This window comes from Acinonyx jubatus, chromosome E1 (assembly GCF_027475565.1).
Source record: "Acinonyx jubatus isolate Ajub_Pintada_27869175 chromosome E1, VMU_Ajub_asm_v1.0, whole genome shotgun sequence".
In the NCBI taxonomy this organism is placed as follows: domain Eukaryota; kingdom Metazoa; phylum Chordata; class Mammalia; order Carnivora; family Felidae; genus Acinonyx; species Acinonyx jubatus.
The window spans coordinates 36570861-36637709 of record NC_069397.1 but is presented as its reverse complement, the minus strand read 5'-3'; the positions used below and the strand labels follow the sequence as shown (position 1 = coordinate 36637709).

The window sequence follows — 66849 nt, the reverse complement described above, 5'->3', positions numbered from 1 at the left end:
CTCAGGTCATGATCTTACGGTTTGCGAGTTTGAGCCTCGCATGGGGTTCTGTGCTGACAGCACAGAGCCTGCTTAGGATTCTTCCCTCTCTCTCTGCCCCTTCCCCCCTCACTCTCTATCTCTCTCAAAATAAATTTAAAAATAAATTTAAAAAAAAACAGAACTGTATCTAAAAAGAGTAAATTTGTATGATAATCAAATATTGCTAAAATAAATCCATTTCATTTCCTTTAGCAATGCTTTGGCAAGGAGAAAAATATGTGCATATATTCAATCTGTAGTCTTTACCTCAAAACCATTCCATACGCATTAAATTTTTTTTTTCATTTTATTTATTTGAGAGAGTGAGAGCAAACAGGGGAAAAGAACAGGGGCAGAGGGAAAGAGAGAATCTCAAGCAGGCTTCAAGCCCAGTGCAGAGCCCAACTTTGGGCTCGATTCCACAACCCCGGGATCACGATCTGAGCTGCAATCAAGAGTCATACGCTCAATCAACCGAGCCACCCAGGCGTCCCTCCATATACATTTTTAAAGTAGCTTCATAATTTCTATTGCTAGGTTCACTACACTTTTTTATTGAAAGACACTACACAGAATAAGGCAAGGTATTACAGACATTTAGAAATACTGCTTTGTCGCTTTCCTGTTTTATGAAACTGATCCAAATTGTTCCTTTGGTATCATGCTTCTTGTTTTCACCACTGAAACTAACCATTTGAGCACTTTCATCTGAGCTACTTGAAAATAAGCAATTTTGGGGGCGCCTGGGTGGCTCAGTCGGTTAAGCATCTGACTTCGGCTCAGGTCATAATCTCACGGTCCGTGGGTTCGAGCCCCGCGTCGGGCTCTGTGCTGACAGCTCAGAGCCTGGAGCCTGCTTCAGATTCTGTGTCTCCCTCTCTCTCTGACCCTCCCCTGTTCATGCTCTGTCTCTCTCTGTCTCAAAAATAAATAAAACGTTAAAAAAAATTAAAAAAAAAAGAAAATAAGCAATTTTTGCATCATGTAGGATGGTGTTCCTGGAAATTTTATCCCAGGATACCCACCAGCTATTTGTGACCTGCACGATGTAACCACCTGTTGCACAAATTTTTAACGTATAGGGGCGCCCAGCTGGGTCAGTGGGTGGGGTGTGTGACTCTTGATCTTGGGTTGTGAGTTTGAGCTCCACGTTAGGCATGGAGCCTACTTAAAAAAAAAACACCTTTAAAAATAATTTAAAATGTTTTCATTATGAAAATATAAAACAGACCATATAGGGGCACCTGGGTGGCTCGTTCGGTTGAGTGTCTGACTTCAGCTCAGGTCATGATCTCACAGTTCGTGGGTTCGAGCCCCGTGTCGGGCTCTGTGCTGACAGCGCGGAGCCTGGAGCCTGCTTCCTATTCTGTGTCTCCCTCTCTCTCTTCTCCTCCCCCGTTCGTGCTCTCTCTCTGTCTCACGGATGCGAGATCATGACCTGAGCCAAAGTCAGACACTCAATCGACTGAGCCACCCAGGCCCCCCCCCGTTATTATTGTTTTAAACTCTAGAACTTACATCTTTCAACCCTACATTTCTAACATATGGACTGTTTTTTCAAAACTGCAGTGCCATTATGATGTCTAAAATAATAATAATAATAATTTTTTGATATCACCTAACCATCTAACACCTAGTCCGTTTCTTTCCCGATTTTCCAAATTTTCCAAAAATGTCTTTTTGCAGTTGGCCCATTTGAATCTGGGTCTGGTCAAGTCCACACACTTTTATTTTATGTATTTATTTTTTAAATTAATTTTTTGGAGGTGATAAATAGTCTTTTTTTTTTTAAGTTTATTTATTTAAGCCCTACACCCAATGTAGGGCTTGAACTCATGACCCTGAGATCAAGTCTCATGCTCCACCAACTGAGCCAACCAGGAACCCTAAGTCCACACACTTTTAATCGAGAGTATACCTTGCTCTCACGCTTCTTCATACTATTATCTTGTTAAAGACATCAGGCTGGTTTTCCTATACAATGTCGCATATTCTAGATTTGTCTGTGACTTTGTGATGGTACTGAACTTGTCCCTTATTTCCGTATTTCCTGTGAACATGAAATTAGATCTAAAGGTTTGATGAGTGGGGTACCTGGGTGGCTCCATAGGTTAAGGGTGGGAATCTTGATTTCGGGTCAGGTCATAATCTCTCATTTCATGAGTTTGAGACCCACGTCTGGCTCTTTACCCCTCCCCTGCTTGCTCTCTCTCTCTCTCTCTTTCTCTCAAAATAAATAAACTTAAAGAAAAAAGGTGATTAATGTTTAACTTTTCTATTGGATAAGGATATTTCGGTGGTGCTGAGTGGTGGTGCTAAGTACTTCACATCACATGTCCCCACAAGGCACATTATGTCAGACTGTCCCATTCTTAGCGATGCCAACATTGACCTGTGGCTTCTGTTGGTAACAGCTCAAAGTCTCTATTATAAAGTTGCCTACAACTTTTCATTTATTCCATGGTTTAAAACATAACCTGATTCTCTTAATATATAGAAAAATGTGGAGATGCATAGAAGAGAAAATGACCATTCATGTTCCTGCCGCCAAAGACCATGATAAACGCTGCCTTTTAGGTAATTTCTTTCCATTTAGTGCATTCATTTTTCCTTGCTGGGGTCATAGTGATGTAAAATTTTATATTCTACAGAAGCGCTAAAACGTTACGAATGTTACTTTAATTGCAGCAAATGTACTAATTGTCAGCGTTACTAAAACTTCTGGGCCTGACTAGGGTAAGACAGGCAATAGGGAAGAGGCTTGACTTTCTCCAAGGCGGGAGGTTGGGGAGTGGGGTGGGGGTTGAGGGGTGACAAAGGAGAGCTCTGCTGCTGTCCCCAGCAGCACTCATTCCCACTAGGTCCCTCAGGCTTTGAAGCTTCACCCCTGCCTCTCACTCACTCATGGAGAGAAGTACGCTTTGACTCTGGCACCCCAATCTTGAAACTATCCCTATAAAAGCACAAATGAGGAACAGATATTTATTGCAGCATTGGTTTTTTTTAAGTTTATTTGATTATTTTGAGAGAGACAGAGAGAGTGCAAGTCATGGGAGTGGCAGAGCGAGAGGGAGAGAGAATCCCAAGCAGGCTCCACACTGTCAGCACAGAGCCCGACTTGGAGCTCGAACTTAGGAACCGTGAGATCATGACGTGAGCCAAAGTCAGACGCTTAACAAACTGAGCCACCCAAGCGGCCCTGAGGTTTCTTTTCTAAGGTCACGAATCCTATTTATGAGGACTCCACCCTTACCACCTAATTACCTCTCAAAGGCCCTTCTCCTTCTTCCTCTCTCTTCCTCTTCCTCTCCTTCTCCTTCTCCTCCTTCTTTTTTTTGAGTAATCTCTACACCCAAAGTGGAGCCCCATCTCAGTACTCTGAGATCAAGAATCACACGCTCTGCTGACTGAACCAGCCAGGGGCTAACCCCTCCCCACTTCCTAATACCATCACATTGGGGATTGGGTTTCAACATATGGATTTGGGTGAGAAGGAACATAAACATTCAGTTTATAGCACTAGCCAAGCGAGTGTTAGCTTTTGCCAGAAGTAGTACAGCTTGTTTTGTTTGTTTGTTTGTTGTTTTTTTTTTTTTTGGTGCTCTCCCCAAAACCTTTGTGGTCCACCTTCACTCCTTCTCACAAAACCCAGTGTTCAAAATGCAATTCTGATAATGGTTGAAATTGTGGTCTCGTTTCAGCAGTAATGGGCTCAGTTTTCAGCTGCTTGAATCTATCGCTTTCGAGGTACACTGTATTATACTATACTATTATATTGCTTGTTATATTATTTTGTATATACTATTGATTTATAATGAGTATGTATTCTTTTATTTGTTTATTTGTATAAAGGGTGGGGGGCACTGTTGTTTGCCTGATGTGCCGTTTTCCCATCACGTACATTTTTTTTTTAAGTTTATTTATTTTGAGAGAGAGACAATGCAAGCAGGGTAGGGGCAGAGAGAGAGAGAGAGAGGGAGACACAGAACCCAAAGCAGGCTTCAGGCTCTGAGCTGTCAGATGCGGGGCTCGGACTCAAGAACCCTGAGATCATGACCTGAGCCAAAGTCAGACATTTAACCGACTGAGCTGCCCAGCGCCCTGAGGAACATTTTGGAAATGGCAAGGCCCAGGGGCACCTGGCTGGCTCAGTCAGTAGAACATGTGACAACTGGCCCCACTCTGGCCATGGTCTTTGTAAAACCTGTTCTCAGAGCAATGGAATGTTCAGCCAGGCTTGAAACCCACTGCATTAGATCTTAATAATTCCGTTTTCAGTAATTTAGCCTAAAAAATCAGATGACAAAGATTCAAGGACTTTCATTGCTATATTATGATATATTTTAAAGGTTATAAGTCTAAGCCTCTTATTTTCCAATGGAATATTCCACATACTTTAAAAATCATGGTTTTGAAGGATGTGGGAATGTGATCCTGATGTAGGGCGCAAAACCACATACGGTGTGATCATGTAACATTTATGGAAGAAAATATTAATCTTTGAAAGATAGTCCCTGGGGGCACCTGGAAGGCTCAGTCAGTGGAGTTTTTGACTCTTGATCTCCGGGTTGGGAGTTCTAGCCCTATGTTGGGCGTAAGATTACTTAAAAATAGAATTAAAAAAGAGAAAGAAAGAAAGAAAGAAAGAAAGAAAGAAAGAAAGAAAGAAAGAGAAAGAAAGTCAGTCCCTGGGATATGGATTGTAAGCCATTTGTATTTTTGCTTTACTCTTTTTTGTTACTTTCTAACTGTCCAACAATGAACATGCATTCATTTTAACAGGGGCGAGGAGGGGAAAAACAAACAAAAAACTTGTGCTATGTTGTTTTAAAGAAATACAAGGAGAAACTGACAACCTAGGAAGAGAACTTAGTCACCACCTCTCCAGACACGCGGCCCTAAATTATTCTGCCTTCAGATATCCCTGCCTCCAGCCTCTTGTTTTCACCCCTTGTGGCTCTTCCGTCCCGTGCTTCCCCTTTTCCATCCTCCGCTCAGCCAAGACACCTTTTTCCAGATACTTATCCCCTGACACATCGCAAACCCACTGAGATGGAGGCGGCTAGTGGCAGAGGATGCTGTGTTGGGGGAGGCCATCCAGGATAGGGGTGCCCGGGGCCTGCTGTCTCTGCAGGCTGGGGGTGGGGGGGCAGGGTCCCGGGTGCCCGTGCTGGAGAGGGGACCCGCCTTGGTGTGCGCAGATGACTCCGGCACCCTCGGTCCCGCCCCGGAGGCCGGGCTCCCCGCGCCCTCCCGTCCCGCGTCCCAGGCGGGCTCCCCGCGGCGGGCCACCGGGTCTGAGGACGCGTCCCGAGCCCGGCAGTGCAGGTCAGGAGGAAGCGGGGCGCCAGCGCAGCTCCGGGCAGAGACCACAGAGGACGCGGCGCACTCACTCCCACCCCGCGGCCGAGGCCCCGCGCACGCGCGTCTCCGGTCCTCGGGCTCCGCCCCGCGGCCACCGGGCCCGCTGCAGCCGATCGCCGGGCTGGGCGGCGCGGCTCCGGTCCCCGGGCTCCCGCGAAGTCGGTAGTCAGCTCGCTCCCCGGCCACCCGCCAGCCCGGCCCTCCCCCTGCCCCCCCGCCGGGGTCGGTGCGGGAGCGCGCGCTGAAGGCGATGCCTGGGGGCGCGGGCCCCTTTCCGCCCTCCGGACCTTCAACTTTGTCAGCCTGGACTTCCTGGCCTCGAGGATCTTCTGGCCCCTTTTGCCAGGTTTCCCGGTGCTTGTGAGGCGGGTGGGGCCGGAGCTCCCGCGCCCCGACGCTCCTTAACTAGGGAGGGGATGAGTCAGCTCACAGAAGGATGCTGGGCTCTGTCTCAGGGACTGATGGTGAGGGGACCACAGAGATGAAGGGTGCTGCCCCTTCCCCCCTGGACCGGTGTGTGAACCCCCTCACCATTTGGGGAGATACTTTGTACTCCTTTCTTGGCAAAAAGTATTGGGAGACTTAGGGCGCCCGCTGGTGTCTGCACACTCGCGCCCTCAATTCTGCTTCCCTCTCTCCAGGAGGACCTGCCTGCAAGGGGGGACCGGTGGGGGCAGCAGAGCCCGTGGTGACGCCAGCCCACATCCTCTAAAGCCACCTTTGTTGGTCGTTCCACTGCGCAGTGGATTATGCCCACTGGATTATGCCCAGTCCGCGAAGGGGAAACAGGCAGGGAAGAAACGGCAGAGCCGGGAGAGCTGAGTTCTGGGCCTCAGCCATATCTCCTGGCTCTTAGTCCAGTGCTCTTCCCAGACCACCCTGCCTGGCAGGTAGCAGAACGGAAGTATGGCGGCCTCTGGTGGTCCAGGGAGGAGGGGAGAGGCTACCCTGGGCCTGGAGTGCCTTGTTAAATGACAGAGGAGGGAGAGAGGGCAAATAGGACCTGCCTTTCCCACCTCCTGGGCCCCTCTGTGAGATGGCTTCCCACATCAGCCAAGACCTCTTTGCCAAACTGGTTGTGGCCTACTTCCTTCTCGTTCCCAATGTCATCCCTCCCGGGAGGCCACAGGTGGACTGCTCCCCCTGCCTCCATACCCTTCAGAAGCACACTGCAAAGAATCTTCTCCTCCCTCCCTGCCCCTAACATTTGGAGGGCCCAGGATAGGAGTACAAACACGAGCCCATACACCATATGTTAAATACTTAAAGATTACAAACCAAGCTAATAGCTTAAAATAGGTTCTGTCTTCCAGCCTTCGCAAAATATAACTTCATTAGGACCTGAAAAGCCTGGTTGGAATTTAGAATTCTCACTCTCCTCTGAGCTCCTGGCCAGTGCAGGGAGACCTGGCCCCCGGCCAGTGGCTGACCCCCGTGTCTGTCATGCATTGGGAGGGGGTAAAGGCAGTGGCCGGCACAATCTCCGGCAGGGTGTACCTGGGAAAGATACCTGCGCTGTGACCTGGAAGCCAGTTGGTCAGGAATTCCGGGTACCCACGGATCCTAGCCCCTTGAGGCACCATCATGGTTCCTGTCCCAGTGTGTGATAGCTCTGGGGGCTGCACAAGCAAGAGGGCTGTTAGAAACCCAGGGAAAAGTTCTCTTGTGAAAGCTTTGTGTGTGTGTGTGTGTGTGTGTGTGTGTGTGTGTGTGTGTAGGTGTGAGAGTGTGATCCTGGACCCGTTGTCCTTGGCCGGCTGTTACCTGGCAAGAGAGGAGGCAAACGGAGCCTGACCACCCTCCCCCAGCCCTCCTGGGCAGTCTCTAGGAGTGGTTGGGGACACCTGGGTCTCCCAGAGAAGGAGTTTCCTGACCCAGTGTGTCGTCTGAAAAGTGTAGGTGGGCAGTGGTTGAGCACACTGACAATCCGCAGGAACGTGGGCTGATAGTGTCTCCACTGTTGTTTATCACTGCCCAGCTGGGACCCAGACACTGCCAGATTCTTGGGGGCCTTTGAATCTGAGCCGACAGTGGGTGCAGGCATCTGCCAGGTGGCCTCAAGATGTGCCTGAATTGATCCTTTCAAGAGACGCAGGCGCCCTCTTGAGGGTGCTGGAAGAATTTCACCACCTTGGTCCTAGATGCCCAGACTCTGAAGCCAACTCTCATCCCCATTCTCTCTCCTGCCTAATCCAATTTCTTCTTCTATTCACACCCTTCCCATAGCCCAGCCCACCCATCATTTTGAGAGGCCTGTCATATTAGGAACCAGCAAGATCCAGCATCCCCGGGGTCCAGGCATCATGGGGCAAAGTGACAACGGTTTGGACTTACCCGAGGTTGCTAAAGATGCTTCCAGTACCCTGATGTATATGGAGGGGGTCCTTTCGGCAAACTGAGGATTTTATACCATGGCGTGGGTCAAGGGCTGTGGGCACCCCCCACTGCCCCCACTGATTGCCTTTGTCTGCTGCAGAGCGGGTGGGGGAAAGCCCCCACCCCCTCCACCTCAGCAGGGAGGCAAGTGCTGGCCTGTTGGCCTCCTTCCGCGCCCTAAACAGGCACTCCAGCTTCAGGGGGATCAGGCCCTCACCCTGATCTCAAGGAGGGAACGTGAAGTGCCCCTGAGAATGGCAGAACCCAGCACATAACAAACCAATCCAATCCCCTCACCAAACTCCAGCACGGCTTCCAGAAGCACAGGGCCGTGTCCCTAGAATGTCCCCAGGAGACCTCTTTAAGATGCCTGTCTGAGAGAGCTCAGTGCTGCCTGGGGAATTTAGTGTTTGTTCCTCGCAAACACCTGATGATGGGCTCCTGACTTACCTTTCTTAGAGCATTTACCTGAAAGGGCTTATAATGATGACTCCTTCCTCTGTCCCTTTGAGGTATACGCGCGTATCTCCTACACTCGGGAGTGTCTTCCTCAAGGACCTGGAAGCCATTCCTTTGAAATGTGATCATCAGGAAGGCTGGGGCCTGTCTCCCAGGCTCTGTGGGAGGACAGGATCCCACTTTGATCACTGCAAGCTAGCAGGCACCCCTGATGCCTCATTGCATTTACACTGGCCAATCCTTTGTAATTTTTCACTTCTTTGACCACTGGAGCCCTTGCTCGCCCCCTCCCTCCTCCCTCATTCTCCCTTGAAATGCCCAGTCTCCTCTGCACAGACCGAATGAAACTTTGCCCCACTGTCAGTGGTTCCTGAATAAAATCTGTCTTCGCCCCTTTAATGTCTGTTTATCTTTGACACCTAGCTCCTTGGCCGGCTCAGCAGTCTTTCCCTTCTCTGGTTTATTATCAACACGTACGCACAGGCACCCTAAACCACCCATTTATTCAGAAGATTCAGGGCATTGGGGGGTTAGAAGTTATTCTTGGCCTTTTTGCCCCTGACAACCCAAGCATCCCCATCAGTTATTCAACTGATAAGTTTTAAAAAGACCATTTCTGGGGCGCCTGGGTGGCTCAGTCAGTTGGGCGTCTGACTTCAGCTCAGGTCACGATCTTGCGGTCTGTGAGTTCGAGCCCCACGTCGGGCTCTGGGCTGATGGCTCGGAGCCTGGAGCCTGCTTCCGATTCTGTGTCTCCCTCTCTCTCTGCCCCTCCCCCGTTCATGCTCTCTCTCTGTCTCAAAAATAAATAAACTTAAAAAAAAAAAAAAAGACCATTTCTCTGAGTGGAAAGGTTGGGGGTGGAGGGCCCAAAGTGTGTGAGGTGAGGACTGACGCTTCCTGCCTGGCTCCCCCTGCCTCTGCCGCCATTGTTGGGCCCAAGCATTTCCCTGCTCTTCAAGCTCTGACCTTCACTCATCCAGGGATGTAGGTCTCTGGCTTTACAAACTGGGTGCCTTCTACCTCACACCTCTCCCAAGCTCAGTTAAGATGTGGGGCCTCTAAGCCCATACTCCTCCCCTCTGTCCCAGCCCTGCCATTTCTTCCATCCAAGGCTGGGGGTCCAGGTCTGGGTGGGGGGGTGCTGCCCCAAGCCCAGTGGTGAGTGGTGCTCCTGTGTGTCACCAGACTAGACTGGGATAGGCTTGAGAATGGGGCTCACCATTGCTTCCTCAGACTGGACTTGAGGACCCCCCCACACGCGTCTTCTCGGTAGCTGAAAGGTGGCTGCCATCTTCTGTGCTCACAGCTGCTTTGGGCCCCGCACATACAGTCCACAGAGCACAGCCCAGGGCCGGAGCTCCAGACTCCCCTCAGTCTGCCCTGAGAGCCCTGTCCGTGATGACCCACCAAACCGTGGCCAGATGGGGAGGGTTTCTAAGAAAACGGCAGTCCTCCAGCTGGAGAAGCCTCACCAATCTGACCATTCCCCGCCCCCGCCCCTGCAGTGAGTTGGTACCCCGGGCTTGGGGAGGATGCTGGTCAGGCCACAGCGGGCCCGGTTCCCGTGGGCAGAGAAGTGGCTAGTCTCCTATCTCCATTTGAAAAATAACTTCAGAATTTGGTCCATCTGAAACTCTAGTTCTTACAAATATGTGGAAGTGGAACACAAGCCGGTCAGTCAGGTGCTGCGTTGCTCTGAGTGGAAAGGGTTGGGGAGGAGGGCAGTGCACCTTGTATTAAAAAACAATCCCTGAAAGTGGGCAAGCTTTGGCTTTTTTTGGAGTGGGTTGAGGTTCTTTCTGGTACGTAGTGTCAGGATGAGTGTATTCATTTTAACTTCACGCCCTCTGGAAATAAACTGTGCAAATGCGGAGGGGGCTGGGGAGAGGAAAAGGACTAGGATTGGAGGGGCGGCCGTGGCGCCGGAGTCCCCTCTGTTCTTGACACACACACACACACACACCCTGGAGAAAGTGTGACGTGCTCTTGGCACAGCCATCAAACCAGAGCAGGGCTTGGGGGCCTGTTGTTGCCACAAGACAGGGTGAGGGGCTGAGGCAGCTAATGAGATCAGGAGCCTGGGCCCCTTCCCATATATTCTCCTTGGACATATAAGAAATCAAATGGAGGAGGGGCGCCTGGGTGGCTCAGTCGGTTGAGCGTCCAACTTTGGCTCAGGTCATGATCTCGTGGTCTGTGGGTTCGAGCCCCGTGTTGGGCTCTGTGCTGACAGCTGGGAGCCTGGAGCCTGCTTCGGATTCTGCATCTCCCTCTCTCTCTCCCCCTCCCCCGCTCATGCTCTGTCTCTCTCTCTCTGTCAAAAATAAATAAACATTAAAAAAAATTTTTTTAATAAATCACCCTTTAAAAAAACGAAAGAGAAATCAAATGAAGGAACAAAGTCTCCAAACAGAAAGAGAAGGCACTTGACCAAGACCACACAGCTTTGGTAACAGAGCTCGGATGTAAACTTAGCCTTGGCTGGGTAGGGGAGGAGGAGACGTGTAGCTGGCCTTGTTCCCTGGCCCCTTCCAACTCTCCCGCCCCCACCTCTGCTCCCATCTCTCCGTGGACACTCACTGACCTGGGGTGGGAGGAGACCTGACCACTGATGCTGGGTGTGGGGGTCAGCACTCTACGCCAGAGGGGGGACACGGACCACAGTTTCCAGCCTGGTTGAAGAGTGTGGGTTTTTCCTCTAGGTCCCCAGGAGCAACGGATATATTTGAAACAGGCATGAGGAAACCCCATCTCTTTTTAAAAATATCACCCTGAAAGCCAGCATCAGAACGGAGGTGCCTGGGCAGGGGAGAGGGGCGGTGAGGTGACAGTCCAGGCAAGGGTCGCTCAGGGCCCAGCCTAAGCCAGGAGCAATCCAGAGAAGGGGACCAGAGCTGAGGCCTCCGAGAGAGAATGGACAGGATGTGGGGATTAAGGGAGAGAGGACAGGGGATTTTCAGCCCAGGGGAGTGGGGAGCTGTGAGGCTTCACTGAGCTTGACCACACGTGTTTTTAAATGAATGGTCTCAGGCCCAAGTTCGGGGTTGTCTTTATTGGAGCTTGGAATGTCACTGCGATTCACCTTAATCAGAGGCAGACTGTGCGAAAATGAGCAACAGTGGCGGACCCCCAGCAGGGGCCATCGGGCTACATTGGGAACCCTGCTTGCCTGCAAGCAGTACACGGGCACACGCACACATGCACACACTCCTACACAAACTCACACTCTCACGCGTGCTCACTCACTCCCAGGGGGTCTGAGGCCAGGCACCCTGCCGGCTCAGTTCGCTCCCCGCCTCTTGGACAGGTCTTGTCCACACAGCGGGGACCTGCCGAGCTGTGACTGAAGTTTCCTTCTGCTTGAGGACCAGGGCCGAAGGAGCCAGAAGCTGCAGGCATTTTGCAGTTTGGGAGACGGGGATCCAGGAGGATGGGAGAGATTGCCAAGGACCGAGCAAAGGGAGCCCCACTGAGCCAGGGCACGGGGGAGAAGATGCTGGAGAGGGATGGGATGGACAGGGGGTGGGAGAAAAGGCCATCTCTTCTCCTTCGTTCACTCCAATCACACAGCCGGGGCCAGAGCCCTGGGCATAGGAAGTCTGGGGAGCATCAAGGGGTCCCCTGTGTCCTAGGAAGGCACTAAATGGGGAACAGATCCTGGAGAGCCTGGAGTCTCCCCCAAGTACCCCAAAGGGGACAGAAGGGGAATGACAGAACAAGAAGGGTCTTACATGCTGGTTGTCTGGGAAAACAAGACTGGGGAAGCACGAATCCTGCTTCCCACCCCAAACAGGGGGTGGGCGGTGGGCCGGGATGCAGCCCCTCTGGCCGGCAGAGGGGACAAAGCCAGGGCTGCCCCCTTGGTCTCCAGGGCGGTGACTGGGGAAGCCTGGCCTCACCCGTGTGTCCGTGGGAGGTAGAGGCAGGAGGGAGGAACCTGAGCCTCCTGCCCCCCGAGGGCCAGGGCTACCAGAGCACGGCCCCATCCAGGTTCCCGTATCCCGGCTCGGCCCGCAGCCTCCAGTACGTGTTGTTGGTCACCCACCACTCTTTCCCACTGCTGTCTGTCTGCCGCCTGGGGGAAGGAGAGGGGTGAACATCCCGAACTAAGGCCAGGGTCCCCGGACGCTGCCTCCCATAGCCGGCCCCACTCAGAGTGAGGAGGGGCTGTATGGGAGGTGGCAAGGAGCCTGGATGGCAGAGGCCTAGGGAGAGGGCAGAGGTACCTGAAGAAGCGAGCCTGGTGGACGATGTTGTTCTCCTCCATCACTCTGCGCCTGTCCCGCTGAAGCTGCTCGATCCTTCTCTTCTGGGCTTCAGCGGCCTGTATGTTCCCCTCCTCCAAGTACCTAAGCATCCACATGGCAGTCAGGGGAACTGCCCCCACCCCCACCCCCACCAAACCCAAGACCTCTGTCCCCTGCCCAGCTCTGCCCCCAGATGGGACCCATCTCCCTGGGGCAACGCCAAGAGGGAAGAACAGGCCGAGCTGGATGCGGAAGCTCATGTGGAAGAGGGAGGAGCCCAGAGGCTCCAGGGTGGGGCCCACCTGACACTGACCTCTGGTCTGGCCGGAGCCGTGTGTCCGTGGAAGGCAGTGACCGTTTCAGCTCTGCCGTCAGCTCATTCAGCTCCAAGGCAAACTGAGTGAAGCCGAAGTTTCGCTCGTGGTCTGGGGGCATGGAGTCTGGGGGGGAAGGCAAGGGGCTGGGGCAGGTGGACTGTGCCATAGGCACCCTCACCCCTGCCCGGCCCTCCCTGACCAGGCCACATACTGGGTTTCCAGATGCACTGACCGCCGGGCAGGGATCCCCGGTATAGCCCCTCGTGCCACTTCCCGGAGAGTCGGTGGAGGACACGGCCGCTCCGGCTGAACACGGCCCCCTGCACCTCGTGGACGTTGGAGCTCCAGTACTTGGCCTGGGGTGGGGGTGGAGGCAGGGGACTTAGGGAGGTGTCCCCTCCCCTCCCCCAGGGTGAGCTGCTGGCGGCAGACAGGCAGGGTCAGGGTGGGGATGCCCACCTTGCAGAAGGTGATCTTGCAGTGACAGGAGCTGTCCTGTGTGTTCCGGATGAGCACCTCCCCATAGTGCTCGATCCAGCGCTGACCACTCAGAATGTTGTGAATGCAGGACGTCACCTTATTCCACTCAAAGTGGTCCCCAAATCTGAGAGAGACAGAGCAGGGGAGGGCAGCTGGCTGGCCCTGGGAACAAGTGCCACCCTGAGCCAGGATGCCCGTCATGTGGGTCTGTGGAAGGAACACTGCGGTCCTGGTTCTGCCTCTGCGTGAAGGATGACATATTTATAGGGCGCTTGGGTGGCTCAGTCGGTTAAACGTCTGACTCTCGATTTCAGCTCAGGTCACGATCTCACAGCTCATGAGGTCGAACTCCTCTTCAAGCCCCGAGTTGGGCTCTGCACTGACAGCACAGAGCCTGCTTGGGATTCTCTCTCTCCCTCTCTCTCTCTGCCCCTCCTCTGCTTGTGCACAGGCATGCGCTCTCTCTCAAAAATAAATATTAAAAAAAATATATAGGGGCGCCTGGGTGGCTCAGTCGGTTGAGCGTCCAACTTCGGCTCAGGTCACGATCTCGCATTCCGTGATTTCGAGCCCCATGTCGGGCTCTGGGCTGATGGCTCGGAGCTTGGAGCCTGCTTCCGATTCTGTGTCTCCCTCTCTCTCTGCCCCTCCCCCGTTCATGCTCTGTCTCTCTCTGTCTCAAGGATAAATAAAAGTTAAAAAAAATTAAAAAATATATATATATGTATGAACAAAACAAAAAGGATGACACATTTACAAAGCACAACAGTCCTCACAAAAAATATTGAGTCAACAGGTCTCCATTCATTGACAAAGCTCCTGAGTGCCTACGTCATGGGGATAAATACACAGAGTCCCTGCCCGTGAGTGCCAGGGACCAGGGTAGGCCCATTCACACGTTACCCTGTTTAATCTACCCTTCCTCTGGGTTCTACTCATTACTCTTATTTCACGGAAGAGCAGACGGGACGCTCTGAAGCATTAATCCTCTTTGTTGCGTGCATAATTATCAAAGCTGCCAGACGGAACTTCTAACTCTGAAGCCCAGGATCTTCCCGGCCCTGGACTGGCCTCTTGCTAACTCCTGGACCATGCCGGGTAAGCCCCCTTCTTCTCTGGCTGCTGTCCCCACTTGGAAAATGACGTGAGCTAGAGGACAGTGTTTCCAATGTGGTTTGTGATCAGTCCTGAGGTCAACTTAGGTCTCTGTGGGTCTGTGTATGAGGGTGGGTGCGTCTGCACGTTGGCTTGAAGTCTCAAATGATTTCTTACTGTGAGTCACGATCAAGAGAGTGTGAAAGCCACTGCATCAGATGACCTCAGTGAGCCCTTCCAGCTCTACCGTTCTAGGATTTTTCCTGTTTCTGTATGCACAACGGCTGTAAAAATAGGTGTGAAATGTATAGACACTACCCCACCGCAACCAGCTTCAGGCCAGACCTTTCGATCCTGCCCCTATCACCTTACCACCCCAGCCTGGAAGACGGCCCGTAGGCTGGGCCTGGCTGCTGACCTTAGCAGCCCCATAGGCTGGGGCCTTAGGGACACCCACCTGGGCAGGCTGACATTGACGGTCCCCACAGGCACAATCTCCAGGGATTTGCCCCAAAACTTGTTCTTCCACTTCATGTCTGGAGTTGGGTCAGGAGAGGGAGAGGGAGAGGGAGAGGGAGGGCAGAAAAGAGACCAGAGAGTGTTCCAGCCCCTCCCCCATCTGCCCTTCACCCTCATGTCTGCCTCCCCACCCCTCACCCTCCCCCCATTCCTCACCTTGCCAGAAGATGAAGTTCTCAGACTCCGCATGGCATGCCGAGATGGGGGGGTGGTGGGAGACCTTGGTGAACAAAGAAGGTCTCTTGACGCTGCCCCTGAGGATTATGGGGTCTGCTCCTCACCCCAGGGCTCCCCAAAGTCCCTTATCCCCAATCCCAGTTCCTCTCCAAACCAGAAGACCAGTTGGTTCCAGGTCTCTTGTCTCTGTCATCCTCAGCCACCACCCAGATTCTGTTGCCCTCTCTGTTCCCATGAGGCGTCACATGCTTCCTTCTCACTCACTCCCTTCTGGAGCCCCAGGACCCCTGTTCAAGGCTACCAAGTCCTCTAGTAGTGACAGATGAGGCTTCCTCCTGTGCCCTGCCTGAAAGCCAACCCTCCTGGGGGCCCTCTTCCCTCACTGCTTTCTCCTTCACCATCGTCACAGCCTCCAAAAAAAACCCTGGCCTTGCCCTCCTTGGAACGGCTCCATATCTGGAACTTGAACTTGGGTATCCCAAAGCCTGCAGCCTTGCCTCTCTCATTCCCTGTGGTCCATGACTCTTCCCAAGGCTTTCAGCCACTCTGCTCTGTTGTGCCCTGTCCGCCCTGCTCCACCACCGTCCCCCCGCCTGACATTGCTGTCACCTCCACCTTCTCACAGCACCCTCCACAACCTTCTGCCACCACTTATCACAACACCTGGCATCGGCCTCCTCTGTGCCTCCCCTGGTTCCCTGCTCTTCATTCACCCCCACGGAGCCAAGGAACACACGGAGCACACACCTGGAAATTTCTAATGCTACACTCTGTCTACACCTGGGCCCAATCCTTCTCTGAGGACCCTCACCCAACCCATCGCCTTCAAACCACATTGACACGCCCACCCTCAGAGGGAGACTAGAGGTGGCAACTCCTCCCACCAATTTATGGCTCCCACCCTGACCCCAGCCGCCTGAATCCACTGCCAGGCCTGGACCTTCCTCCTGGTGCAGCTGCCTCACACCCCTTCCTGCAGGCTCCGCCCTCTTCCACCCCACTGTCCTGCAGCCTTTCCCTCTACTTTTCTCTTTCTCTCCAAATAGAAGTATCTCCTGGGGTGCCTGGGTGGCTCAGCCAAGCTGAGTGTCTGACTCTTGATTTAGGCTCAGGTCATGATCTCACAGTTCATGACATCGAGCCCTGAGTTGGGCTCTGTGCTGACACAGGGCGCCTTCTTGGAATTCTCTCTCTCTGCCTCTCCCCTGCTTGTCCTTGCTCTCTCTCAAAATAAATAAATAAACTTTTTTATGTTTTTTTTTAAGGAAATATCAGGGCGCGTGGGTGGCTCAATCAGCTAAGCATTGGACTCTGGCTCAGGACGTGATCTCACGGTTTGTGAGCTTGAGCCTGGCATCTGGTGACCTTGAACGCTGCTTCTCTCTCTCCCTCTCTGCCTCTCACTCACTTGCGCCCTCCCTCTCTAAAAAAACAAAACAAAACAAAAAACTAAAGAAATATTTCCTGTTTCTTCCATTTTAAAAAAAGAGTAAACCTTTCTTTTCTGGATGCACACACTTTCGCTCACGTATACACAAACACTGGCAGCAGCAATCTCCTCAGAAGGAGCTGGGGCTCATTTCCTATTGTACACACTGCTGTACTGGACGAACTTTTCACTATGTTTTCAAAAACACTTAAAATCTAAACAAACAAAACACCTGCCTCAGCTCTATCCCCACCTCTGGCTGAAACCCTCTCTCTCTCTCCTCTTTCTCTCCCGGTCCACTGTTTTGAAAATAAGCTGCATTTTTTCTCTATTTTAATTTTTTTTTTTTTTTAAGGAAGCTCTACGCCCAACGCAGGGCTCGAACTCATGACCCCGAGCTCAAGAGTGGTGCATTCCACTGACTGAGCCAGCCAGGTGCCCCATTTCATTTTAATTTTTTTTAATGTTTTTTATTTCTTCCTGAGAGAGAGAGAGAGAGAGAGAGAGAGAGAGAGAGAGAGATAATCTGAAGCAGGGTCCAGGCTCTGAGATGTTTACACAGAGCCCAATGCAGGGCTTGAACTCACAGGCCATGAGATCATGACCTGAGCTGAAGTTTTGTGCTTAACCAACCGAGCCACCCAGGAGCTCCTAATTTTAATTTTTTTAAAGTCTCATTTTTCCCTACGATACTTCTTTTTCCTAGCCACCCGCTGTAACCCGGCCTCGGCCCACAGCCCTTCTCAGAAACCTCCCTCACTCAGTAAACCAACCAACCCCGTCAAAGTCCTGTGGACCATCCACCCGCACTTGGCCTTGGAGCTCCTCCGCCTTCCCAGCCCACCCTCCTCAGACCCTCTCCCGTGAGCAGCCCATGACATCATCCGTCCTCTAAGCTGGTGACTCCCGGGTCTGTCAGCCCCCACCTGTTCCCAGAGGAGCTCCGTACCCACACGGCCCAGGGCCTCCCGGACATCTCCCCGTGGAAGTCAAGCCCACGTAGACAAGGAGTCTCACCAATGCAGTTACCTTCCTCACACACTTCCCATCTTGCTAACTGGCACTTCCATACACCTGCTGGAGCCCCCGAACCAGAAATTCAAGGCCATCTCCAGCTTTTCCCTATCATCGACCACCTCCCCTATCTCTTACATGTAACAGCATTCTGTTGACAACTGTGTCCTGTCAAGGGCAACATGACACAGTTCCTGAATCCAATGTCCTCGCAATCCAGATGCCACAGCCTAAGTGCAGGTCTTTGTCAGCTCTTAACAGGGATGACTGAAATGGCCTCTTAATGGCCTTCTCTGACCCATCTGCACACCACGGTCTGAGCAATCTTTATAAAGTGCAATTTGGAGCATTGTCACTCTACTGCCTAAAACCCTCGATGACTCCCCATTGAAGGCAACCATTTGGCCTGCAGGGCTCCTCAGGGCTTGGGGCTGTCTTGCCACCCAGCTGCGTCTCTCATACCCTGTCTGGAGCCTCCCATTCTCCCCACCCCCTGGATTCTTGGTGCACGTCAATCCTCCCTCAAGACCTAGGTGGAGATCAGCCCCTACAGCATGCCTTCCTGGCTGAAGGGCAGCCTCAGAGCCTCCAGGGTCCCAGCTCTAGAACATGGTCCAGTAACTCCCCATTTCAAGTCCACCCCCCACGCTCGGCAGGGAGCTCCCTGGAGCAGAGAGCCCTCTGCACCACCGCCATGTGGCACAGGGCTCGGCCTGGAGCCTGACGCCCTGAGCTCTCTCTCCCGCGCCCTGGCCCCTCTGAAGCCCCAGCCACCCGTGAGGGCCCCTCTTCTTCCGGGGCCCACACCTGCTCACTGATGAAGCGGAAGCCTCGGTCAGGCCGCTCACACTCGTAGGTCTCCCCCAGGACAGGGTTGAAGGGCTTACAGCCTGCTCGGTGGTACGTGGACGAGTAGGCAGAGACCGCAAAGGCTGCGATGTACACCTGCGGGTGGAAGGGCGAGGAGATGCCGCTGGGGGAGGGGGGCGGGGAGAGGCCACTGGGGTGGGGTGATGGGGAGATGCCGCTGGGGCAGACAGATGCCGCTGGGGGTGGGTGGAGATGCCACTGGGGGGGGGGGGGAAGAGATGTCGCTGGCGGGGGGAGATGCCGCTACAGGGGAGGGGAGATGCCGCTGGGGGCGGGAGAGATGCCACTGGGGGGGTGGGAGATGCCGCTGGGGTGGGGTTGGGGGGGCGGGGAGAGATGCCGCTGGGGGGGGTGTGGAGAGGCCACTGGGGGCGGGGAGATGCCGCTGGGGTGGGGGGGATGCCACTACGGGGGGGGGGAGATGCCGCTGGGGGCGGAAGAGATGCCACGGGGGGGGGGGGTGGGAGATGCCGCTGGGTTGGGGTGGGGGGGTGGGGAGGAGATGCTGCTGGGGCGGAGAGATGCCGCTGGGGGCAGTGGAGATGCCACCGGGGGCGGGGAGATGCAGCTGGGGTTGGGGGGGATGCCACTCGGGCGGGGGGGGGGATGCCGCTGGGGCGGGAGGCCAGGAGATGCCGCTGGGGGCAAGGAGATGACGCTGGGTAGGGGAGATGCCGCGGGAGGGTGGGGGGAGATGCCGCTGGGGGTGGGGGAGAATGCTGTTGGTGGGGGGGGGAGATGCCGCTGGGGGGGGGGGCAGGGAGATGTCACTGCGGGGGCGGGGAGATGCTGTTGGGGGATGCGGGGGACATGCCCCCGGGGGGTTGCAGAGAAGGGGGGGTGCCGCCCCACTACAAGCAAGGACCCGCGGAGGTAGAGCTTCAGTGGCGGGGAAGAGCCCCGCCAGGAGTGCCGGGGGTACCATGCGCTCGCAGGGGTCCGCCACGCGGCTGGCCTGGTCCAGGAGGCTGCTGTACTCCAGCTCCTCGCAGAGCCGCTGCAGAGTGTTGAGCGGCTCGTTGAGCTGCACAGGCATGGACACCTTGGACAGGTCCTTGCCGATGTTGTTCCGAAGTATGTTCCACAAGCTCACGTCAGCCCCTGGCCCGCTGGCCGCTGGCAGGCAGCGGCGACGGGGTGGCCCCGCAGGTCTCCCTGGAACACACGCCCCTGGGCCCCACCCGGCCACGTCACTCTTCCTCCCGCAGGGTATCCAGACTTGGGGGGGGCACACAGGCCAACCCCAGCACCGCCCCCAGTCCTGAGGTGCTCCTAGATACACTCATTCCCAAGCACCCCTCTGGACTCTGCAGTCGAGCCCCCGGGGGGATTTAGGTGGGTAGCAGGGCCGAGAACCACTCAGAGAGGGCACCTCCCGCTGCTGGAAACCCTGAACCCCAGAAGCCCCTCCTGAGCCCCCACCCTGGCCTTCAGTTCCCCTCCATAAACACAGAAACCAATGTTGGGATACCGATTATTCAGCCCATTTTACAGATGAGGGAACAGGCTCCAAGAAGTAAAATGACATGTCCAAAGCCACACTGCTAAAGAGTGGCAAGATGGGACCATCTGCCTCTGTATCAGGCCCAGGCCCCATGCCAGTCTTCTCAGAAGACCGCACTGATGGCCAGCCCCCAGGCCTGAGCCCGACCCACCTCGGGATCCGCTCCTGGAACATTCTGTAGCTCACAGCTTAGCCTTCCTTATCTCCTGGGGTCACCCTAAGCTGTTAGCCCACCAGTCACCACAAGAGACTGCCTCCCAAGGGGTCTGGGCTGTGGACAAACACGATTTGTACCTCCCTCCAAACCCCTCCATGCCTACACACCCAGCTAGTACCTTTCTGGTAGCGCTCAGCTCCCCTGAGGTCCAGCACCTCCTCAGACAGGCTGGTGGTGATTTCACTGGTGCACGACTCCTCCTCCTCTGAGCCCTGGGCCAGGACAGATGACAGGCTGGGCAGACTGGGCCTCCCCGGGCAGCTGGGCAGTGCCCAGGGCCTGGCAAGACTCTGCCCAGCTAGTCCTTTGATGGGAAGGGGGAAGACACGTATTTGGGGGAGGGGAGGATCGGAGCCCTAAGACTGACATCATGGAGTGTGCCTTACCACTTTGGGAGGGGATGCCTGGCCCTCTCCCTGCAGGGAGGGAGCACAGGGACTTGGCGAACACCAAGGAAAGGTAGCAGGGCATTGCTGAGATCCAGGGTTCAGGGCCAAGGGAAGTGCTGGGGCTGACCCGCTCACAGGAAGAGGGCTGGGGTGGGGCTGCGGCAGCAGTCTCGGGAAGACCCCACGGGGATAAAGCACATCAAACTAGAGGAAGGGTCCCCAGCAGATTTCTGAGCAGGGCCACACAAACCCAACAGGTCTGGACGTGTCACCCGAGAGAGCAGCTGAGGCGTTAGAAAGGATTTGGGAATCTACAAATTCTAGTCTCTCTGGACCCCATCCCAATTTTCCCAGGGTTGTCCCCCACCTCACCTCATTCTCAGAAGAGCTGGCAGAGAGGAGAACCTCACAGGCATCAAAGAACTCTGTGTGGGAATCAGCAAGGGACAGGACACTGCTCTGGGACAGCTGGGGGGTCAGCCCCCGCCCCTTCATGTACAGGGCTTCTTGCTGTGGGAAGGACAGGTGTCAGGCAGGGCTCCCCGGCCCTGACAGTTCCCTTGAGAGGGAAGCATGCTGGGGACTTTTACTGCCTGAGTGTGGAGCCCACCAAGCAGAAGACGCAGAAGGGAGAGAGTGTGGTGGGATACGAAGATGGGGCGGCTGAACTGGGGCCTGGGACACGGGAACGTGGGTTCCATAAGAGCCACTCACATGGCCTAGGCACTCACTCTGAGATGGGTTCCAAGCCTTCCGTGTGCATTAATGCAGTCAATCCTGACACTTACCCTAAGCGGTAGGTACTGTTATGACCCCCTACTTTGCAGACCAGGACACTGAGGCTCAGGGTCACAAAGCCGCCAAGCACTGGGGCCAAATTCAAACCCACAGAGCCCGGCCCCAAAGTCTGTGCTCAGAACACGGAAGTCCCAGCCCAGCCAATCCTCAACTAGGGGATCCTGGGCCCATTGGTCAGATTCTCTGAGTCTTAGTTTCCTCCACCATGAACTTGAGGGTAAGGATCATGGCCGCATAGGACTGAATTAAGCAAAAGCATGGGGCACCTGGGTGGCTCAGTCACTTGAGTGTCTGACTCTTGATTTCGGCTCAGGTCATTATCCCAGGGTCATGGGATTGAGCCCTACATCGGGCTCTGTGCTGAGTGTGGAGCCTGCTTAAGATTTTCTCTCTCTCTCTCTCTCTCTCTCTCTCTCTCTCTCTCCCCCTGTCCCCCACTTGTGCGCTCTCTCTCTCTCTCAAATTAAAAAATAAATAACTCTTAAAAAAAAATAGTAAAAGCACTCTGGGGTGCCTGGGTAACTCAGTCGGTTACGCCTCCAACTCTTGATCTCAGCTCAAGTCTTGATCTCAGAGCCCTGAGTTCAAGCCCTGAGTTGGGCTCCACTACTTAAAAAAAAAAAAAAAAAAAAGTATAAGCAATCTGCACACTGGCAGGGCAGGAATGACCAAGGTGAGGCTGCTGCCAATGGTACATGAATTGGGTTGGAGCTAGGATTTCTGGGCCCTGTTTTGGGTCTGAAGACCAACCATGCCTTCACTTCTGCTAAGAAAGAAGGTGCAGGAGAAATGGTTCCCACAACCCAGCCCGGCTCCTACCTCCTCAGGGTTGAGGGAGCTGAAGGAGTCTGCAGTGGTGTCCGAGGAGACGGAGAGCGAGTGGAGGCGCCTCGGGCCAGCTGAGGCCTCAGAGACCTGCGAGGAGACAGTGAGGGGACAGGGAGCCAGGAGGACAAAGCCCTCCCCGCCCCGCGATACTGCCCTCTGCGCAGATTGCCTCCGCCAACCACTCTCCCCAGACCCAGCTCCGCTCTCCTCCCCAGGCCTGCGGTCCTCAGCTTCAAGCCCTCTCCTCCCACACGCTCCCCTGTCCTTGAGCCTCACCGCCATCCGCGACAGCTCTGAACCCTGGTGCAGGTCCCGCAGTCGGTCCCATTCAGCGGTGAGGGCAGCCAGGACACTGCTGAGGGAATTGTGCACTGCGGGGCAAGGGCAGGCATCAGACTCCTCTCCCTCTCCGTCTCCCTCTCCCTCTCCCCGCCTGCCCCCCACCGCCCTCCAGCATGCACTCACCCTTCTGGGCCAGGGCCCAGAAAGTACGCTGCAGGTGGGCATAGTCTGGAGGTGGCAGCCCACGGGGGCCTGAGGGGTCCCGGGACTCCAGGTAGCGAGACAGGTTGGGAACAGAGCCGTGGAGACGACCAACCTGGGGGTGAGGGAGAGGGGTCGAAGGTGACAGCCTCCTCCAGGACATCCCACCCCGGTGACTTGGGGTCCACACCCCACCTCACCCGTCCGATGGTGTCGTCCTTGGCGAAACTCTGTGTGCACCACATGCGGCTGGTCCGTTTACCCTTCTTGGGTCTCTCAGTTGTCACTGAGGCCTGGCAAGTCGAAGGCGGGAGGTGAGGGGTGAGTTTCACTCAGGGTGGGGCAAAGGGCAGCAACCATGAAAGCCGGGAGAGGGGAAGATGGCCACGGAGGAGGGCACAGAGACATCTGACGTCCCAGAGGAAGAAGATGACACCCTAGTAGAGGCGTGGGTACAGCAGGCAGGGGTCACTCCAAAGGGGCAGAGAGACAACCCTGAGGCCGTCTGGACACGGGAGGTGGGTCAGCTAGGCAGATGTGCAGCTCTCCAGGAAACTGCAGCACACGAGGGGGCCTGGGGGCCTGTCCTAGGGAAGTGGTGAGGGTGAGGGCGGCAAGCAGGAGTCCCCTAGGCAGGGCCCTGTCTCCTCCCCTGGCCCTCACCTGGTGCGTGGGGATAACAGGGGCCGAGGGGATCCGGTGCAGGGACTCCAGGCTCTGGAGGAGTCTGTGTAGTTCCTGGAGCTTCCCCTGACACTCAGAGAGCTCTGCAGGAAGAATGAATGAGGATATCCTCTCCCAACACTGCCTGGGCGCCCCAGAGTCTGTCCCTCGGCTTCCCTTCCTCCTCCTAACATCTCACCCGGGCGGCCACAGAAGCCCTGACACTGCGTCCCCCTCCTCGGCTCAGGACGCCAAAGCAGTTCCCAGTTCCCGCCACTGGTTTCCCAAGAGGGCTGGCATCCTCGGTCCCCATAACATACCTTAACTTTGCCGCCTCCACACAGGGTGCGGGGTAGGGGTGGCCCTGACTCTCTGTCCCCACTTGGTGGCACCTCCCCCTCTCCCTCTCCCAGGCCAACATCTCAGCTGCCTACTCCAGGAATGGGTTCTAGAGCACACCCCTTCTCTGACACTACTCCACGGGACCCCTCCCCGGTTGGCTTTCTGTGTCTTCTTGTTCGTGAGCCCCGGCCCCGAGTCCTGTCTATGTGCCTGAGACACAAGCCCCCGCCATTCTCGGTGAGGCTGGTGCTCCCCAGGGCAGGCCCGAGGAGATCCTGTTGGCTTGGAGGCCCCAGGTTCCCGGAGGCAGGGCTGGAGGTAACGGTTCCACTTCCTCGTGACAGCCGACACCTCCTAGACCCAACGGCACCCGTCCTGCCCACAGAGGCACAGTGCCAGGGGCCCCTCACCATGAGAGCAGCGGTCTAGCCCATCACTGTCCCTCAGCCAGGAAGACACCTTCTCCCGAGGTCCGACCCCAGGGAGAGCCGAAGCACTGCCTGCTGCTGGAAGCTGGGCACCAGGAGCCTGTGGGTGAGTCAAGAGTGAGGCAAGGCAGCACCCCCTCCATGGATCTCGCAGTTCCCTGAAGCTCCCACCCCTGAGTCCCCATGTTACTGCCCCCCCCCCCCCCGCCAGGACCTCCCTTACCTTCCGGTGAGTGGTGCTGGGCAGCGAGCCTCGGGGCATGTCTAGGCGCTGGGCTAGGCGGTGGGCACGAAGCTGGGCCACCCAGCTCTGGAACAGGTCCTGGGATTTGATCTGCAGAAGTGACGGAGAGGGAGAGGGAAGCGTGAAAGGAAGGATTGCTTCACAGGGACAAGAAGTTGGGGCTCCGCTTCCCAGGCAAGGAGAGTGTCTCCCTGTCGTCCCCGGCTTGTGCAAAGGCTCCTTGCAGGGAGACAGAGCACAGCTTCCCCGGGGTGACCGAGCCCTTAGCTCTGCGCCTGTTCATGTAACAACCAAGAAGGACGTCTTGCCATTGGCTGTGGTATACAATGGGAACTCCCTTGCTGTTAACCTCAGGGACAGACCCTCAACCCGCCCCTCTCTCCTGCGTGCCCTAGTGTCTCTGCTGGGCTGGGGCCCAAGCCACTACTTGGCTCCCAGGGATGTCACCTTGAGGTGGTAGATGTTGTCTTCAGTGTCAAGGTCAATGCGCTGGGCCTTTTTGTTGATGGACATAACAGACAGTCGGACGTCAATGGAGCCATGAAGCTTCCCCTTGGTGATCTAGGGTGGATGGTGGGCAGGGAAAAATGGGACTGTTTTTAGGCCCCCGGGACCCCAGAGCCATCATCTCCCTGAGGTGACCCTAGGCTCCAGGGACAGGCAGCAGGTTCACAGCATCAGCAGGGACTCGTCAGTTGTCCTCTGGTGCACAGAGCACCCCACTACGTCAAGTCATACTCTGAACAAGGGAGTCAGAGAGCAAGGAAAACTAATCTCAGCAACGCGAAGGCCGAGAAGGGAAACACCCTCTCAGAAAGAGATCCTGAGGATGTCGGCCTCTAGTTCCTGTCCCCAGCACCAGAATGAAACAAGGGTAAAGATGATAAAGCTCTCTGGGGCGCCTGGGTGGCTCAGTCGATTAAGCGTCCGACTTCAGCACAGGTCATGATCTTGCGGTTTGTGAGTTCGAGCCCCGCATCGGGCTCTGTGCTGACAGCTCAGAGCCTGGAGCCTCCTTCGGATTCTGTGTCTCCCTCTCTTTCCCTGCCCCTCCCCTGCTCATGCTCTGTCACTTTCTGCCTCAAAAATAAAACAAACATTAAAAAAAAAAAGAGAGATGATAAAGTCCCCTGTTCGTGCAGGCCATTCTGGGCCCACACTCAGCCCACAACCCCCAGCAGAGGCCCTGACTCACCTCTTGCCGCGTCGTTGCATAGTGAAGGACTCCATCCTCGAGCACAAAGTATCTCTGTGTTTGCCCAGAAGGAACGAGAACCCAGGAGGCCGACGGAAAAGGGTATGGGGAGAGAGCAACCACACACATGGACTTTTCTTCTCCTCCACACACACACCCAGTACTGCCTACACCCTTCCCCCCCATCCCCCACTCGCCTCTGCATCTGGCCCCTCCCTTTGCCCAGCCCACCCTACCTTGTGCCAGCCCTTCAGAGGCCACTTCCTTTTCTTGAGCAGGTGGCCTTCCTGCCTCTCGGGCATGATACCCTCTGCTCCCAGCCTGCCCCGAGGCTCCTCCTCTACCTCCCACAGCTCAGAGGCCTGCAGTCCAGGACAGAGAAGTAGGAAAGCAGCTAGTGAGGTGACCAAATCTGCCCCTCCCCTCTCCCCCCACTTTGGGGCCAAGCTCTATCCACCCACTGCCTGCTTCCCCATCTCAGACCTGCAGGGCACTGCTGGGCTTTGCAGACTGAATGCTCTCGGCCAAGGAGTTAGGGACCCTCTCCTGGAAGTCCATGGAGATGGGAGCAGCCACTCCCTGCTGAGAAGGTAGAGCAGGGTGGAAGGAGAAGGATGTCACCTTGTCCTGAGGGGACCCTTGAAGCAAGAGAGAGACCCCATTAGCACAGACCCTGCTATCACCTTCCCCGCCTCCAACCCTTCCCGCACCCTCTGAGATAAGGGCTCACCAACATCTTCTGCTCACCTGCCATGCCTCTCTGAATCTGTCCCTTCCCCACCCTGGGCGGGTTTCCCTGTCTACACCCTCCAGCTGTGGCCACTGCTCCCGGAGAGGTGGACTAGCACGCAGTCCGCAGGCCAGCGCCAAGAGACAACCACAAAAGTCCGCCCAGCCCCACCTTGGGCCCACATTCTCAGGCTCTAGGAAACACTTGGTGCTTTCTCTGGAAGATTCCCTAGGGCGGGGGGTGTGGTGTGGGGGGAAGCAGAGAGGAGACATGGGAGTGAAAAAAAGAGACTCTAAAACAGGGCAGAGGAATTCCGAGACTGGACAAGCAAGATCTCAATCTGGCTTCTCTTCCTCCAGGACCCCTGGACACTCCTCCACCTGCCGTCGTGGGTTGGAGACTTCTCTGTCATCCCAACTCCCCGATAATCAGTCTCCAGATCCTCTGTCTTCGGCATCGGGAAACTGAGGCCTGAGCCAGCCCCCACTGTTCTCTGTGCCTCCACCGTAGGATGCCCACCTGAGACCCTTGGTACCCCTCAAAGCCTCCATTCTACCATCCCGGTCCTTGGGGTTCCTGAGAAGTAACACCCACCCGGAGAAAGCAGGGGACCCTGCTTCAGTGCCCATTGAGGCACTGTGGGCGGGAGAAGAGGCGGCCAAGAACATGCCAAGATCCACACAGGTCCCGCGGCAGTGCCCACAGGCGCCCTTGGCACGAGCCCTGGCCATCCTGGCTCCTCGAGGAGATCAATAATGCATGAGGTTCTGTGTGTGTGAGACAGGGAGGGGACTGGAGGGGCGAGGCTGGCCCGAGGCTGGGGAAACAGCTCAGATCTTCCAGTGGAGCCAGCAAGCACCTGAGTAGCGAAGGCCAGGAAGGGACAGGGATGCGGTGGGGTAGTGGTGGCCAGGAGGTGGGGACGGAGGGGCCCAGAGTGCGAGAGGCTGACCCGGGGGGGTAAAACTCCTGCATTTGGCCATTGAAAGTTCCCAAACTCTTCTGGTGTTTGGGTATCTCTGTGTCCTTTTCCTGGCCCCCTAGAATCCTGGCCCCTCACTGCTGGCGGGTGGAGGGTGGGAGGGCTCTGTCAGTAGAGGGTGCAGGGTCGAGGGGAGCCCGGTGGGTGCCCCATTTCCACTTCCATTCCCACCCCCGTCTCCAGAGGGGCAGACCCGCCAGCTTCAGGTGGGAAGAAGCCTGCCTGGGGAATGTCAGCCAAAGCCAGCGCGGGCCCCTTACCCCAGGGTCCATGGACGCCAGTGCTCCTTGGCCCGCGCGCGCCTCTCCGCCTCTGAGTCACTGTCTCCGAGTCGCCCGCTCCCTCCTCACGGAGCCTAGCAGTGGCAGCAGCTGCTGCAGGAACCAGGAAGGAAGGAGACGTCGGAGCCTCCCCTCCAGCCGGATCTCCCCACCTCCCCCTTCCCGGCCCCTCCTCCCGCCAAGCTCCGGGCGGCCGCTCAGCTCTGCCCCCCTGCTCCCGGGAGGACTCAGGGCTGAGCGGACTCCCCAGCACTGAGGTAGCTTGGGAGTGGGGGCAGAGTCCCCACTGGGCGCAGCTCCAGATAGACCGCGGAGGACTGGGGAGCTGCTGGCCTCAAGCCAGTGGTGGTAAAGGGTTTACTCCTACCAGCATGGCCTTGACCCTAGTTAGTACCCAAGGCCATTTCCTTATTAACGCCCCCCGCCTCTCGTTTTACATCTGAAAATAGATTGCAAAATCTGGAGCCAGCAAATGTATCAGGTTGACAGGAAGGGATGGATGCCCCCGGGGGACCACGATAGACAGTGCCAAGAGCACGGTCAGCAGGCCAGCCGCGGCTAGAGAGGGCCAGGCAGCCCTGTGTGGGCAACCCCCACAGAGGCTCTGTCATGGTAGGTGATGCCCCACCAGGTCAGGACCCACTGGGTCTGGCGGTACCCGTGCCTAACACAGAACCCCCAGCTGGCATGGTCTCTGGATCAGGAGAGGGTCTGCAGCAGTAACCAGCTGGCTGTTGGAAAGGGCTAGCTGGAGCCACTCAGGTCCCCCCGGCCTCCCTTTCTGAGCACCTCTGTTCTTCTGCTGGAGTACTGTGTTTAGCACAGTACTCAATTCTAATAAAAAATTAGCCCTTAAGAAAGGTCTGAACCACATTAAAATGAACGTGAAAAGGACGGACACCTTTAAGGACAGTGAAGCTGCTTTCTGGAAAGAAGTGGGTTTTTAATGGCGGGGCCTCAGGCATTGCCAGCAGGTGAAGGAGGCAATGCAGGGTTCTTTGACCTCAGCCCCACCCAGGCCTTGGTTTACCCTCCAGGATCTTACACATCTCTCAGGAGATGCCTGTTTGCCATGCCATTCAGAGCCTCAGCACCTCTCCTGCTGCCCCGGGAGGGCATTGTTGGCACCCGGCAGGCTTCTGGAGTCAGGGAGAGCACTGGGCCATACTGGCCAGATGGGCTCTGACACCCAGAAGCCTCAAGGGCCTTTTAATTCACTTCGCATCGATCAACCATCCCTGGGGCATACAGCACAGTGCTGGGCACTGTGGGAAGCTGGTCCTGGACCAGGCCACAGAAAAGCTGCTGCGCACCGTCACTGCCAGAACGGTGCCTGTCCAGGACTGAGGAAGCTGTGGCACTGCCCCAAGTCTGGGAGGAAAGTTTGACAGCCACTTTGCTCACACCAGTCAAGGACAAGGGCAGGCTTCTAGTTAAGCATTCTCTCTCCTTCATTAGCAACTTCTGGCTCTCCAAGATTTGGAGGAGGCCTCCCACTTGAGAGCCTCCAGACCCCCTCCTAATACAGAATTCTGTTTTGCCCCAGCTCTTTTGCTCAGAACCACCTGGGATAGGTTAGCTACTGGGCAAAGCCGGAAGCTGCTTTCAAAAGGACAAGCATGCAAGAGATGCCATTTGTGGGATTGGTCCAGGGAGGGAAGAGACCTGGACATGGAAAGAGGAAGGATTTTCTAGGAGAGGAAGTGAGAGTCAAGGGTGGCCCTGAGAATTCGTCTACAGGGAGAATAAGCTTGCAAACAGCAAAAACAGAGTAAGTAAAATGCATTTCATTTTATCACAAAGCAGGGCTCCCAAGCTCTTCCGTAACATGGCACACCCCGAGGGTGGAGAATTGACATTGAGGCACAACCGGGACCCTAATGAGGAAGGTCTAGGGCAGAGATCCAGGGCAAGGTCTTCAGAGCGGACAGAACCCGATTCAAATCCTGTTCTGCCTCTTATCAGCTGCACAACCTGGGGCTGGCTGTCGAACTTCGCCACCTCATAGTTTTCTTCTGTGACAAGGGGAATAGCATGTAAAGTGGTGGGCCCGGAGCCAGGCACAACAGGCTCTCCAGAGATGCCATTCTCAGCACGGTTACCCAGGTGAGCTATTCCAGCGCGTTGGACCCAGGAGGGGATAGGCTAGGAGACACGAGCAGCAAGGGACAGTGGACACGGAAGCAGAGAGCAACGCCCTCATCTGCTCAGCTTCTCTGCCTTGGACCTGGAGAGCTGAAAGACTGCTTCTATGAGGTCTCCGGTTGGGAAAAACTAGGGACAAAGACACTGATTAAGAGCCTCCACCGGGAAATGGAGTAATGGAGCGCCTCCCCATCTCTGAGTGGCCCTGTATCTGAGGAGGTCGTGGTCAGTGAAGTCGGGGAACACATGCCACTCCCCACCCCAAGTTCTTCCACATCTCTGATGGGTGATGGCACGGCCGGCAAGGGTACAGTGTGTTTGTGGGCAGGCTGGGTACAACAGGCTGGCTATGAGTCCGGAACAGGGTCAGGAGGGTCAGGCTGCCCGCTGGCTGGCACGACGGCGTCCCTTTCACGTTGCTGTCTGATGTACTGATCCAACAGGGCAGTCAGCTGCAGGGGCTGGTGCTGAAGCAGGAAGTGGGTCTGGGCCATGAGGCAGGTGAGTCCTCCTACCAGCTCCCCCTGCACCAGGGCCAGGCTGGGAAGCTTGGAGTAGTTGATGAAGCCCTGCCTGCTGAGGATGGTGTCGTCAATGCAGCCACCTGGAAGAACACAGGGTTAGCTGGGCTCCCCACAAACGCCTCCCCTCCTCTGAAAACAATGCTCCGACCTGATGTTCCAGTGCGCGCTCTGCCGCCCCGCCTCACCTCCCACCCCCCCCCCCCCGATCCGGTTCTCACTCCAGCCCCACCCCACTGCCACTCTGTTTGGGACCGATCCCCTCTCTTCTTTCCTAACTCTTGCCTAGAAAACCCTTACGTAAGACATCCACCTGGCCCAACCCCCACTAAGTCATTGTTGCCGAACCTTTCTTAAAAGAACCAAGGAGCATGTGTGTATGGGGGCAGGGGGTCCACAGAGACCTATGAAACCAGTATTCTCTATAGAAAAATCACCTCTGAGGATTCTTACCTTTGGGGGGGGTGGCGGGGAGGGGGGGCTCTGGGAAACATTGCTCACTGTCCCTCAGTGCCCTTGACCTGGGCTATTTGAGTTTCTCTGTCTGTGTGGACTTCAGCACCCCTACTCCACTGCTAGTCTCAAGGTGTCTGAACTCTCTCCCTGCAGGGCCCTCTCTCTGCCTCCCCTCTTTTTCCACCCAGTGCAGATATGACGCAGGGTAGTGAGCCAGCACAGCTTCTGGACTGACACAGGCGGCCCTCAACAAATGGCGCTACTGACTCAGGCCCCATCCGTGAGAGGATGTCCCTGCCAAGGATGTCCGCAGTCTTACCCACATGTACTCAGCAGATGGCACCAGGCTGCTGTAGCCCCCACTCCCCTTCGCCCCCATCCTCAACCCGCAGGGGTGCGTGCTCACCTAGCAGGGGCAGGAAAGGGACACCCTTCAAGATGCGCACCATCTCCTTGACTTTGGGCTCCTCACTGACCAGCAGCAAGTTGTGCCCCACAAAGAGGGGCAGCAGGTTCTGGTACTTGGAATCTGCTAGGAAGGGCTTCAGAACCTGGAACGGCAGGAAAGCGGGCTCACTGGGGACCAGTGGCCTGATCACAGGCCAGGTCGTGCCGAGGGTGCAAGCCGACGGTCTCCTCGGCCCCTAACTGCAGTTTAGGCGCCAGACTGGAGGAAGGTAGCTTGTGGAGTGGGGAGGGACGGCGGGGTCTGATTGGCAGGGGGCAGGGGAATCCGGGCACCCACACCAGAGGGCTGCTGCCTACCTGGTTGGGGAAGATCTTCATCAAGATCTTGTGTTTCCGCAGCTGGTGCCGCACGAGAAGCTTGTCCTCGGCACTCAGAGCCACATTCTGACAGACAGCTATCATTCGGTTGTCTCGGAAAACTGCATCTATCTCCCGACGGAGGAGCCGGATAAGGCCTGTGTCCTGAAGTCAGGAAGGGATGACCAAGGGGACATAAGCTGCCCTTCTCTCCTTGTACCCCTTATTCCCTTAGGGACGGGTGCTGGGGCTCTCAGTGACGCCCAAACGTGGGAAAGATCTGTGTACAAGCGGGTGGGTTGGGGCCCCGCCTCCCAAGTCGAGTTCCGTCTCCCACCCCACCCTTTCATTTTCATCAACTAACGACGGTCTTTACAGCAGTGTTTTCAAACCTGAGAACGCTCATCCCCTTGAGCTGGCCACCCATCTGACCCAGTCAACATCTGACAATAATGTGGTCAAAATTACTTTATCCCTCTGACACTGTACTCGTGTTGAGGGATTTTACCAATTATAAAGACAAGATCACTCTTTGGCAGCATTAATTCAGAACTGAGGCATTTGCACAGGACAAGACTTCATTTTCTGAAGACCGTGTTTCTCAAAGTTGACAGCTTGTGGACCTGACAATAAGCGTGGAGTTACAAATTCTCCACTGGCCCTTCTGTTCTTTTTTTAAGGACAAAAACTCTCTTATCATTTCTCTAGGAAAACATGGAAACTTCAAGCCCTTTCAAGACAGGAGACACGGGGCGCCCGGGTGGCTCAGTTGGTTCAGTGTCCGACTCCTGATTTCGGCTCAGGTCATGATCTCATGGTTCGTGAGTTCGAGCCCCACATCGGGCTCTGTGCTGACAGCACTCCACCTGCTTGGGATTCTCTCTGCCTCTCTCTGTCCCTCTCCCACTTGCGTGCGCACGCACGCTCTCTTTCAAAATAAATAAATCAACTTAAAAAAAAAAGACAGGAGCTATCCTCTCCCCTACCCCCACCTGCTTGGACAGCTTTTCATACACACATTTTTGGAGGCAAGTAAAGAATGCAGAAAATCCAGGAGGCCTGTCCGATCCACGGAGCCCCAAACGCCAAGCAGAACCAAGTGCACATTTCATGTTAAAGCATGTGGACCACAGGGTCAAAGAGGGGAAGTAATGACATGGACACAGGGCTGTGTCCTGGAGCACTACTTCATTATGGCCAGCATCACAGCACCAAGGACAGTCTCCTCCTTACCTCCTGCGGGGGGCTGGGAGGACATGGTAGGCATCGTGGGTTGACAGCAGGCTTGGGGGGGATATACTCAGTGAGAGCCATCAGCTTCTGCCGCTCAAAGTGCATCACGCGACGATGGCGGGTAACAGCCTTGGAGCCACAGCGGACAGTCTGGCGGGTGGGCAGCCGGCCTGGGAGGGGAAACGGCAACGCTGTGATGGGTGCCCTCTGGGAGTCCTCAGTCGGTGGGCTTCAGATGGAGAAAAAGCTCACCTCTGGGCAAGCCAACCACAGCTCACAGAGCTAGACCCAACACAAGAGGGGAACAAGGAATTGTCTGCTAGGAATCCTAAACTCCCCAAACTTCTCTTTAACGGGCGACCTTAGGTCAGCTGCTTGATCCTTGGAGGCTCCCATTTCGCCAGCTCTTCTTCATGCACAGAGATGGGGGAAAAGATGAGAACAAAGGAAAAGTATTTTGACTACATTAAAAAAAGGGGGGGGGGTGAGGGTTGAGCAATTTTTTTTTTTCTAAAATGGCCAAAGCGTAAATATTTTAGGTTCGAGAACCATACGGTCTGTCGCCACTATTCAACCATGCCACTGTATCATGAAAGCGATCATAGCCAATACGAAACAAGCAGATGTGGCTGTATTCCAATAAAAGTTTATTTCTAAAACATGCCACATTTAGAAATGCCACATTTCTAAAGTCCTGCCACAACATGCCCACCCCTGGTCTAAGCCAGTGGTTCTCAAGGTGCACTCCTCCCACCCAGCCAGCAGCATCAGTATCATCTGGGAACGTGTTAGAAATACAAGTTCTCAGGGCCTGTCCTAGACCTACTGAAGCAGGAGCTCTGGAAGGGGGCCCAGCAAACAGTGTCCTAATAAGACCTGCAGGGGTTACAGATGCATGCTGATGTCGCAAAACCACTGCTCTCAGCACTGCTCTGAAGCCTTCCCCCATGATTTGAAGCAGGAGGGAAAAGAAGTTATACAGAGCTCACAGCTCCCCCAAACAGGCCTCCCTTGCCTCTCTTCTTGTTTGCAGCCATCAGTGAAGAGTAGCCCTCAGAAGACAAGGGAGCCACTTGAAAGCCCTAAGCCCAAGTGACCCCTTCATCTTGGACAAAAGGACCAGGCTAGAGCCTCCCACCTGCAGCCTTTCCCAAGACTGAGATGGAATCTCAGGGAAAATTCAGCTAGAAGGTGGTTCTAACAGGGAGCATGCAGGTCTGCTGGGGTGAGAGGTTTTATTGCCAGCAGCCACAAAACCTAAGAACACAGGGCTCTGGATCAGATGGAACCAGATTTTAATCTCTCTTCTGCCACTTACTAGCTGTGACCTTGACCAGTCACTCGACTGGTCTAAACTTGAACTTCTTCACCTGTAAAGAGGCCATGGTAATGACTTCTTCATGACAAGCTTTAAGATTTAAATGAGATAATACATGTAAATCATTCATCACTGTGCCTGGCCTGTATCATGTGCTCAAAACCATTCATTAAACAAACATCTATTTCATGCCTACTAACGCCCACACCACGCCACCTGCTGGCGATGGTGAATGAGCATGGTTCTGCCCTTAGGGAGTTTGAAGTCTAACACAGGAGACAGACACATAATAAACAAATGCAAAATTACATGGTGGGTAAAGGGGGTCAATAAACAGGGTGCAAAATACAGATTTCTGCTTTGCAGAAGGTGGCCAGGGCAGGCCTGAGAAAATGACATTTAAGCTGAGACCGTAAAAAGGTGGCATAGCGCCAAGGTCGGGGCGGGCAGTGGTTCCAGCTGGAGCTGGAAACTGGAGGCGAGCAAGAGCCAGGTGGTAGACTATAGAAACCCAGAAAAGAAGGAGTACTCGGGCATAGGGAAGAAATACAGCAGTTGTCGCTGACGTTGTTGCTGCGCTGCTGTTATCACTAGTATCTGGAGTCACAGGGAATTAGCTGGAGGAAGGAGGCCAGCGATCTGGCTGGTGTCTGGGGTCATCGAGAGCTGTCTGGAGTAAGAGATTACGGAAGGGGGTCAGTGGTGGAGGAGGGGAGAGGAGAACTAAGAGCACCGGCCGGAACGCGCCGTGAGGACCTGGGCCGCTCCTTACCCGCCTGGGGCAGGAGACCCCCTCGCAACTTCCCAGCCAGGGTCGCAGCCATCTCCACCGGAAGAGCAGCCAGGAGCCGGGCGAGACAGAAGGAGCGAAGGATTGTGGGAAGCCCTGGGGCCGGAAGCAGCCGCCGGATCCGCCGGCTGGAGCCGTAATCCGCATGCGCGCTAAACCCAGGAACGCCTAATCCGCGCTCCCTGACGCCCCAACTGGCGTCCAGTCTCCTAGCAACGACGGTTAGCCTCTGCCGCACAGCTCTTTTCTCGGGATCCTCACCCTCCACTCTCTGCCCACAGTCCCCCATTGGGGACTAGCGAAGCCCCTCTGCACCCCTCAAACTCCAGACCCGTCTCCTCGATTTACTTTTGTCTTCTACCCCGCCTCATTAATTTGCTCTGAATCAACACTTTCCCTTGTCCCTCCAGTCTCTGAAATTCTCTCTTCTCATACCATCCTGGGTTCCGCCATCCCGGGGACTAACTTGCTCTACTTCCTTTCGTGCTAATCCCGCGCCAGGCCAGTAGCCTTTAGATCATGGCCGGAGGTGAGTAGGGGATGGAGAGGTGGGTAGAACAGTTGGATAACAGTAGGGTCAGGCTTCCAAGAATAAGGGAATCGTTCTCGTCTTTTCACAGGTAATTTTGCCCAGAGTCCAGAGGAAGGAGGCGTGTGCATCACTGAAACCCTTATCACTAAGCGGAACTTGGCCTTCCCTGAGGATGAGGATCTGTCAGAGAAGATGTGAGTGCGGGCGGGAGGAGAGGGGTGCTGGACAATTGAAACACACAGAATGACCAGTCCCCTGAGTTGTACTGTTTCTTCAGCTCATCTTTGTCCCTCTCTTTACTTACTCCACGCATCCAGTCAGTGGTAATGTCCAATCGACTTTGCCTCCTTAAACAGTATTCTATTTCTTTTTTTTTCTTTCTTTCTTTTTTTTTTTTTTTTACCATGCCCGCTCAACTGCCTTGAATAAGGCTCTTAAGTAAGCCATCGCCTCTCAATAAACTCTTCATCAGTTTCCCTGCCCCCAGTCCAGGCTCCCCATATGGTTGCCAAAGTGATCCTTTTAAATGACAAATCTGATCAGGCACTCCCTGGTAGAACCTTCCTTGGGTCCCTAGTACTTCCAGGATAAAATCCGAATACCCTAGCATGAGTTGACCGTTGCTGCCTTTTTCGCCATTCTCCACAATTCCTCCAAGACCCTCTGTTCTCACACCTTAGCACCTTTTCAGATGGTGCTGAGCACCTGGGAGCTTGTTAGTAATGAAGACTCTCAGGCCCACCTCAGACCTACTGAATCAGAATCTGCATTTTAACAAGACCCCCAAGGGATTCGTGGGCAACTAAAGTTCTCCTCATCCCCCTCTCACCTTCCTGGCTAACTCCTACTTGTACGTCACCTCCTCCAGGAAGCATTCCCTGCTCCCCTATTGAGGACTCAGTGCACAGTCCATGTACCCCCTTAGTCCCTTCATGTGTCTGTCACCCGCTTGTCCTAGATGTTTGGCCTGCTTCCCTAATAGTGATGGGCAGGGACTCTCATTGGTCTCCAGTGGGCACTCAGTAAATATTGTGGAATTAATGAATGAGTGGATGAATCAAGTGATTTTCCTTCCATGGACCACTCGAAAGGGAAGTGAGGAAGGATATTCCTGCAAAGATTGTCTCATCTCTGTGCCAGTGCCCGCTTCCACCATCTGAGCTGGCCCGGGGAAGCCTTCCCTGGCCTCTGAGTCTCTCTGGGAACCATAAGCTGTTCAACCATTTCCCAATCCAAGGGTCCTATTCCTCTCACCCTCTGATTCTTCCCGGTGCTACTGATCGAGATCCAGGTCTCCAGGTTGACCTGGTTTCATGATCTGGACACTGCCTCATGAGTCAAGAAGTCCTGACATCTCAGCCAAGCCACTTAGTTCGAAAACCCTTTCCTACCCCCTCCCATCTTCCCTGCCAAGGGACCACAGAAGTGGGATCTGTTACACCACCTGCTGACTGTTCCCCCAGGTTTCACACTCTTGCTGAACTGCAGACTGTCCGCCTGGACCGAGAGGGGATTACTGCTATCAGCAACCTCGAGGGCCTCCAGAATCTTCACAGCCTCTATCTGCAAGCGGTACCTTCTTGCCTCCTGCTCTCCCTCCCCCCTTGCCCTCTATGGACCAAGTCTGTTTAATGTGAAAGCAACCAGTCAGGCCATCTTGCCCATTCCCTGGTGTTCAGGTAGGCAGACCTTCATTGAAACTGTTCCAGAGGGGGCACCTGGCTGGCTCAGTCAGTGGAGCATGTGACTCTTGATCTCAGGGTTGTAAGTTCGAGGCCCACGTTGAGGGTAGGGATTGCTTAAAAATAAAATCTTTTTTAAAAAATAAAATGTTGGGGCACCTGGGTGGCTCAGTCGGTTAAGCGTCCGACTTCAGCTCATGTCACGATCTCGCGGTCCGTGGGTTCGAGCCCCGCATCAGGCTCTGTGCTGACGGCTCAGAGCCTGGAGCCTGCTTCCAATTCTGTGTCTCCCTCTCTCTCTGCCCCTACCCCGTTCATGCTCTGTCTCTCTCTGTCTCAAAAATAAATAAACGTTAAAAAAAAAGAGAGAAAGAAAAGAAAATGTTCCCAGATGAATCAGGAATTCTCTTGAAAGACCAATCCTCCCAAAAGATCTCCTGAGCATGCTCCTGAATCACTGTTTGTTTTTCTTGTGTATGTCAGACACTTCCCTTGGTTTAGAAGTTCTTTTTGGTGTCTACCCTAAATCTCCCGTGTTCTATAGCTCGAGCGCATTTCCTGTTTTGAGGAAATGAAAGAGGGAACCAGAAGATTCCTCTGCATCCTTTAGAACCCTGAAGGCTGTCTGGTGGTAGTGGGTGGTTGGTTGATTGGATATACATATTCAACTCCTCCAGGTTGAATATATCCAGTGCCCTTAACCTTTCTTCACAGAAACCTTCGAAATCAAAGTAATATATGTTCATTGTTCCCTCCGTGTACATAAGCCACCACCAAGGCTTTTCCTATTTCCCCGTGGCCCCTTGGTTTCCTTCTTGATTTCCAGGTCACTCTTTGGTTGTGGGGTGAGCAGGGTATACTTTAATGAAGTTTATCTAGCCCCTAAGTTTACACCCCTAACCATCCACCCAGAGAAAGTAAATCATTTCGAGGTAGTGACAACTCCAGTTCCGGGAGTGGGGTGATTATTCCCAGGGTGCCAGCCCTTCAGCTGCAAGAGCAGACATGGTCTGCTTAGTTTCCCCACCTCATTTGCTTTCTGCAGAATAAGATCCAGCGAATTGAGAACCTGGCCTGCATCCCCTCCTTGCGGTACGTGGGGTCAGGGCTCAGACCCGTGGGGAGGGGGTCGGGAGGGAAACACGGGGACACCCCAGAGAACTGACTGGCTCAGACATCTCCAAGCCCAACGTCTGGTCAGCTCAGGACCCCGCAAGCCTCACTCTGCTTCTCTCACCCCAGAAGACCATGTGTCCCCATCCATTGTGTGGCTGCTCAGCCAGGGGCCCCGAGTGCCTGCTGCCTTCCCCCCTTCCTTTGGCGGTTCTGTGACTCAGCTCTGTCTCTGCACCCCTCCCTTCCCCTGCAGCTTCCTGTCTCTGGCAGGAAACCAAATCAGGCAGGTGGAAAACCTCCATGACCTCCCACATCTCCAGTTTCTGGACCTTTCAGAGAACCTGATAGAAACACTGAAGCTGGGTAGGAATGTCCTTGCCCCAGCTCACGGGCTAAGACTTGGGCAGGACCCTCCCTCCCTCCCCTCTGCCACCACCTCCCTATGCTTGTATTGGCAGCAAAGCCTCTGTGGGTCCTGGGAGGTGGAAAAGAGGCAGTGGCTTTGGGCCAGAAGGCACGTTTGGGACCCTCACTGCCCTCTCTTTGGTGTGTGCAGATGAATTCCCGCAGAGCCTTCTCATCCTCAACCTGAGTGGAAACAGCTGCACCAACCGGGATGGGTACAGGTGAGGATGCATTGACGGTGGGAAGAAATGGGGTGATGGCTGAGCTCCTCGTATTCTTAACTCCACACGGACTCCCTCTCGGCCTGCAAACTTGGGGTCACCATCCCTGGCACCTTCTCGTCTCTCACCCCAGCTCAAGTGGGCCGCTTTTTCTCTTCCACCCCGCCCCCCCCAGAGGTCCACATGGAGCCAGCCCTTAGCTCTTTGGGGCTGAGCGCAGGCCCGTCTCCCAGCTTGTGAACACCACCCCTCTGGGTGCGGTTCCTATGGCTTGTGCCTGCACGCCCTCCCAGGCCCCCCACCCGGGGCTGCCCTCCTGGGTAGCCTCTGCCCTTTCTGCCCTGCAGGGAGCTAGTGACACAAGCCCTGCCGCTGCTCCTGGACCTGGACAAGCAGCCTGTGTTAGAGCGCTGGGCCTCGGACGAGGAGGATAAAGACTCAAGCGACGAGGACGAGGAGTTCCCGGAGCTGAGTGGTCCGTTCTGCACAGAGCGAGGTGGCCGGGCTTTCCAAGGCTTGCGCCCTCCCTAGAACTCACCTCTGCCCTGTGGGGCACTGGGGAAGCTAAGATGGCAGCGGGGGCGAGGGAGGAGGCCCCAGGCCCAGACCAGCATCTGGGTCAGAGGATGGTACAGCCGGGGCCAGGTATCAGCCTGGCGTGCAGGCGACTCACCCTCCCCATTAGGGCCGACAGAGGGTTAGTTTGGGCAGGGTGTCGGCCAGAGAACTCCCGCCTCAGCCCAGGGGCCGTCCTGCCAAGCCATCTGCCGCCTCCCATCTTGGCCCCTCGCAGGCTTCCTCGAGGAGCTGAAGCAGGAGATGAGCAGACACAAGGAACTCAGGCAGCAGGCAGCCCTGACCGAGCACCTTCTGAGGATGGGGACAAAGCCCGCCCTCACCGACCTCCCCCAGCTGCCCGGGGGGGCCCTGGCTAGGGACGGCAGTCCTTCTGTCACTCCCACGCAGAGGAAGGAGACACCCCCCAAGCCCGCCTCCCTGCCACAAGCCACCTCTGCCACCAAGAAACCCTGCCCTCTGGTTTCCAGCCAGCAAAGCACTGTCCAGGCAAAGAAGGGGGCCCGAGCAGCCACAGCCCCCAAGGCCTCACTGGCTGGGGCCCCCAGTACAACCAAAATGGTGACCAAAAGAGTCAAGAAATGAAGTGCAGCCCCTCCCTATCAGCAAAGCCACAGGAACAAGGAACGGGGAAGAAACAGGGTCTCCTTCTCAGACCCCTCTCCTGTGGCAGGAGCCCACCCCAATAAAATGTCTCCAGGCCCTGAATGCGTCTTTCGCGTCACTTGGGGGACATCTCAGGGGAAGCAAGCCGCCAGGGTAGTGGGAAACAGTCACAGAAACACAGAACCTGATTCTAAAGAACACGTGTCTGACCTTTCGGGAACTACCCAAAGGGCTGGCACACCTCAACCCCTCCCCCCCAGCTTCCTGGGTCCTGAGTGGGCATCACCTTGTGGTAGATGCCATCTCACTGCCACTCCCAGGGACTGCCCTTCCAAGGCTCAAGCCAAGGACCCGAAACCCCGCGGTTCTAATTCTCCCCAAATAGTAGCCTCATTTTGTGCCAGGCGTGATCTCTTGCACACACGCGCTCACACACCTGGGGGGGGGGGCACCTCTCCTCACAGGCCCCTTCCACAACCTTCTCCATCACCCAAGTGAGAAGATTGTGCTGCCTGGCAAGCCCACCAGAAGCCCTGTAGCCAGCTCAGGGCTGTCCTTTGCTCTCATTTGGCTCTCCTGCCCCTGCCAGACCTGGGATCAAGTTCACTGAACAGGGAAATAACATACTTTATTGAGGCAAAGGCCAAGCTGGCCACCCAAAACAAGGCTGAGGGGAGCAAAGGGATTGCACTGAGGTCCTGTGCCCACCCCGGCCCCGTGGTGCTCAGGCATACACCTGGCTCTCCCTTTCCACAAAGGCCTGGAAGAGGCCGCCCAGCTCCTGTGGGGGTGGCACCTGCTCCCCGGAAAGCAGCCGCCGCGCAGCCTCCAGGCCCTCCTGCTCCAGATCCCGCTGCTTCTGCCGGAGCTGCCGCCCCCGATCCTGCCCAGGAAAGGTGGAGATGGGTCCCAGGGACAGGCTTCCCTCTGGACGGAGGGGAGACGCCTGCCATCTGCCACAGCAGGAGGAAGGACAGGGCACCCGGTCTTCTCCTGGGCAGCTGGCTTTGAAGGCAAAGACGCCGCTCCCCCAACTCTGGAGTCTCTCCTCCCCTCCCAGATCCCCTCATATTTCCAGAAGCCCAACTGGGGGTGGGAGAAGTGAGTCATGGCCCCAGAGTAGCCCCTATTCCCCGAGGGTTACCTGCTCGCTCTCTATCAGCCCCAGGGCCACCTGGTGCCGGAGGTAGAGGGTGTGCCGGCGATCCACCTGAGTCTGGAATCGGGGCTGAGTCCGAACAGGGTCCCGTGCTCCAAAAGTGGGGGACAGCACCTGGGGGGCCTGGGCCGCCCCCGCCCCGAAGATGAAAGGTTTGAACACTGACCTAACGGGACAGAGATGGAGGGAGCAAAGGTTATCACATCCCCCCGATCTTCCCCCGCCTGGCACCCTCTCCCCCGCCTTCCCCGCCCCCATTCCTCTCACCTGGATGGGTCTGGAGTAGCGGTGAGGAAGTGGACGCAGGGCTGTGTGGGATCCCGGGGCAAGATAGACACCATGCTGGCCGTGGTGCGAAAGCCTCCAGAGTCCATACAGATGCCGCTCTCCTTGTTCCTGAGGATGCCCATCATCACCTCTGCCGTGATGCCCCCTGCGAAGGAGGACAGGCTGAGGGGCCCTCCGGGCAGAAGGGGGACCTCTGGCCTTGGATCAAAGCTGTGGGAGAGGAGAGAGGCTGGCACCACTGTGGCCCTCCTGGCCCCCACCCCACCGCCGTCCACGCACTGACCTTGTTGCTGCTGCAGAAGCTGTTGCCCGGCCCGGAAGCGGGCTTTGGCAGCCTCCATGCGCACAGGCTGCTGGGTCAGGGAGAAGACCTGAGCGAAGTCAAAAGTGCTCTGCCCATCCCACCAGCCCTGGGCCAGGGCATGGGTCCGAAGGTCTGCGTGCTCGGCCGAGATGTCCGTGCCTACGCTCAACTGGTTGGAGATGTTACGGGCCCCTGCTGTGGAGAAGTAGGGGGAGGGGGGTGGCTCATTTGTCATTAAGCACCTACTCTGTGCCAGGTGCTAAGAAGATGATGGTGAAGAGAACGGACCTGCCCCCGTGGAGCGGGAGACAGACAAAATGATCACAGAAATAAATGTGAGCTTGCAACCGTGGTGCACGTGATGAAAAGGCACCCGCTTGCATATAAGGGGGAAACTTGACCACCAGGGAGTCCAGGAAGGCTCCCCAGAGGAGGCGGCCAGCTAAAGTACAAGAGGATTTAAGCAGGTAAAGTGGGGAGAGAAGTGCCCCACTGGGCTCACTTCCCACCTTCCTTGGGTGTCCCTGCCAGTGAGAAGTTTGCACGTGGATCCGCCCTGCCCTTCACCCATGGTTTTCCCACCCCCTCCCGAGGCTGGCAAAAGGGGACAGCTCTGGGAGGCGAGCCCCGGCGCTGGGCTCTCACCCTGGATCCTCTGTGCGGCCCACAGCCTCCCTGACGTCTCTAGCACCCACGCCTCAGTCCGGTCAGCCAGCAGGAATGTGTTGTGGTAGCAGAACGGTGTGGGGTCCTCCCGGCAGCTGCCCCCTTGCCCGTAGCGCGCCAGCAAGTCTGTGATCACACGCAAGGCCTCCAGGGCAGAGCTGCTCCGTTCCAAAGCCAGCCTGGCATGAAGGGATGCACGGAAGGGGAACGCAGCGTCAGTGGCTGGTGACGGAAGCTCCAATGGACGGAAGGCGCCCAGAGAGGCCCAAGTCACAGAAAAAAAATCTGCCCGAGTTGGTTGTATTAAAGCGCCGTTAGGCGGGTGTTTTCAAGTTCTTCTCTGAGGGTCCCAGGGAGAGGCCTCAAACGTGGTTTCGGAGAAAGCAGGGGCCCGAGTTCCCCAGCCTCTCTTCAACCAGAGCTGCTCTGCTTTCACTGGTTTTGTAAATCGGGACTCCGTAGGAGATTTCAGTTGGGAGGGAAAAAAAAAAAAAAGTACTTCTATTTAAAAAAGAAATTTGAAACCACTGCCCTATTTCTGGGCCAGGAGAGGCCCAGAAGTGGCCACATTCGGGAGCTCCTTACCAGACTGTGGCGATGGGGCCAGGAGAGAGGAGGAGCAGGGGCGGCCTCTCTGGTGACGGCAAGGGGGACAAAAAGGAGGAGGCCCTGGTGAATCTAGCTGAGGGGAGGGGAGGATGGCCTGGGTCTGTCCTCGGCTCTCAGCCTTTCAGTGTGTAGAGATGAGGGAAGGCAGGGTCCGCACCTGAGTAGGTCCATGCCTAGTAGGGCTTCCCCCTCTCCAACTGGCTCCTTGGTCCACACTGCCTCATTGCCAATGCAGACACCATGCTCATTGGCGCCCATCTCAGCCCCCCACAGCCAAGAAGGGCGGCTCAGGATTACAGCGTGAGTCCTTGACACCTGTTCCACCTCAATGTAGGTGCACTGCAGGTAAGGAAGGAGAGAGGGAGTCCATTCAGAAAGGGTTTTATCATTCCCATTGTACAGATGAGGAAACCGAGGTGGACAGCAGCTAACTAACAGGCCAGGTCCAGGTTGGTAGACTGGAAGGTCACGCTCTTCCCACCACATCCGGGGACTTGCCAGGTGCGAGGCGCAGAGGAGGAGGGTCTTAGAAGAATGCCTAGATCGACCACACCTCCCGCCGCTTCCATAAGGCCTAACCCACCTGGAGCCGGCTGCCAGGGGCATGAGTGCCTGCCGGTACAAACACCACCTCCTGCACCTCATCCCGCGGTCGGTCGGAATTCTTGGCAAAGATCACAGCTGGGATGGCCGAGGCCGGGGGCACGGAAACAAAGCAATCGCAGGAACACGGGGTGTCAGAGCTCCACGAAGCCATCTGGGGAGAGGTGGAGGTGCATGTGTCCCCCTCACGCCGCCTCTCCACCATCCTGGCCAGAGCTCAGCCCTAGGGAGCCCCCCGCTTCCCAACACGTGTAAACAGGCACTCAGGGAAGACACTGCTGTTGGGTCCTGGACACACTCGATGCGCGGCGTGCACAGCCCAGGCTCCAGGCTTGGGAGGCAGCAGGCGAGCGCACACCGCAAGCTCCCAGGGCCCTGCCCAACGGGGAGCCCGACCCACCAGTGCCGTCGCGGGACCACCTCCCTCGCCACCCCACCCCACTCCTTCGCCCCTTTTCTGTCCACATTCTCGCCTCCCCAATACCGTTTGCCCCTCACCCTGTCTCCCTCCAAGATCCCCGGCTTAGTCCCGGGCGCCACCGCCTCCGCTTCGGGTCATTGGGCGGAGGCTCACAGGTGACCTGGAAGGCTTTGGCCCGGGGGGCGGAGCCGGAACCAAGCGCCTGCAGGTCCTTGGTTTTCCACCAGGGTGCGCGCCAACACTACTTCTTGGAGCGCAGCAGCGTGGGAGACCTTGCCGGTCCGCCTGCCCTTCCTAGCTCGGACCGCTCACGGGCACTTCCAGCCGAGACACCATGGGGAGAGGCATCTGCAGGTGGAAAGGAACCCACGTAAAAAGAGAGGAAAGAAAAACCGGCCAGATTTGCTAGAGAGCGCGGATTGCTGGGGCATCTGGAGGAAAAACCTCAGCTCGCAGCGTCCTGGTTTCAATTACAAAGGTGCAACCTAGCCCTACCTCCCCCCCAGGGCATAAGATCTGAAAGATTGTTACAGGGAAGGAGGTCTAGGGATAACTTAAGTTAATGCATTAAAAAAAAATTTTTTTACATTTGTTTATTTTTGAGAGACAGAGCACAAATGGGGGAGGGGCAGAGAGAGAAGGAGACACAGAATCCGAAGCAGATTCCAGACTCTTGAGTTGTCAGCACAGTGCTGGACGCGGGGCTCGAACCCACAAACAGCGAGATCGTGATCTGAGCGGAAGTCCGATGCTCAACCCAGCCACCTAGGCGCCTGTAATGCATTTTTTAAATGCACATATGCTCAAAACCCATCTGACTCCCCAAAGGTAGATTCTGGCCCACAGTGCTCAAACTCATAGGAAAATAGCTTTGAAAGGAAATTTGGAAATTTCTAGTCCAAAGATTTTGTGCCTTTATATATAGTGAAACTGAAACAACAAAGGAGAAGTCTTGGCCAAGGGGGCACATACCGGTGTGGGGATTTGGACTCTGATCCCAAATGTTCTGCTTTCCAGGTCATTTTCCTCTATAATGCATCTCCATTACCAGCATTTAAGCAAACACATCTCACCCCTTTTTGCCCTATGAAGCCCTCCAGAAATGGGGACAGGAGAGATACTGCAGATTATCTACTTCTCCCACATCCATCCTGCCAAACAGTCAGGGTCGCTGTTCAGAGCCCTGGCCACAGCATCCCAGCCTGTGGTCTCTCCTGGGATGGGAATGAAGGCACAGAGGCCATGGCTTCCCCAGGAGGCCGACTGTGGGCAGGTGTATCAGATAAGGGTGTTGGGGGAGCTGAAATCTAAGATACTTTCTAATTGCCTGTAGGTATCTGAGGCTGATTCTGAAGAGGAAGCTGTCCCCAAGGAGGTGGGCTTCATTTTCAGAAGGGGGACTGCCACTTGTAAGATGAATTGACCTAGAAGCTGGGCTGGAGGCAGGGAAGAGCATCGCCTGGAACTCTAAACACTGGCATCTTGTCTTGCATCTGCTATGGAGCTGCAGTGGCTGTCTGGGCAGGTCACTTTATCTTTGAGGGCCTCCGTTTCCCCAGTGGCAAAATGATGGCACTGAACTAGATCAGTGGTTCTCAGCCATGGTTTGGGGAGGGAGGGGAGGCATTAGTTTTCAACCACGTGACTCCCACAGCACAACATAATACTTTAATACTCCACTACTCAGTGTTCCACAGACTGCCCGCATCAACATCACCTGAAAGCTTGTTAAAAATGCAGAATCTTGAGCCCCACCTCAAACCTACTGAATCTGAAGCATGTTAACAACACCCCCAGTGCAGGGGCGCCTGGGTGGCTCAGTTGGTTAAGTGTCTGACCTCCACTTAGGTCATGACCTCAAAGTTTGTGAGTTCGAGACCTGCGTCAGGCTCTGCATTGGGATCCTCTCTCTCTACGACCCTCCCCTGCTTGCATTCTCTAAATAAATATTTTTTTTTAAGTTATTTTTTAAAAAAAACCACCCCTAGTGTCAAGTTTGAGAAGCGCTGCTCTAATATGTCCCTAAGGGCATAACTTGGTGGGGTGCTGGAAAATGAATCAGGGTGTCTTGAAAAACTCCATGGGTGACTCTAATATGCCCTCTACCAGGTGGAAACAGCCAGACTATTTGGATCCTGAGACTCTTTTCAAACCTGCACGGCTAACATGCTGAGCAGTTGGGCTCACCAGAATTAATGGAAAGTGAAGGCGTCTTCAGGTGCGCTGTCGGGGAGGGGTTGTGAGCTTGCCCTTGGACGTCATTCCAGAAGCAAACATCAAGGCTGCGTGCTGACGATCATGAGCACCCGAAGCAGCCTGCCGCAAAGCCAGCTCCACTCCTGCACTTCCCCTGCTGCCCGCGGTGGGGCAGTGTGTGTCCGCGGGACCACAGCGCAGCCCCAGGCTGCAGTTCCCAGGCGGCCTGCGGCTCGGTCACTTTCCCATTCCTGATTTCACTCGAACACCCTAGAAGGCCTGTACTCCCACCTCCCAAGACAGCAGATGGCCACTCAGAGAGGTTGCCCAAAGGGTCAGCCCACATGGTCTGACTTCCCTAATTCCCTCCCGGCCCCTCCAGGATCATCCCTGTGGGGGCACCAGATCTGAGGCATCAATGGTGGCCTTGGGCTCCCTCAGGGGGGCCAGGCCAGCCAAGCAGCATTGCTGCTGATCGGAGCCAGTGAGCAAACATCAGAGCCCCACCAAAGGCCCCCGCTAAGAATGCGGGTCAGCAGGAGGAGCTGCGAGGGGAGGAGGGGTGGCCCTGGCCCTGCCCAGACAGGCCCAGCCGGCCCCACAGCTGCCCTCCTGTCCCTGGGGGCAGCGATGGGCTAAAGGAGGAGAGGACTCACCAGGCTCCTGGGGTCTAACTTCCCCCCGCCCCCAACCTCTTGGAAGACAAAAGAAGCACCCCAAGGAGTGGGGCGGATGGGCATGAGGTCACCATCACTGGAACTTTGTGTGCCCGCCCCTCTTCCCAGGCTTCCAAATCCAGGAGCAAGAGAAAATAAACAGTTGCTCCCCCCAAAATGAGTCTGCTTCCAGCTCCACCCCCTAAATCATTCTGATACCCCGCCCCCCATATCCCAAAGTGGCTTTAAACTTTGTGACTCCAGATTCTCCCAAACAAGTGATGAGAGGAGCCAATCTGGGTACCAGATTTGGCTCCAGGAAATTGGGCTAGGGGTGGAATGGGGGAAACCGGAATCCCACTAGGGAAGATAATAATTTTGGCCAAAATGTAGGATGGGAAGGTAAAACTACACAGTAATCTGGCCTGCCCCTTTGGAGTCCCAAATCGATCCTCTGTCAACCTTCCTAGCTTTGGGGCTCTGGAGTCATAAGGTGTTTGTTTCTCACTGCACATGAATTAGGCACCAGCTGCAATACCAGAAATTGGGCAGCCCAGGAAAGTGTATACAGATGGGCATTTCTGCATATCCAAGGATGCCCGATGGGTCCAGTGAGGGTGCGTTTGTGCACACTGTGGTTGTGTAACTGTGGCGGGCCCTCTAGCTGAGAGTTGCAGTAGGATCCTTCCCTCATACTTTCCAGCTGGGCGGGAGCCCATCAGATATCTTGGCTGCCTTTCATCGCCTTGTCCCTGATAGGGATCATCCTGGGTGAAGAAATCGCTGTCAGTCACCCCCGCCTCACTGACAGCCAGAGGGACTGATCACACCCCCACGGGGGCGGGGTGACGGGGCCCCAGAGGCTGGTTCTCTCTGCGAAGGCAGGGAACCAGCATTCTTGGCAGAGGAGGGGAAAGAGGGGGCTTATATGTGGAGGAAGGAAATATCTACACCCTTCTTATCCCCCAGGGAGGGACAGTCAGCCCAGCTATCAACCCTGAGGGAGCTCCTCCTTCCTTCGGCATTAGCCACCTCCAGGGAAGGATCTGACCCTTCTTCAATCGGCTCAGCTCTGCCCCAAACAAAGGGAGGTGAGGCTGCGCAGGGCTGCAGGATCAAAGGGAAGTGTCCACCCCACCCAGCAGCCGGCCTTGTCCTCACTGCTAAGGGACACTGAGTCAAAAAGGAAACCAGAGCTGGAAGACAAATGAAGCAATGATGTGGTTGATGACTTTATTATGGCATAAAAAACACAGGCTGTTTCTTCCTCCTCCTCCCCCCGCCCCCAAAGTGGGTTCACAGCAGTTAAAAGAAAAAAAAATCCTACATTTCTCCTCTAGGGGGCTGCCTAGAAGGGGGGCAGACAGCCAAGCAACCTAGATCTATGAAGGAGGGGAGCAGAAGAAAACCTATCCGAAGCCCGCACCGGCACCCTTGGAGCTCAAGGCCTCCGTAGGGGGAACATCGGTGTCCCCCTACAACCTCGAACAGCCATTCAGGAGTTCCCCATAGGATGGTCACTGGGGAAGACTGTCCTGGTGGCACCAGGAGGGGGTGGCTGGTTTCGATGGGTGGAGGAGAAAGGCATCCCACACCCACAGTGCCTTCCCTCTCTCCCCCTCTCTCCACCTGCCCAGGCAGCCTGCAGGCGCTCCCAGATCTCTCCTGCCCCCAACCCTCTCAGCAAGGAAAGGGACCTCTGGTTGGGGTAGCAAGAGGTAGGGAAAAGAGGGAGCAAAAAGAAAGAACATTACTTCTTAAACTACCCCAGGCCCATGAGCCTCTCAGGGAGAGTCACCCTGTCCCTTTTAAGAAGGGCTCCCTTTTTTACACAAACACATATTCCTACCCAGACCCCAGACCCACTTCCCATTTAGCTCCCAGTCCTGGGGACTGGGCTCCAGCATCCCTAAGGGAGGAAGAGACGCTGTGGGCCTATGTCCTAGGACCTTGGACGGGGTGAACAAGGTGGGGTCTCTCTAGCTGGAGACCCCAGGCTCAGTAGAGAAACACACACACACGTACAAACAACATGCACACACACGTGCCCTAATATTAAATAAAATACCTTTTGCTTATAACTTAAAAATCAATACACAACTAATCCTCGCATAGGGGTCCGGGTAGAGAAAGAGGGGCAAGGGGGAAGGGGAGGTCAGGGGGAATGTTATGGTCTCTACCTCTAGCCTGGGAAAGCCCGCTAGTTCCAGATCCTTCCCCCATCAGCTTCCTTCCCTTTGCCTGACTCTGGCTCTGCCCCTGCTAGGCTTTCCCCTCCCCAGTCCCCACTCCAGGATCACAATCAGGATGTATTTCTAGCATCTAAAGAAGGGGACAGGAACAGCTTCCTGGATATCACCTCAGAAGACAGACCCCTTCCACTAGGAGAACACCTCCTTCATATGCAAAGGGAGTCCCCCTGCCCAGAGTCAAAATGGGGAGAAAGGAGCCTTCTAACACACACTCTATAGGAGGGGCCAGTCTTGTAGGCAGCAGAGAAAGGAAAAGGCAGAGCAAAGAAAGAGCTGGGGCTTAGTGAGCAGGTGGGCAGGGGCACAGTCCTCCGCTCCAAGTGGCGACCACTGTAGGTCCCTGTGCTGGGACACCTCACCTACTCCCTGGTCAACCAAGTAACCCTCTTCCTCTCGTCCCTAAGGGAGAAGCAAATGATGGGTGACCTGGGATGAGGGACCTACATCAATTCTAGGGTGGGGGCTTCTGGCGGTTTTGAAAACAGATGGGGAATGTGGACTATACTGAACTTTATTTTTCATAAAAACCATGAGTTAAGGACTGAATCCGAGTTAGAGAGGGAAGGGGTTAGCTCCTTCCACTGCCCCGCCAAATTCCTTTCTCTCCTTTTAGAAGGGGACTTTTTTTTGCCCTCCCCCTTCCCAATCTAGCTCTCCCCTCGACCCCACAGCTCTGGCTGCACGGCTGTCCCGGATTCTGGCCGCTTCCTCTCTTCCTTCATGGCCCCATCAGAGTGGGTTTGGAAGGGTTAACCGGGAGGCACATCAAAGGAGTTATTTCTACAGCAACAACCCTCCCAACCAGATAGAGACCGCTCCCTAAGGGGGACCCCTGCCTTCCCTACCCCACCTCAGCTCTCCCTCGGGAAACCATAGGGACAGAAGCACTAAAAGCGGGATGAAAGGGACCCGGGCCGCAGGGCGGGTCCGGAGGCGCTTTTATGTCCCGGTTCCCAGGCGCTAAGGACGTGTCCAGACAACTACCCTCAGCGCCCGGGGCGGCCCCACTCCTCTCTGCTCCAGGGACGCGCCGTCTCTTCCAGCAGGTCCCCTCCACCCTCCAGGCGCGGTAGGGGTACCCCACCCCAACCCCCGAGCCTGGGGACAGGAGCGAAATAAGGGATGAAGGGGCGGGGGGGAGGGGGGGAACAGAGGGGCATGCGCAGCTCCCCCAGCCTAGCCAAACACTTTTCGTCCGGCCCCGAGACCAAAACACCCCTACCTAGCGCCCCGTCTTCCCGACCCGGCACCACTTTTCCTCCCCCTCAATAAATAACCACCTTCTCCTCTTCCTCAAGTCGCCCCCCAAAGGCATCAGGCCAGGAGGAAAGCTCTTCGGATGCCCCCAGGGGAGACCAATGGGGGGGGGGGGCGGTACCGGAGGAGCTCAGTTGGAGGGAGCCGCGCCGCCCTCGGCCTCCCGCTTGCCTTTGCCCCCGGCGGGCTCCATCGCTCCGCTGGCCTTGCCCTCGCCCGCGGCCGCCCCGGCAGCCTCCTCCTTGGCGCCCTCGTGGGTTTTCATGTGTTTGGCCAGGTGGTCGCTGCGCATGAAGACGCGGCTGCAGACGGCACAAGGGAACTTCTTGGTGCCCGTGTGGGTCTGGAGGTGGCGCTGCAGCTCGTCGGAGCGCGTGAAGCGCTTGCCGCAGAAGAGCCAGTTGCACACGAAGGGACGGTCGCCGCTGTGCCAGCGCAGGTGCGCCTTCAGGTGCGACGTCTTGGCGTAGGCTTTCCCGCAGCCCGGGATGTGGCAATTGTGCAAATGCTTCTTCTTGCCCCCGTCGGGCCCGCACGGAGCCCCCAGTCGCTCCGCCTCCAGGCAATTGGGGCAGCGGCACACGGTCTGGCCTGAGCTGCGGGGCACTGACCGCCGGGAGCCTTTGGGCCGGGCTGCTCCGTCCAGACTGGAATCCAGCCCCTGGGACTCCGGGGCGGCCGCTTCCAAGGCCTTGGCCCCGTCGGGAGGCCCCAGGAGGTGCTGCCCTCCGGCGGCTGGGAGGAGGTGGTGCGGGTGCGGGTGGGGAGGCGGTGCGCAAAGCTGGTGGTCTCCGACGTAGCCCCCCAAGCCAGCCTGAAGCGCCCCGGGGTGGCCAGGCGAGGTGAGCGCGCCCTGAGTGTGGGGGAGGTCCATCCAGCTGGTGCCCGGATGAAGGTCCCACCAGGAGCCATCCTCAGTGCCTGGGTGAGTTGGCCGGAACCACGATTCGTAATGGTGGGACATGTCCGGCTGCAGGAGCTTGGAAAAGGGTCCCGGGGCCAAGGGACTGTCGCTTTCCAGGTCCTCGCAGGTTACCCGAGAGGAGGCCCCCGGCAGCTCATAGCCCTGTGAGAAGTCCACCTCAGGGCCCAGCGGGAGGCTCTGCAGCTCTCCAGGCTGCAGCGGGGAGGGGTAGTCCCCAGCCTCCGGGCTCGTGTGGCCCTGGTATGTTTGGAGAGGCTGCAGGTCGAGGCGCGGCGGGGAGGCGTGAGGCGCGTCCGTGTGCTGGCTGCCCAGAGAGCCGCAGACAGCGGTTAGCATTGCCGGGATCCGGGGTGGGGTGGGGAACAGGGATGGTCAGGGGCACCTCAGGTAGGACCTAAAGGAGGCAAAGAGGAGGTGAAGTGAGCAAAGTAACCGAGTCACTTTCAGTCCTAACCCAGACGGCCTCCCCGCAAAGTGCTCCTCTCCCGACTGGGACTGGCCGCTGCAAAAGAGGAGCACACCTCCGAGTGAGGACTAACGACCAGTTAACAGAATTTGGGAGTGCTAGGAAGGGTTGAGGGTGTGAGGTTCTCAGCCAAGGCAGGGGAGTCTACCTTCTCCTAGCTGATCCCTCCTACGGGGCCCAGCTCATCCTGACAGTTGGGCTGGTCCCAGGCTGGTAGGTCAGATACACCTACAGTTCCATGCTAAAACCATCCCCACCCTATCTGCCCAGACCAGCGCAAAGGGCAGTGTGGCGTTTACCTTCTGCAGCCCTGCTTCCAGCCCAAATGGAGGATCTACACCCATCTCGGCTTCCCTAGTTTAACTCAGGACACAGATGAGGAGAGGGAGGTGGTCTGTTTCTGAAACTCAAAGCTTGAGGTGACCTGATTTTCCAAAGCTCAAAGCAGGTTCTGAGATATTGGGGAAAGAGACCTCGTTCCGCCCCTGAGGCGTGTTCAATGAAGAAGAGCATTTCACTGTTCTCTACCATTGCCCTCTGCTCTCTGTCCAGATGGCTCCACCAAACCCACTTCCATTCCTGGCCCCCACCCCTCTCCCTCAGGCAGGAATTCACCTCCCTGGGGTGCAGGTTCAGTGTTGATTCCCAGGGGACTTCTCCCCCCCCCCCCCCAGAGAAAGTTAAGCTTCCTCTCCTGTCCTGACCCACACAGCCACACAGCTGGCTGTCTGGCTGTTACCCGTGCCCTCCTCCCTCCAATCTGGGGGAGACCCAGATGTGAAGCTGGGAGGGGTCAGCTTCCCCAGAGAAGGGGGTCAACGAGAGAAGAGCTTACTAGCAAGCTCTGAAAGGTAAAATTGTCACCCCCTTACGGGATGCAGAGTCGAAGTGGGGACAGCGGAGGGCAACAAGGAAAGCCAGAATCACAGACACTGAGAAGAATTACCCCAAGAGACTATATAAGGGGGTGCATTCTAGGCTTCGATCGTTCTTAGGTGTTCTGCAGACAGTTCTAATATACAGACAAACTGAGAATCACTGCTTCAGGCCAACCCTCTTATTAAAAAAAAAAAAAAAAGAGGAAACTGAGGCAGCATTTGGAGAAATGACTTGAACAGACGTTCATTTATTTGTTCAATCAACAAATGCATACTTTATGTACCTCTGTGAACCAGGTCTCCGGACTCCTGGTCTGTTACCCTTTCCCTACACCGTTGGGAACCAAAAGATACCCACCCCTCTCTTTCTTAACCACATATCTGTGACTTGAAAGTCCTTTTTCTCTCACCACCTCTCTAAAGCCTGGGAGCCCTGGTGCCTCAGGTGTCGGGCTTGTGTGCCTGGCCTTCTCTGATGGTGGGGGAGGAGGTGCAGTGGTTTAGGGCAGGGACTTCTTCCCACAGCAGGGTGGCCTCTGGGACCAAAGAGGTGTCCCTGGTAGTTTTGGAGAGGGAGGGAGAGGGGGACTGGGGCGCCTACTCAGGCTCCCGCTGCCTTACCCCAAAAAAGGAACAAGGGTGAAGCAGCAGCGATGGAGCCTCAGGCCCAGGCGGGGCAGCCCAGAAGGGGCTGGGCGGGAGCAAAGAGGCCTGGGACCCTAATAGCTTTTGGCGTCTGGGAACTGCCCCAGGGACCGGGGAGCGGGGAAGCTAACGACCCAGGCTCCAGAGTGGTCTCTCCCGACACAGGGCCAGGGAGTCCAGTCCTGGGATGCCACGGCCTGCCTGCAAAGTTTCGGGAAGGGAGACAGCAGGGCGCGCACTCCCGGCTTCCCGCTCCCCAACGCAGGAAGCCGGGTAGAGACACCCTTCTTCCCCCTTCCGCCGCCTCCCTCTCCCGATCACCGGCGCTCAGGTGGTCAGGACTTCCGTACTCCCAGTCCTCAAGGTTCCAGTCCTCCGGTTGTCCCAGTCGCTCCAGTTTCCCCGGTCTCCAGCCTCCTCGGTCCCTCGTCTCGCCCTTCCGCCCAGGTTTCACTCGGCCGGGGCTCCAAGCCCCTCGGATTCTTTAGGACCACCTCCCCCAAGGCCACGGGAGGCTGTGGCGAGTGCGCGGCGCGTCTTTCCGAGAGGAGCCCGGGATCGCGCACCCCTGGCCGCCCAGACCCTGGCTCCTACCTGGAGGCTGCGCTCGGGCTCCGGGCACGGCTGGCTGGCGCGCTACCCACGGGCGCTCATGGGCCCCGCGCGCCGGCGGGCTCTCCGGAGGCGAGGGGCAGGAGCCGAGGACGAGCGGGGGCCGCGACCGGACCCGGCGGCGGGCGGCGGGCAGCGGGAGGCGGAGGAGGGGCGGAGGGCCAGCGGGAGGGCGGAGGGCGGGCCGGAGCCAGGGAGCGAGCGAGCGAGCGAGGCCAGCTCCGCCCGTGACTCACCCGCGCTCTCTGCCTTCATCCTCTGCCCTGCGCTCCTTTTTCCCCGAGTCCGCGGCCCCGCCCACCTCACCTGCCGCCGCCTTTAACCCTTGCGGGATCGGCCGGACGGGAGGCCCGGCGAGGCCCGGCCGGCGGAGAGGGGGCGGGCTCGCTAACTAGGTCGCCTCCCGCCCCTCCCTCGCTCCTCCCTCGCCCCTCCAGTCCTCAGGAGGGGGTCCTGGGCGGAGCGTTCCCCAGGTTCCGAGACACGCCCCTCGGGTGGAAAACTGCCCCGGAGCCGGCTCTGGGTGGCGGGGGAAGCAGGACTCGGACCCTGGGGGCCTGGAGGAGGGGCCGGGTTCTCCGCGTGAAAAGGAGACTCCTTTGGGGCGCCGCTTGCTTCCAGGGCGCTCGATCCACCCGCCCGGCCCGGCAGCGCGGTCCGGGTACTGAGAGGAAAAGGAAACAGGACTGAGCGCCAAGGCTGTGTCGGGTCTACCTCGGGCCTAGGCCGTGAGAACTCTGGGCTGTGGCCCTCCTCCACCATTCTCTCCGCCGCTCCTCTCCACCACCACCACCCTCCCCAGGCATTTTCGCCCTGCCTTTCTGGCTTCCCCCCCTCTCCGGCCACTCGCCTTTTTGGGGTGGACTCCTCTTCTCCTCTGCCCTACTCCCCTGCTCCCCAACTTGCCCGGGTCTGCCTTCCCCTATTCGTCTCCCAGACCCCCTCAGTCCCCACTCCCCATCTCCCCTTGGGCAGCAACCCCAGCACCTCCTAAGACCACCTCTCAAGTACGCGACCCCCTCCGTCCGGGAGCTGCTCAGCCTACATACGCCCTGCCACCCTTGCCCCCCCCCCCCCCCCCGCCCCGCGCACCCAGCCCTGAAAGCTGGGGCAGGCTCCTGAATGGCCCTGGGAAGGGACACTTCTGGAAAGAATTGAGCGACCCCTTGCCACGATTCTCACCTGACTGTCTAAACCCAAGTTTGGAGAAGGGTCTGAGATTCCTTTGAGGAAAAAAATGCACATACACAGGGCAACATTCTGGCAAAATTTCAGGGCGTTCACGGCGCCCACCGAAAAACTCTCAAGGTCCCAGTTGATCGAGATACGGAACGCCCGGTGGTTAGAGGAGTTCCTCCCTAATCCTCGCCGGGCTGGCCTGTGCGCCCGCCTGGATAGTCCGATGCTCCCTTCCCGATTGGTGATTGGTGCCGCCTCTACCCGCCGCCTTGACCTCCCGAAGCGACTCCTTTCTTGCACCGGAATTCTGATCAATTTCCTTATATATATATATATTTTTTTTTTCTTCGTTGCGCCGTTTGGCTTTCCCTACGCGTTTTGCCATCGGCCTTTTAAATTTCGTTTTTTGTCTTTACAGTCTTATTAGGCACAGCAGCACCAAAGTTTAGGCTGATTGAATCTCACCTCTGCAGCCGCGATTCCGCCACTATTGCTTTACTAGACTCGAATTTCCGTTTGGGACACGCTCGAAGTGCCACTATAAAACGGCTAAACTGAATCCACAAGCCACTTGAAAATCAGTCTTTGTGTGCTCCCTGCCCCCTCCCCAAACACACACGTTCTTAGATTCAGAGTCAAGGTCTGATTCGTTCTGTCCATCTCCCTCTTTTCTAAGACTCAATTCCCTCATCTGGGCAACCTGAGTTCAAGTTGGGAGACTTTCCTGGGGCTTAAAGGAATTGATGTACCTAAAACACTTAGCCCCTGGGTCCCCTGGTAAGGTCGCAGAAAAGGGAAGATGTGGTTGTAATTATTAAATAAGTAGGTTCCCAGCAAATGTTCGTTGGGTTAGGGTATATTCACAAGATCTTTGGACTGGGAGTTGGTGGACCCAAATTGTAGCCCCAGCCCTGTACTTGCTGAGCTGAGCTCGTGGGTTAAGTCACTCTGAGCCTCAGTTTCCTCCTCTGTTAAATGCAGGCAGAGCAGCTGCCCTGCAGAGTAAAAGACAAGCTCCTGGGGAGCCTCGGGGTGTTTCGGGATGTCAGGGATCATACTTTCCAGTCAGTCGAATTTCCTCCTTCCGGACACTCAGACCCCTGTGATGTAGAACTCTCTGGAACTGCTCTGGGTCTTTGTGGCCACTGCAACATCAACAATTCTCTATCAACACAGTTTTATCCCTTTTCACTCAGCCTGCAAATCCCTGCAATTTGGGTCTGCATCCCAGTTCACAGTCACGTCCAGAAGGGAACCTGTGATTCAGGCTCCTATGTTAAGTCTGATTTTACCCATAGGCATTCTCTGCCTCCACCTCCCTGCAGCCCGCTGGCCTTCTGGCTATTCCTGAAGCTACTGCTCTTAAGGTCCTAACACTCTGCTGAGGGATCTGAGTCCACCCTCTCATTTATTTATAGGCACCAGATTATCTTATCTTCCTGGCTCCTTCCATCATTCCCTGGAAAGCAACAGAGAAAGGGATCCAGCCCCTGGATAGCATACTTCCCACCCCACTTTCACCCCAGGCCCCCTTTAATCTCACCCCACCCTGACTGGCGGCCGCCTAGGGTCCCAGTCCAGTCCTCTCAGAAAAATTCAGCCATTCAGGGCTTTCTTGCCCTGCGTAGCTGTCTGCCTCTGACTCGGGGTGCTGTCTTTCTTCCCGGTCCCCCTCTACTTGCATTCTTCTGGTTCCAGTCCTTTCCATTTCCCACTGGCCAGACATTTTCCTACTAAACGGTGCCCATGGTCTGATGTCGATATGACTGCTAACAGAACCACTGCCCGGTACTCTTACGTCTTCTCAACATTGAACAATGCTGCTTACCACGTCGGCTCCCACACAGACTGAGATTTGCCCAGGAATCGGGCCATTTCTAGCCTTCTTCGTCATTCCCCCAAAGACGTAAATAGACAGATGTTGCCACAAATGTCCAGTCCTGCTACCCCTCTTCTTACACCTCATTTACGGTCAGCAATCAGCAATCATTTTGTACCTGGAGGAGCCTCACTAGTCCCCGTGGCCACCATAGCTGCCGTGTCTTTATTGAGCATATACTATGCTCCAGGTGCTTCCCACAAATATCTCTAATTCTCATGGGCATGCAGCAAACTCACTATTATTATTACTCCCATCGTGCAAACGAGGAGCCGAGGATCAAAGATGTGAAATGACCTGCCCAAGATTACAGAGCTGTTAAATGAGACAGAGAAGGAAACTGAGTCCAGGTCTGTCAGGCTCCAAAGCCATTGTTCTGCCTGCTACTCCATCTGGCCTCGCTAGGGCAGAAGTGATGGCCCAGAGAGTCTGGCTCCCCTAGATGCAGAAGGTGAAGGGGGTGGCATTCTTAAACCGATCTCCCTATCAAAGCCATCCATGATCCCGACTGTAATAGGACAAACGGGTCCCATCTTGGATTGTGGGGACAAGTCACAGTTATATCTGGGGTCCTTTCTAAATCTCAGTTGTCCTTCTGTGGAGACTGACCTACGAAAGTGTTAAAGCTGGTCTGCCCGTAACAATTGTCCAATGCAAGCCCTTGTTTTACTGGTAGGGAAACTGGACCCCAGAACAGGGAGGCATGTAGCTCAAAGTCACACAGAAAGTCAGAAGCAGAGCAGGGACCAAACCCCCCCCCCCCCATCTCCTAATTCCCGATTGTTCGCTCTTCTCCACTTTCCACTCCCGCCTTCAGGCTGCACTCGGAAACCTGGACACCAACATGTTCCTGGACACCAACATGTTCCTCCTATCCTTCCCTCTTCCCACCCTGCTCTGCCATGTTCCTGGGAAACTGGGCAGAGTCCAGAGCTGGGACCAGATGGTTCTCTTTCATTCATCCGTATTCATTCAGCACTTATTGAGGGCTTACCTAGGGCCAGGCACTATACGGGACACTAAATCTATTACAAATCCAACTCTCACTGGCATCCACATCTGTTTTTAGTCTAGAAGATGAACCCAGCTGAGGATAGTATATCTGTATGCTGGGGGGGGGGGTGGTGTACCCATCGTGCCTGTGTGTACCTTTAGGGCTTGAATGTGGGGTGTCTGTCCTGTCTCCATCATAAAGGGAGTTCCCCACAGGACATGTACAGAGGTTTCTCCCTTACTACCTCTGCGGGTCTTCTATCGCACATGAACTTCCATGTGGTGAGCGTGTGCCTTACATGTCTATTAATATTTGCCCGTCTTTTCTCTCAGAATGAAGCCCCTGGTTATCTATTAACTGGTGAATCCCCGCCCCACTTCTCCCCCAGATCTCAGCTCAGCCAAGTCCACAGACCTCCAAAGAATCCTCTTTGATTCTCCATATAGAGTCCCCCAAGATAAGAGTCCCTCTTATCTCCTCCTTCCTGATTCAGAGAGAATCAAGCCTTCCAAATCCTTCTCCGCGATCCTTTTGCAGTGGAGACTTGATCCTCTTGTCCCCTGAACCGGACAGGGAACAGCCCAGCCCCTCTTACCAGTCCATGGAGCCCAGAGCTGGCAGCGGCAGTGAGGGGCAAGCAGGGGGGTGATGGGAGAACCAGGCTTTTATAAAGGAGGCGACAGCCAGAGCCAGAGGGGGAGGTGAGAGTCTCTCTGGCAGGGCTGTTGCCAAGTCCTCGGCCCTCTCGGAAGCTTTTAGGATAATCCAGGAAACAGTGGCCCCCCGGCTCTCCTGGGGGGAGTGGAAGGGGGTGAGATCTGAGTCTCCGAGGTCTGCCTGGAAAGGAGGATTTCAGCTGGAAGAGGCAGCTGGGGGTGGGGGACGGGGGAACAGGACTTCCCTCCCCAGAAGTTGGACGGGCAGTGGGAGAGGGACAAAGTGGTTCTCACAGGATCAGCGGAGAGATCTGGAATGGCTGGAACTCTCCACATTACATCTCCCTCCTTCTGAGGTTTTCTCCATAGATTTGGTGGGAAAGAAGGAAGTGCCACTTTTAAGACTTGGGACGCAACTGCCCCCCCTCCCGCCCCCGCTTCAAGTCAGTCCCTCCCTGCAGAGCTCCCCATCAGGGATGGCTCTTCCAGCAGGTCTCCCCTGCCTCTGCTGGAGCCTCATCCCTCCTCCTCCTTTCCTTCACCCCCTTTTCAGATACTCCCCAACTTGGAACACTCAGGACCTGATGTAAGCCACCTTTTGAATCTGGGATCTCTCATTGTGAAATGGGGTGGGAAGACCATCTCCCCGACTTAGGATAGGGTGGGGCAGCTTGGGATGGGCAAGAGGTCACCGAAGACTAGAGGCAGAGCCCAGCCAAGAACTTTTATAGACGGTTCAGGAATCCTGGGACTCCAGGAGAGTGAAGAGGCTGGGAAGGTGGCCTGGAAAGGGAGACGGGGCCTGGAGGTGAATTTAGGTGGTGGCCCCACATCCCCAACGATTTACAGGAATTTAATTTTAGGGTGGTGGTAAGTTTAGGCGTGTTGGCTAACAGGCGCATGTCCTGGAGCAGAGGGGGACAAAGGACCAGGAAGGAGAAAGGAGATCAAACAGAGTAAGACCGGTTTCCCCGAGTTCTCTGAAGCTAGGAATTCTGACCCACATTAGAGAGTGGCCTGGAGACTTTTCATGAGATCGCATCCCATGCTCAGCCATAGCCCAGCGCCCTTGGCCCTGAGCACAGGTGCTGCTGTGCACCCCTCTGCACATGCGCAGAACCCGGTGACCCAAGGTTGCATGCCACCTCCCCCATTGAGTCTAACACAGGGTGAGTCAAGGAGCCTTCATCCTGAACTCTCATTCTGCCCCTCCCCCCCACACCCCCAGAAATCTCTAGACTGGGGATTCCCAGTCCCTTCATTAGCTTTTCAGTAATTATCCTGTAAAGGCCCTGACAGGTCCTTCCTCTCCCCATTTTAGAGATGAGGACACTGAGGCCTTTAAGAGCACTAAAAAGCTCAGCAGAAACCCACCCATCAGGCAGGAGAGAATAGAGTGATGGGGGACTTGGGAGGCAGAACTGCACCCCTTCCTTCAATCCTACGCTAAGTTGGAAAGACAGGGCCAGCACAACTCCCTGGGAGAATCCAGGCGTCAGGACTGTGGCAGGCTCCAGGGAGGGGCTTCCCTGTCCCTCCCCACCTTCCAGCCCAGAAAATCAGAGTGAGGGGGGGAAACAAGCTGGAGAGACCACACAGGTGGAGTAAATAATGTTAATACAGGAGCATTATCACTAGGGCATTTCCTCATGGATAAATGTCTCAAATACCAAAGGATGCCTCCAAATTATAGTTAATTACAGAGTTGATTTGCATAAATTATAAGGTGAGCATACAAATTCTTTCAATCGGTTCCATATGCTTAGGTAGCAGGTCCAGTCCAAACGATGGGAGAATCTTGGGGTGGGGGCAGTTGGGGGGGGGCGAGAAAAAGACTCAGCCCTTGGCCTGGACCTGCTGGCCCACACCCCTTCTCCCAGCCTTTGGATCAGAAAGGGTGTGTGGGGACCCTGACCGTGTTTGCCGAGAGAGGGACTATTAACACGACCCAGACCCTATTTGGCAGGGGACCCCCTCTCTCCTTCTGTTCACACCTCCAAACTAAGAACAACGCGCTTTCCCACCACCGGTGGGGGGTGGGAGGGAGAGATGAGGTAGGCCAGCGGTGGGCACAAGAGGGCCTAGAGCTCTGTGCTGGGGGGTGGAACTCGGGAGTCGCCTGTGGCCTTCAGAGGGGAGGAGAGGGCTGCTGGAAGGAGCTGAAGACCAGCAGGGTAATAGCACGTCCAAGGCCCCTCTTGTGCTATCAGCTCCCCCTGGAGCCACCCCCTCCCCCAAGTGCAGTAGTTCCCAGAGCCAACCCTGGATCCCAAGTTTGATGTTGCCGCTGCCTGCACCTTCCAGGTGGCTCCTCAGAGGCTCAGACTCCCAGACTTTTGTCTCCAGCTCCTGGGCCCATTTCCTCTGCCCTCGCCTACCAGCCCCCACCACCTCCCTCACCCACTTCTAGCTACTAAGACTCCACTTCCTCCTCCAGCTCTCTGATTTGTCCCTCCCTCACTCTGGGCCCCCATCCTCACCCGGAGGCTTGCCTCCTTCTCATCCTTCTCCATTTTTCCCTCCTTGTCCAACCTCCTTCCCCCAGATATCCGCCCCCTCCGTGGTCAACGTTGCTTTTCTCATCCACCAACAGCTTTCTGCTGCCCCAGCTGCTCAGCCTCCTGTCCTCAAACTTTCCTACCCTGTGCCACCCCACAGTCCCTTGCTGCATGTGGTTCTCTCATTCCCCCCATATACCTGCTCCAAAGACGGAAGCTACTGGATTAGTTTGAGTAGAGAGGAGGAGGCTGAGCTGTGGTCCCCCAGGTGCCGTGGGTGAGAGTTTGTTAACCTCTTCTCATTCTAAAGTCAGCAAGAGAGAGGGGGCAATGGAGAAAGAGCCTAATATGGCTCCTGGTACTCAGTAAGTGCTTAATAAATACCTGTTGAATGAATGCATGCATGCATGAATGAATGAATGAATAAATTGGAAGGTGGGCACTGGTCTGTGAAAATTCTAGGGAAGTACCAACGTGGTGATAGGAATGACTTCTCTACTTCTCAGCTGGGTTATTTTTCAGGCCTCCTGAAAAATGAGCTTTCTTGCCACTTCTTGCCCAATAGCCTAGCTCGTCCTTTAAACCAATAACCGATTAATCATGCTGAGATGCCACTGTAGCTTGGCACTCTCCATCTCCAACACCTCTAGTGGCTCCCCAGTGCTACCTGTGACATTTGAGACCCTCCTATATGGCCTCCGTCACCTTTGCGATCTCCATTTCCATTGGTCCTCGTACAGACCCTCCAGCCCGTCCCAGCACGTCCAGCCACCCAACGCATCCAGCCTTCCTCCTTTTGCTCCAACTATTTTCACCCCGGCTCCCCCATCTCTGCCTCAGGAAGGCATATCAGTCTTCAAGCTGCTGGCTCACAGCCTGCTTTCTCTATGAAGTCTTCTCTTCTTAGCACATCCCTCGCTTGCTCCTCTGAACTTGCCTCGTTCAGTGGCAACTAATTGCCACGTGCCCTGTTTCCATGGAGTTGTTTTTCTTATCTTTCCTACTGGTCAGTAGGCTCCTGGAGGGCAGAGACAGCCTTTTTCATGCCACCCAGCCCTCAGCCTAGCTCCTTTCTTTAAGAAGGGGGTGGCTAAGCATTGGGCTGAGTGGATTAGAAAAATGTGTCCCTGGCACCAAAGCTTCCAGAAGCATCTCAGTTGGGGAGATTAGCAGTGAGGGCGGGAGCCCAGGTCAGGTGAGAAGATACAACAGGGGCCTTGAAACCCAAAGATCCATGAAGAAAGTGAGCCCAGCTTCCCTGCCATTCATCCACTACACACACACACACACACACACACACACACACACACACTGCCATGCCACCCTCCCCCACCCTAGACCCTGGTTGGGGATGGAGGTAGAAGGACCCAGCAGGATGTCTAGGACATGCAGACCTTGGGTGAGAGCCCAAGGGCTCTGCCTTGTCAGTCTGCTTGGAACAATGAATTGGAGGTTTGGGGGAAAGGGACCCAGGGCAGTGAGTGGAAGCTGGAAGAAAGAACTGGCCGGACAGCCACCATGGAGAAAAGCAGAGGCAGAAAAAGCAGAATCTCCTTTGTCCCTCTGTGGACAGTTAAAATCCTCACCAGGGTGGCAGGATCCTGATTACGTCATGCCTCAGCTCAAAAACATTCAATAGCTTCCCATTACCTTCAAGAGAAAGTCCATACCCTTCAGCCTGGACGGTAAGCCCCATTCCCCATCTGATCTCAGCCCACCTTTCCAGCCTCACCCCTCTCTCTCTCCAGGTCCCAGCCACCGAGGGGGGGGGGGGGCTTCTACTCCATCCTTATTGTCCACACATTTTTATGACACATCCTGTTCCATGTCTAAAATGCTGTTCCTCATTTCTCTGCCTGTGAGCTCCTGCTGATCCTTTGAAGGCCCACTCATATGCACCCCCTCCTCTATGAAGCCTTCTCTAGTTCTCCAAGTTCCCCTTTTCTGTGTTCCGAGAGTCCTAAAACACAGAGCACTTAGCACTGATAGGTGATATAATTGTGTGTGTGTGTGTGTGTGTGTGTGTGTGTGTGTGTGTGTGTGATTGAGACCCTTGGGAGACTGGAATTTTCTCTGGTCATTCTCTGGTCATCTTCGTACTCCAACCCCCCCCCCCCGCCCCAACATCTCATACAGTGACTTAGTACTGATTGTGCAGTAAATATATGTTGCATTGGGTTTATTTGCATCCTTCGCCGAGGACAAGGGACTGCCAGGCCAGAGGTTGGTGGGTTCTCTGTAAATCCCTTTGTCACAGCCACCCATAGCTTGCCTTGTGTACATCAAGATGTTGCGCCAAAAGCATGCCTTGACCCTTCCCCTTTACCCACCACTGTGCCCAGTGCCCTTTCAGGAAGCGAAGATCGAGCCAGCAGACAAGGCTCACTGAAAGTGCCCACATCCCGTGTCCGGGCCATTCGGGCACTGCCACCAACCTGCAGCCAGGGTCAGCCAGAGAGCCTCCAGCTGGATCCCATGAGAGGGGAATTAGAGGGGATGGCTTGATATCAGGACCTGGCAGGCAAAATCGGGCGGGGAGGGGGGAGGGCGGGCAGTGCCCTGGAAAGGGGGCCGGTCTCATTGTTGTGGTCTGTCTGGGAGATTCCTCCCCTTTTTAATTTGCTTCCTGATTGAGGGGTTGGCTCTGCCTGCCCAGCTCCCCCGTCATTATCTGCTGCCGGTGGCTCAGGTGCTGGCGAGCCTGGCGTGGCCCCTAGGTTATTACCTGGAGCTCTGGGGGTGGCAGAGGCCTGCCCCTCTGGCCGGGGTGGAGGCCTGTCTGGAATTTGCCCTGATCCTACCACCCACAGGACAGCCATCCCGATGCCTAGCATAGTGGACACACTCACAGGGCAAGGGGCTGCTTTTATGGAAGACAGCTGGTTCCAGGGAGACTTCAAAATCTAGAAGAAGGTTCATCTGTAAGGCGCCTATGGTGGTGATTCGGGAACCTGAGGCAGTTAACCCCAAATCGGAGCTCTTCCCAAAGGCTAAGGAAAGGTACTAAAGTTAGACGTCAAGAAGAACTTCCCAGCCATGTTGGGAATGAGAAAGAGAGGGCGGCGAAACTTGGTGGTTTCCACCCTGAAATCTCCCTCCTCTGCAGCGTCCAGAAAGCCAGGAGTCACAGAGGAGCAGGGGTGTCATTGACCCAAGAATCCATGGTGACCAGGACCCAGAATCTAGGAACTCCCTGTCTGTGGGCGCTCCTCACTGAGTGCCCTGGAACGTTAGACCTCAGACCTCTGGCCAGTGCCCTTGGGCACAGCCTGGAAACCTAGAGGGGAGAAACCTTGCCTCTCCCTCTCTCAGAGTCCCCAAAGCTCCTGCCCTTTGCCCTGGCTCTGATTGGGCCTGTGGGCTTCAAGGACAGGAGATAATATCAAGATAAACAGGAAGTGCCGAATTAGAGACACGAACTTTGTTGTTTTAGAGGGCGCCCAGCGCCAAGCAGTGGTGCCAGCTTGGTAGCCCTGGAGCCTGGCGTCTGCCTGCTCTCCATGCAGCCAGCTGCCCCTTCACACCCTCACTGAGGACCAGGGTGAGAAGGCTCCCTGGAAAGGAAGGGAGCGGGGAGGCAGGGCATGGCAGGGAAGGGGTTAAACAAGCGATTCTTTTTTTCCTTCACCAGCTGAACTTTTGTAGTGTCACCTCTGATTCACACTGGGCACTGAGTCACTCATTCAGCAAATATTTTTAAATGCCTGCTCTATTCCAGGCACGTGCTCTCGACACAGCCCCCCTTCCCTCTGTAGCTAACACCCTACTCACTTAAATGTAAGCTCCGTGGGGACAGGAGTTTCTGTTCTCTCCATTCCCAGTGCCTGGAATGGTGCCTGGCCCTCTACAAGGGCTTTATAAGTTTGTTGAATGGATGAATGGAAGGAAGGATAAATAGGTGGGAGGAAAGAAAGAAGGAAGGAAGAAGGGAAGGAAGGAAGGAGGGAAGGAAGGAAGGAAGGAAGGAAGGAAGGAAGGAAGGAAGGAAGGAAGCCACCCTGAGAATGGGCCTAGCAGGGTCCCGTGAATTTTCAGTCCCTTGGACTTCTTTTTTTTTTTTAATATTTACCTATTTTTGAGACAGAGAGAGAAAGAGAGAGAGAAGGAGAGATTGAGCGCAAGCCTGAGCAGGGGAGGGGTAGAGAGAGGGAGACAGAGGATCTGAAGCAGGCTCAGTGCTGACAGCAGGGAGGCTGACGCAGGGCTCCAACTCACAAGCCATGAGACCGTGACCTGAGCCAAAGTTGGACCCTTAATTGACTGAGCCACCCAGGTGCCCCCAGTCCCCTGGACTTCTTAAGGACAACATTGACGATCCACAGATACTCTCCTCCCCATCCTGGCTGCCCCCAAATGAATCTTTGAGTCTCGACACAGTAGGTGGCCATGGTCCCTTCTCTTGCTCAGATGCCTGAGTTCTGCTTCTAGGCAGAGGAAGAAGGGCTGATGGGGAAACAGAGGCAGTGCATGCAGGAAAGCCCACCCGGCCCCTCCCTGGGGATCAAGGTGCTAGTGTTCGCCCAAGGCCCCACAGCTGACTACTCTCCTGGATCCTGGGGAGCTGGCCTCTGCCCCAGCCCTCCTCCACCCTCCACGATGGTGCCAGGTAAGGCTTCGGGCATGGCAGGGGCTGAACCGAGAGCCACCCCACCTTGTTCCTGTGGCTCCATTACCACCCCCCCCCCATCCACACCCAAGAGGTGAGATCCTAGGGCAGCTGGCATCTGACAGCCTGGCATCGACTCCTGCCAACAGCTTGGAAGCTGCAGTAATTAGAAGGGAAGAGGGAGGGGGGGGGGAGAGGAGAGCGAAGGCAAACTCCAGAGAGAGAGAGAGAAACCTTCTCCTGCCTGCCCCAGGGCAAACTACTTCAAACGAATTCGTTTCGCTCTTGTGAAACTGAAGACAATTTCCTTTTCTGTCATAAAACAAATTATTGCTCATCAGGAGTGCTGGGCTAGTCTCTCTCCCCAGGGTTTGCTCCTGCTCCCATGCAGGGCCCCCAGGTGGGCAGGAAGATGGGGAGTGTCTGGGGAGGGCCCCCCCGCACCAGCACAGGAGGGGATTCACCGGGAGGCCCCCTGAGGAGGGGTGGGGAAGAAGGTAAGATTAATGTTCCCATCAGGAGTGAAACAGGCTGTATCCCCTTCGTCAGCCTCCTCCACTGACCAGGGGAAGGGCCCAGGACCATCTACTGGCCCTAACCACCAGCACTGAAAGGGACCCGAGAGATCATCCCATCCATCACCCTGCCTCAGAGCCAGCCTGGGGAACCTCCACCTCGTCCCTCAGTCCCTCAGGCACCTGTTCGTGGGGTGGAGGGGCGGGGACAGGAAAGGGAAGCCCAGAGAAGCTGAGGAACTTGCCAGAGATCACTCAGCAAATTAATTAATGGCAGATCCAGGATTAGAATCCAATGGGTTCTCTTGTAGGCCATGACTGGAGGATGCCTGGGGACTTTTGTTAGCACTTTTTATGACTCTGGATTTGCTCCAGTCAGCCCAGGGCATCCAAATACTCCTATTAGGCGGTAGGGCTCAAGAAAGAGGGGACCGACCGATGGAACAGGTGCCCTCCACCCTCAACAACTGGCTCCCAAAGCAAGCCTGTGCCTTGGTAAACTTCTCCTGGGAACCTCTGGTCCTAGACCCTCCAGAGAAGCCATCAGACTTTCTCTCTTCCTGCCTGGCCCCTTTCTCTTCACTGGCCTGCAACCTGGGCCAGAGGTCAGGGAACACACACTTCTTTCTGCTTCAACTCTTGCCAGTTCTTTCTTATCACCTCCCCTGATAATCACCCTCATCCTCTCCCTCTTTTCTTCAATCCCTGCTGTTATGGACTTTTCTGGGGTGTTTCCAGTCAGTGACGGGGTGGGGGGAGATCTA

At 55.7% G+C, this 66849-nt stretch overlaps 5 protein-coding genes across 10 annotated transcripts; 1 reads left to right on the top strand and 4 right to left on the bottom strand.

Annotated features, from left to right (window-relative positions):
• Window positions 1-11256: 11256 nt before the first annotated feature.
• OSBPL7 (oxysterol binding protein like 7) lies at window positions 11257-27608 on the bottom strand. 2 transcript variants are annotated; one of them, XM_027033949.2, is made up of 23 exons: window positions 27435-27604; window positions 25946-26100; window positions 25699-25824; window positions 25463-25516; window positions 24715-24828; window positions 24247-24357; window positions 24006-24123; window positions 23254-23357; window positions 22791-22883; window positions 22573-22705; window positions 22384-22478; window positions 22099-22194; window positions 20854-20991; window positions 20211-20304; window positions 19294-19541; window positions 18309-18446; window positions 15038-15101; window positions 14820-14898; window positions 13247-13391; window positions 12999-13143; window positions 12784-12910; window positions 12450-12572; window positions 11257-12298 (listed from the first exon to the last, which is right to left on the bottom strand). In XM_027033949.2, the coding sequence occupies exons 2-23, from the start codon at window positions 26018-26020 to the stop codon at window positions 12190-12192; spliced, it is 2529 nt and encodes an 842-aa protein (XP_026889750.1). In that variant the 5' UTR covers window positions 26021-26100; window positions 27435-27604; the 3' UTR covers window positions 11257-12189. The 2 variants fall into 2 exon arrangements, 1 of the variants encoding a protein (XP_026889750.1); XR_008294092.1 differs by lacking the exon at window positions 11257-12298 and having other exon boundaries at window positions 12999-13168; window positions 27435-27608.
• A 1623-nt stretch (window positions 27609-29231) lies between these two features.
• Window positions 29232-34819, bottom strand: MRPL10 (mitochondrial ribosomal protein L10). 2 transcript variants are annotated; one of them, XM_015078596.3, is made up of 6 exons: window positions 34666-34751; window positions 32828-32984; window positions 32576-32745; window positions 31343-31507; window positions 30984-31128; window positions 29232-30204 (listed from the first exon to the last, which is right to left on the bottom strand). In XM_015078596.3, the coding sequence occupies exons 3-6, from the start codon at window positions 32678-32680 to the stop codon at window positions 29948-29950; spliced, it is 672 nt and encodes a 223-aa protein (XP_014934082.1). In that variant the 5' UTR covers window positions 32681-32745; window positions 32828-32984; window positions 34666-34751; the 3' UTR covers window positions 29232-29947. The 2 variants fall into 2 exon arrangements, with proteins under 2 accessions (XP_014934082.1, XP_014934081.2); XM_015078595.3 differs by lacking the exon at window positions 32828-32984 and having other exon boundaries at window positions 34666-34819.
• Window positions 34820-34859: 40 nt separating this feature from the next.
• LRRC46 (leucine rich repeat containing 46) lies at window positions 34860-39923 on the top strand. 2 transcript variants are annotated; one of them, XM_015078615.3, is made up of 8 exons: window positions 34860-35212; window positions 35304-35409; window positions 36679-36787; window positions 37943-37989; window positions 38267-38376; window positions 38570-38639; window positions 38987-39114; window positions 39433-39923. In XM_015078615.3, the coding sequence occupies exons 1-8, from the start codon at window positions 35203-35205 to the stop codon at window positions 39798-39800; spliced, it is 948 nt and encodes a 315-aa protein (XP_014934101.2). In that variant the 5' UTR covers window positions 34860-35202; the 3' UTR covers window positions 39801-39923. The 2 variants fall into 2 exon arrangements, with proteins under 2 accessions (XP_014934101.2, XP_026889752.1); XM_027033951.2 differs by having other exon boundaries at window positions 38987-39135.
• Window positions 39924-40423: 500 nt separating this feature from the next.
• SCRN2 (secernin 2) lies at window positions 40424-44104 on the bottom strand. 3 transcript variants are annotated; one of them, XM_053211880.1, is made up of 8 exons: window positions 43949-44104; window positions 43431-43604; window positions 43005-43186; window positions 42218-42417; window positions 41552-41767; window positions 41248-41413; window positions 40966-41146; window positions 40424-40748 (listed from the first exon to the last, which is right to left on the bottom strand). In XM_053211880.1, exons 2-8 carry the CDS (start codon window positions 43602-43604, stop codon window positions 40425-40427), a joined length of 1443 nt encoding a protein of 480 aa, XP_053067855.1. In that variant the 5' UTR covers window positions 43949-44104; the 3' UTR covers window position 40424. The 3 variants fall into 3 exon arrangements, with proteins under 3 accessions (XP_053067855.1, XP_053067856.1, XP_026889751.2); XM_027033950.2 differs by having other exon boundaries at window positions 40431-40704; window positions 43949-44103; XM_053211881.1 differs by lacking the exons at window positions 43005-43186; window positions 43949-44104 and having other exon boundaries at window positions 43431-43568.
• A 5357-nt stretch (window positions 44105-49461) lies between these two features.
• SP6 (Sp6 transcription factor) lies at window positions 49462-53878 on the bottom strand. Its single transcript, XM_027033952.2, has 2 exons — window positions 53741-53878; window positions 49462-51551 (listed from the first exon to the last, which is right to left on the bottom strand). Exon 2 carries the CDS (start codon window positions 51491-51493, stop codon window positions 50363-50365), a length of 1131 nt encoding a protein of 376 aa, XP_026889753.1. The 5' UTR covers window positions 51494-51551; window positions 53741-53878; the 3' UTR covers window positions 49462-50362.
• Window positions 53879-66849: the final 12971 nt, after the last annotated feature.

Bases quoted from the DNA above. Each gene is read 5' to 3' on its own strand.
- OSBPL7 (XM_027033949.2), bottom strand. From the start codon at position 26,020: ATGGACTTCCAGGAGAGGGTCCCTAACTCCTTGGCCGAGAGCATTCAG. The intron at 19,542-20,210 runs GTACTAGCTGGG...GGTGGGGCCCAG, and splicing joins AGCTGAGCGCTACCAGAAAG to GGGCGTGTGTTCCAGGGAGA. The intron at 12,299-12,449 runs GTACCTCTGCCC...TCCTTCCCCCAG, and splicing joins CACCAGGCTCGCTTCTTCAG to GCGGCAGACAGACAGCAGTG.
- MRPL10 (XM_015078595.3), bottom strand. From the start codon at position 34,717: ATGGCTGCGACCCTGGCTGGGAAGTTGCGAGGGGGTCTCCTGCCCCAG. The intron at 31,129-31,342 runs GTAGGCAGCAGC...CTGCCGTTCCAG, and splicing joins TGAAGATCTTCCCCAACCAG to GTTCTGAAGCCCTTCCTAGC. The intron at 30,205-30,983 runs GTGAGCACGCAC...GTGTTCTTCCAG, and splicing joins CCCTTTCCTGCCCCTGCTAG to GTGGCTGCATTGACGACACC.
- LRRC46 (XM_027033951.2), top strand. The intron at 35,410-36,678 runs GTGAGTGCGGGC...CTGTTCCCCCAG, and splicing joins GAGGATCTGTCAGAGAAGAT to GTTTCACACTCTTGCTGAAC. The intron at 36,788-37,942 runs GTACCTTCTTGC...TGCTTTCTGCAG, and splicing joins ACAGCCTCTATCTGCAAGCG to AATAAGATCCAGCGAATTGA.
- SCRN2 (XM_053211880.1), bottom strand. From the start codon at position 43,604: ATGGCTTCGTGGAGCTCTGACACCCCGTGTTCCTGCGATTGCTTTGTT. The intron at 41,768-42,217 runs GTGAGAGCCCAG...ACTTCTCCACAG, and splicing joins GGCCGCACAGAGGATCCAGG to CAGGGGCCCGTAACATCTCC. The intron at 41,414-41,551 runs GTCAGTGCGTGG...CCTCCTTCGCAG, and splicing joins GCTTCTGCAGCAGCAACAAG to GGGGCATCACGGCAGAGGTG.
- SP6 (XM_027033952.2), bottom strand. From the start codon at position 51,493: ATGCTAACCGCTGTCTGCGGCTCTCTGGGCAGCCAGCACACGGACGCG.